The sequence below is a fragment of the Primulina eburnea genome, chromosome 7, assembly GCF_022965805.1.
Source record: "Primulina eburnea isolate SZY01 chromosome 7, ASM2296580v1, whole genome shotgun sequence".
NCBI lineage: Eukaryota > Viridiplantae > Streptophyta > Magnoliopsida > Lamiales > Gesneriaceae > Primulina > Primulina eburnea.
This window is the reverse complement of record NC_133107.1, coordinates 15,487,636-15,559,724: the sequence shown is the minus strand read 5'-3', so window position 1 is coordinate 15,559,724 and position 72,089 is coordinate 15,487,636. Positions and strand designations below refer to the sequence as shown.

General features: G+C 39.2%; 3 protein-coding genes and 1 long non-coding RNA gene across 4 annotated transcripts in view; 1 reads left to right on the top strand and 3 right to left on the bottom strand.

Annotated features, from left to right (window-relative positions):
* Positions 1–20,005: 20,005 nt before the first annotated feature.
* On the bottom strand, positions 20,006–21,996 carry LOC140835725 (uncharacterized). Its single transcript, XM_073201130.1, has 3 exons — positions 20,916–21,996; positions 20,242–20,699; positions 20,006–20,050 (listed from the first exon to the last, which is right to left on the bottom strand). Exons 1-3 carry the CDS (start codon positions 21,994–21,996, stop codon positions 20,006–20,008), a joined length of 1,584 nt encoding a protein of 527 aa, XP_073057231.1.
* A 13,767-nt stretch (positions 21,997–35,763) lies between these two features.
* On the top strand, positions 35,764–41,221 carry LOC140835724 (uncharacterized). The gene is made up of 9 exons (XM_073201129.1): positions 35,764–35,910; positions 36,835–36,960; positions 37,034–37,152; positions 37,225–37,285; positions 37,904–38,047; positions 40,045–40,073; positions 40,144–40,237; positions 40,319–40,523; positions 40,649–41,221. Exons 1-8 carry the CDS (start codon positions 35,764–35,766, stop codon positions 40,421–40,423), a joined length of 825 nt encoding a protein of 274 aa, XP_073057230.1. The 3' UTR covers positions 40,424–40,523; positions 40,649–41,221.
* Positions 41,222–49,040: 7,819 nt separating this feature from the next.
* On the bottom strand, positions 49,041–51,078 carry LOC140836162 (probable transmembrane ascorbate ferrireductase 3). The gene is made up of 4 exons (XM_073201570.1): positions 50,826–51,078; positions 50,684–50,732; positions 49,840–50,039; positions 49,041–49,485 (listed from the first exon to the last, which is right to left on the bottom strand). The coding sequence occupies exons 1-4, from the start codon at positions 50,991–50,993 to the stop codon at positions 49,225–49,227; spliced, it is 678 nt and encodes a 225-aa protein (XP_073057671.1). The 5' UTR covers positions 50,994–51,078; the 3' UTR covers positions 49,041–49,224.
* Positions 51,079–65,184: 14,106 nt separating this feature from the next.
* Positions 65,185–72,089, bottom strand: part of LOC140836231 (uncharacterized) — a 10,788-nt gene continuing 3,883 nt past the window's right edge. The window contains exon 3 of the long non-coding RNA XR_012119041.1: positions 65,185–65,290. This is a non-coding gene — a long non-coding RNA (uncharacterized lncRNA). The remainder of the gene's footprint in view (positions 65,291–72,089) is intronic.

Genomic DNA, 72,089 nt, shown 5'->3' with positions numbered 1-72,089 from the left:
GTTGGGCTCGAACTCAGTAGATCTACTGAATATACAAGAAAGCCTTCTGCTCCTCTCTGAAGCCATCTACTCATAGTCAGAGCAGATACTAAGGGAATCCGAGATCTGGAACCCTTTCCATAGAATTTCCACTCATCTGTCATGTCGGGTCTGAATCTGACAATCTTGGGGAAACAATCTACAGTGGCCCTGTACTTGGTTAACATATCTATGCCAACTATACAGTCAAAATCAGCTAAACCAAGTACTATACAATCTAGATCAAACTCATGCCCCTCAAACTGAAGCATACAATGTCTAACTGTAGTCACAGATATTAAACCACTTCCCAACGAAGATGTAATAGACACTACAGTAGACATCGACTCGACAGTCAAAGAATGCCATAATGCAAAACGTTCAGAGATGAATGTATGTGATGCACCTGTGTCTATCAACACATATGCAGGATAACCGCAAAGGAAACAGTTACCTGCAATGACATCGTCTGGTGCCTCCTGCGCCTGATCCTCTGTCAGCGCAAACACCCTAGCCTGCTGCCTGTGAGGTTGACTCACTGTCTGACTACCTCCTGGTCTCTGCTGGGTCTGTGTATATGGTGGCTGGAAGGAATGTACAGAGGATGCCTGTCTCTCCATCTGTGGCACTGGTGCTGATGACCCTGTACTCTGGAATCGTTGTGCACCTCTCTGGGGACAAACTCTGGCAAAGTGTCCCGGTTGCCTACAGACGTTGCAGCGTCCCATAACTCCTTGACACTGCTCCGTGGCATGTCGCCCTCCGCACAAACTGCAATACGCGCCACTATAATCTGAACCCTGACCCCTCTGTCGGGATCCACTTGAGCTCGATGAACTACTCCCGGATTTCTTAAACTGCTTGGCCTTAGCCTTCAGAAATTCCTTCTTGCCACTACTACTAGATCCACTGTCAAATCGAGGAGGAGGTGGTGAAAACTGAGTCTTAAGCTGTGGCGGTCTCTGCCCCTGAACACCGTAGGAAGCCCCTCGCTGCCTGATCAAGCCAGCCTCTGCTCCCTTCGCTCGGTTCAGTGCCTCCGAAAAAGTATTAGGCCGTTCCGTGTTCACCAAAGTAAAGACATCTGGATTCAACCCGTTGATGAACTAATCGACCACTGCCTCGTCGTTCCCTGCCACATGCGGTGCAAATCGAAGCAACGCAGAAAATTTAGCAACATACTCCTCGATGTTCCACTGTCCCTGCCTCAGATTCGCAAATTCAGCTCCTTTATCTTTTCGGTAGGAGACGGGGAAAAAGCGCTGGTAGAACTCATCCTTGAAGACTTTCCACGTAATTTCAATGCCTCGGTGCTCCAAAGCTCTCTTCGCAGTCAACCACCAGCTCTTTGCAACCTCTTGCAGCTGATGCCCTATCAATTTCACACGTCGCTCATCAGTATATGCCAAAGACTCAAACAACATCTCGATATCATCAAGCCAGCTCTCGCACTCTACTGCACTCTCTGTGCCCTTCAGCGTAGGAGGATGGAAAGACTGAAACCTCTTCAGTAAGGTTTCCATCGGCGAAGCGGTGACATCCATCTGTGTGCCTGATGTGCTACCCTGCTCCGGCTGTGGTATACGTATAGGCGGCATAAATCTGATTATCAAACTGATTAGTACACAATCAATACCATCTGTCTCAGCCCTCCTCTGATCGAGAATCGGTTCTGATTCAGGCTTGACGAGTATATGCTGTAAATCAATTCTAATACAATACAACATATAATAGAAAAAGCAATAAATCATGCTAGCACATCAAAAGCAAGGAAGATGACTCGATCTACCCCGCTCATTCTATTCTATATCAGTCTACAGAACCTACAGCTCTGATACCACCTGTTGTGGGGTCCCGGGCTCTAACTCAATTCTTTTTGGATTTATTGGATCTTTGCTCGAAAATGTGGGTCAAAATTTTGCTTTTAACATTAATTCAAATGTATAATTAAAACATAATATGTCTCTATAATAATTAACAACATAGTGTACATACAAATCTGTTTAGTACAAACATACACTAATATTCAAATACCAACTACACACATAAGTGGCACAAGTCTAGTAGGAAAACACTAGAAATCTTCAACGCCCGAGATCTCCACGCTATCATCAATCTCTCATCTAGCTCGAGACCCAGATCCTTCCCCACCTGTTGCCATGCACACATACAGACACGACAACAGCCGGATAACTCCGATGAGAACAAATCCCAGTATAAAACATGGAGGTAAGCAATGTAATTAAATCAAGTACAAAAGCATAGCATATTTCAATTAACATGAAGTATTATCTAAGACATGTAGAAGAATACAAATTTGTATTCAACATTTAGTTCTTGACTCGATTCATTTCTAATCTAGGGATCCCGGTGTGAATAAGACGGTCTATCACCTACCCAACCACTCGGGGTGACGTTACGTCTTATTCCTAGACTTCGGTCAACTCTGTATCGAGAGTCTTCACATAGATAAAATCTACTACTATGCGTCGATACACCGAAACGTCTAGTTTTGGCCGATCTGCCAATATCTCCTATCTCAAGACTTGAATATAAATCAATAAACAAGACATTGAATAATCAAATGTAATAACAATCTAGTATGTGATTTAGGGAAACTCGTATCGAATCTGAATCGAGTTGTGCAATCCCGTGACCACATGAATTATACCTTTCTTCGCACAATGTCTGTCGAGATCTTGAAGTCGGAATGTCGGGTCTGACAATAATAACTCTTAAAGGCAATGTAGACACACATTCTATCAATATACATCTCAAGCAACTCATATACAAAGCTGAAATCGGTTTTAATACAATTCGACGGCGTAACGGCGAAAGTCTTTGATACCGATAACTCTATAATATCATACTCAATAACAAGCAACTCATACTATCATTAAAACATCAACATATATTCTGAAATCCGCATACTTTCCACATAACATAAGCTGGAAAATCGAACCCATAGCATACGGTTTCCAAATTTCGATCCGGTAACGAATATATCATGCTCAATATCTCAAGAACACAATATCTTCAACAACATCACAACTTCTCCAACACATATATTTCAAATCATGCTAAAAGTGAACAATACTTACATCCTTGAGTAGCAAATGATGAGAGGAGTTCGAAACCGAAGTCGGATCTAAAATTGGATGACTAGTTGTTGCAAAATCTCAATTCTAATATGAATAAGCTTTGAAAGAAACCAAGGCTTGCTCTCGGTTCTCCCTTGCTGCTGAATGAAGACAATGAGGTATCATTTCAAAGTATATTTACACCCTGCCAAGTGTCAAGACAAGAAACAAAGGTGGCATTTTCGCATGCAGCACCGCGGGTGCGCTGCTTAAGCACCGCGGGTGCGCTCATGTCTCGGCCTCATTTTATTTCTGAAAAATCTTCGACCGCGGGTGCGGTCATGTTCTTACCGCGGGTGCGGTGTCTGCTCGCACCAATTTTCCTACCCTACTGGCCATCTACCGCGGATGCGGTGCTTCCTAAACCGCGGGTGCGGTCTTGCATCGTTTCAAAACTCTAATTTCTCATGTATTTTCTCCTCTCATTCCAGGTCATGCATTCCCATATCTTCCGAGTATTTCGTCAATGAAGACTACTAATTCTCGAGCCCTACAGTTTTCAGTCGTCTATAGGTATGGCTCCATATGAAGCACTGTATGGTCGTAAGTGTAGATCGCCTAATCATTGGGATGAAGTAGGGGATATATCAGAATTGGGTCCGGAGATTATTCAGCAGACTACCGATGTAGTAGTCAAGATCCGTGATAGGATGAGGACTGCTCAGAGTCGACAGAAGAGCTATGCGGATCAGAGGAGGAGAGATCTAGAGTTTTCCGTTGGCGAGCATGTTTTTGTGAAGGTAGCACCTATGAAAGGTGTCATGCGATTCGGGAAGAAAGGAAAGCTTAGTCCGATATTCATCGGACCATTTGAGATCCTCGACAGGGTTGGGACGTTAGCTTATCGTGTTGCGCTTCCGCCGAATCTGGACGGAGTACACAACGTGTTCCACGTCTCTATGCTGAGAAAGTATATGGCAAATCCTTCGCATGTCTTGAATTTTGAGCCGTTGCAGCTCACTCCAAACCTGTCTTATGAAGAAAGACCAGTGCTAATCTTAGAAAGACATGAAAAGAAGCTTCAGAACAAACTGGTTAAGCTAGTGAAAGTCAAATGGCTTAATCATTCGGAGGAGGAAGCTATGTGGGAATCTGAGCCAGAAATGAAGAGTCGGTATCCCGAGTTGTTCAGTAAGTTTTAATTTTGAGGACGAAATTTCTTTTAAGGGGGAGGTTGTAGAACCCGATAAATCAGACTACGTATAAGCCATGCATAATTGCTATTATTTAAATTAAAAATTATTTTTATGTATTGTTTCGTTCATTTTAAAATTTGTTAAGTCATGATCATTTATTTTAAATCGCAGAAGTTTAGTTTTATCCTTTCGGTTAAATACGAGAGGCCAAACTGTAGTTGGAGTACTGAGATAAAATTTAATAATAAGAAAATATTACTAAATTTAATTTAAGCCAAGGAATAATTTATTTTGATGATAGAGGATGTTTTAATATTTTATTTAAGTAATTAAACTTAATTTATTAATTAATTCTCTCATGTCCAATATTTAGTTAATAGCCTAAATTAAAATGTGTAGCCAATTAATATAAATTAATCTAGGCCTAATATATTCAAGAAATAACAAACCTAACATTTTAATAATTAATTCTATAGACCAAGCCATGTCATGCAAGATAATTATTACCCTAATTTTATTTATTAAATTAGTAAAATACTTAATGGGTGTATAAAACTTTAAGGATTTAAAATAAATAATTTAAGCAATATCCTTGCCTTGTTTTCGATTAGAAATCGTGGCCATCACCTCCCCCTAAACCTCCCTCAATCAAATAATATCACACATTATTCCATATCTCACAAGCAACTAGGATAGAAAGATTTCTAATTGCCATTCAAACTCCCCATTTAATTAGTAACCTTCTCATTCATTCTTTAGCATTCTCTCCACCCTCCATTTGAAAATTTCAGAGCATAACAGCAGCTAAAATCGAGAATTAACATCAAGGACCAAGAGAGAAAAGATAATACAACTCCGTCTCCGCCGCGCCGCGTTCGTTGTATTAATCTGTTTCTTTCAAAAAAAAATTTCCCGGCATGTTTATATTGTTCATTTCTCTTCAATAAAGTCCTATAAATATTTTAAAAACATTACATGTTCATGAATTCAAAGAGAAAAACCGAAATTTGACAGCAAATTTGTAAAATCTGTACAAGCTCTCGGCCGTTCCTCTATACTTCATGGGTCGAGTTGTTTTTGTGATTTCAGGGGTTGGCTCGGTTCCAGGCGCTCAAGGCTGCATCTAGACATGTACTAGAGTATGTTAGGGTCATGTTGGTTCATTAGTTTCAGCCCATGCACGCAAGGAAGAGACTTGACAACAACTTCTTCCATAGTTGCAAGTTTGAGTCACGATTTCTGTTTTTGATTGTCTAGGGAGAGTGTTCGGATTTTGGTTGGTCTAAGGCCTATAACCATGGTTAGAACCCCCCCTTAGCATGTCTAGGACATGACCAAGATGACCTTTCAAGGCTTTGTTCACGGATCCATCTAAATTTTCAAAGCAACATCACAAGTGCCCATCGGTTTTAATTTTCTGGTGTGGGTGAGTTGGTTTCGGCTTTTGGTTCTTGGGTGGATCTTGGTTGGTTTTTATCCCATATCCATGGTTCACCCAATACCTCATGATGTCTAGATCATGCCATGGTTGATCATATGGCTACTGGAATGAAAATGACAGCAAGATAAAGCAACACCCCCCATGGTACAACACATGTTTTTCTCGGGTGAAGCTTTGGATTGTCGTAGGTGTTTGCATGGATTGTGGTTGGCTTTTAGCCCTTAGCCATGGTTCAGGCCACACCTTAGGATGTTGGAAAGAGGCTCTGGTTGGTGGTTCAAGCCCCAATGGCCATTAGCCTTGTAAACGAAGCGAATCAAGCGCAGCAGCTGCCACTGAAATTTGAAAGCAGCATTGTTGTGGTTCAGAGGCTTGTTCTGGGTTCTTGGTTGGCTTTTAGCCTATTTCCTTGGACTGGACAGTACCTCAATGAGTTTGGAAAGTCATGTTTTTGGCCGTTAGTAATTTGGTTAAGTTTAGAGGTCGTACGATCATTTATGGTGCAATGTGCCAAAGTGATTCTTGAAAGAGCGTTTTGCAATTTTGGCCTCCATTCACTATTTTCATTTGTTACAGTCCTTATGAACAATATTTCATCATGTTAGGTGTAATTTAATCATGGCTAAACGATTGTTCGATGTTGGTTCGGGTTGGTACAGAGTCATGGTTGGAATATTAGTTTGTTGGTTGCGTTTGTCTTGTTTTTGGTTCGGATGTTAAGTTTTTGTCAAGTTAAGATTATTTGCATGTTTCTCATGTTAGAATTAGGTTTCAGCGAGCCTTGGAATGATCCAACTAACTTGATAAAAACATGGTTATAATTGTATTACGTGCATAAAATATAAAATGTTTATTTTTGACATATATGCGATATGTCTTGTGGCCACCTCACGCTTATGGGATCTCTACCTGGTGACTTGCACCGGTTTATGTTCATGTATGGGTACGGACATCCAGTCCAAGGACTGTGGTGATCTATACCATACAATATACTGTGGTTTAGTCTGATCAGACATTCATGTTATGTTACGGGCCACTTGCGTAGAAACATTATCTCTACTAGAAAAATCTCATTATGATATTTTATGACAGGGCTCTATCGAGCAAATCTTTTATATACAATTTCCAGATATGCACGTAATTATATGTAGCAATGACATGATTTTCACCTTACGCTTTACGATACGATATTTTTACGTTACATGAAATCTTATGGTATATTTACTTGTTATTCATGATATATGCATGCTGAGTCTTTAGACTCACTAGACTTGATTGTTATATGTACTGATGAGGTCAAAACTAAGGGCGGGACTAGTGAGCTAGCTTGGGTCAGCAGTAGTAGGAACCCGATGACCTCATGTTTAAGTTTATTCACTATTTTATGTTCAAACTCAGTTTTAATATGTTGAATGATTTTTAAGTTGTTGTTTTGAAACACAATATTTACTTCCGCTGTTATTTTAAAGTTAAATCCATTTATCAGTTTATTTTATGAATGATGCATGTTATTTATTGAAAGAGAAAATTTTTAAATAATTCCGCAAAATTACGAATACGAAATGCTGGCCTTCACAGAGCCAATCAGTTCTGCAATCTTCAAAGGCTTTATGTTTCAAACTCCGAAATTCTAATTTTAACAATTCCAAATTAGTAGTATATCATCAACATGGAGTACAAGAAATGTCACAACACTCCCACTAATTTGTCATTTAGACCACCCTCTGATGTTTTTTTCCTTATTGAGTATGTAGGGCTCAACTGTTAAATTATGATCTCAAATAATTTCAGTTAATCACAATTCCTGGAATTGAAAGTAGAGCACAATTGCAACCCATGTGTAATTAGCCTTAAGTTTGATAAGGACTCAATAATATGACGCTGCATATATTCCAAGCTTGACCCATCAATTTCGAATATTAGTGGATGATCTCCATGATATATGACAATAATATGAATCATGAGTTTTGCACAATTCACTTCAAGTATGTTATGGGAACTCACAACCTTTCGGCGTCTAGGCCTCCCCAGTAATATGAGTTAGTTCATTGTGTAACCACAGATGATGAAAGAAATTTTTTTTAACTTTTTAAATATTTTTTTATGGGCTTTATTTAAATTTTGAATATTATTCAAAATGATGATTTTTAATTTTTAAAAATTTATCTCATCATTAATTACAAAATTCTGACATGTTTTTTTGTATGTTTGTCAAAATAAACCAATCAAGCCCAATAAAACTCCCAAAAAATATTTCGTTTTGATACGTTTTTGAAAATATTGTCTGAACCCTCAAAAGTCCTCTGAATCGATAAAATTTTCTTACCGGTTTAAAATACGGCCCGACGAGTAAAAATACGCAACCAAAGCCCATTTTTGAAATTCTTTCTTTAATACACCATATATTAAATAATTAAAGTTACTTAATCAATAAAAATATTTTTCCTTATTATCACCGTCTCCGTTACTCGTTCAAGCGCGAAATATAACTAAAAATCCTAATGCATGAAAATTTTAATAAAACCATGGAAGAACACATATCCATGTAATACCCATTAAGTAAAATGCATAAAAATCATTAATCTCATATTTTAAATAAAAGCCCTAGATTAAATGAAGTCAGGTTACGTAGTTCGAATTTCCTAGACCTTACACAAACCGAACCCCTTGGACGCTACTAGACCAGCTTTAATGTCTACTCTTTTGAAGTGCGTAAATATTTCTTTTTAAAATATCCTATTTTCGAGATAACATCTAAAAGTTTTGCATGCATGCGCTCTACAGAAAAATATAACGTAAAGAAAAATGATCTTAAATATTTGACAGTAAAAATAGTACAGTTTAAAATAACCAAACTCATCTAAATAATACATAAACGCAAACAAATAAGAATATTAAAATCAGCAACGTATGAAAATATTCATCTCTTTTCAAATATCATAAATCATAATACGGAAAATATGCGGTCCTTGGGTCGTGTCACCGCACCAGGTCTGCCCACTCAGAGTTCGGCACCTCTAGTCCCCTCACCATCAAGCTAACCTGCATCACACACGCATAGTGAGTCTAAAAACTCAACATAATTGTACCAGAAATAACAAGTACATATACATGGCACACAGGAGTGAAAAATACCATACTCAACATATATTTAATGAACTTAAAGAACGAATATAAACGTGTCGTATAAAATCATAACGTGTCAAAACATGTCTTCTCATGTCATCATATACGTATATATTTTCTTTCAATTGAATTCAGTCAATAAGTTGTGACTTTCGTATCAGCTCTATTCAATGACTCCATCTACGTATAACCACGGTACCGGGATGCGGAGACATCAGTGCCAGCATTACCCATCCACTGAGCCTTGGCCTTAGTTCAACATATCTCATGTCATTGTATACATATACATCGTCAGTCACAACAAATTCTCATCCTTCAAAAACAACATCATTTTCACCACTTAATAAAAAAATGCATATACAAAACTTTTTCCTTAAAACCAAGCATGCACCATACTTATCATAATTACATAAAAATCATAAAATTGATGCATTAACATTTATAACATGATAAAAATGTGCTCAGGTCGCTGTCAGGATCAAAACTAACCTCGAGGTGCAAAATTACCATTTTGCCCCTAGAAACTTGAAAATACCGTTTTAAACTGTACCTCTAAAATTTGATCTGAAGCTTACAAATCTCCTTAAATGTCCTAAAGAATAATTATAAATATTTCTTAGACGCAAACTCGAGTCCGTTTCAAAACTTAACCGATTCGTTTTAAAACTTGGATCGGAGCCCCGATTTTAACACGAATCAATCCGAAACTTCACCAAATTTTTTTCTAATTTTTACCATACCTTAAAAACATCTAAAAGGCCCTAAAAACCTCAAAAATACATATCTTAAACTCTCAACCATACACCAACGTGGCTGGAAAAATTCAGCAACACCCCAAACAACCCTTGGTGCGACCCTTCCCATAGTTCTCGATCCTAGCCCACATCTGACGGAACCAGCTACTGACCCACCTTTCCTGGACCACATTAGGACCTCTCTGAACCCATTTAACCCACACACTCGGCCACATGCACGAAGCACATCCCACTCGGTCGAGCATCACCCCAAACGCACAACACGCTCCACCGGCTACAAGGCTTGTTCCACCGATGGTCGGGCCTTCCTAGGCCGTGGCTCAGACCCACCAGGGCCTTGTACATGGTCTAGATCGACCCTTGCACCGGCGGTTCGAGCCAAGCCGTCGATCTCCTCACCAATGAGCCAACACATCAAGAACTTCACGCGTCTCCCTCCCAACTCAACAAGGCCTCGATTACTGCTAAAAAAAAACTTCGTTTCAGTGATAACTGACCCTCACATCACATTACAACAGCCACCTTGCAACAAATTAAAGAATACGTGAATTGGATGAAAATAGATGCAAGAACTTGAATAAAAACCAAATCCTTTCCACGTTATATGCTGGATCGAGAGTTTCTATGCAACTAAATAAAAATATCAGCATGTATCTAGCATATATGATGCATAAATAAAAGTACATGCTGCCTTTATGTATATTGAATGAGAACTTTGAAGAATCGCGTGAAGGGAAGGCACCAGAGTGATTTTTCTTTGAAAGATGAAGCTTGGCCGAAGCTTGGCTGATGAGAGTCTGCATAAATCGAGAGAAAATAACAGGGGGTGGGGTGTTTTGGCTGGTGGGGGGAATAGTTTTAGGTTAAATAATAATTAGGTGCTAGGTTAAGGTTAAATAAAACGATTAATGGGCCATTGTATAACATAAAAGGTAGAAAATGGATTGGGAGCCCATTAAGCTTAAAAGGAGGCTCATTAATTCCAAACACACACCCGAAAAATATTTCGTTTTGGTAAGTTTTTTAAAATAATACCCGAACCATAAAAAAATCCTTCGTTTTATTTGCGTACCGCTGAAAAATATGCTCTGGCGGGTAAAACTACCAAACAAAACCCATTTCTTGAAAAATACATTTATAACATCTTATTTTAATTAAAAAAAATTATGTAATAAAAATAATTTTCTTGATAATTCCCCGGTCTTCGATCATTGTTCGAGCGCAAAATGCATATAAAACCCTAATGCATGAACTTTTAAAATTTCAAGAAATAAATTCTATCATGCAGTAATTATGCATAAAAGGCATAAAAATAATTAAAATCATAATTTAAATAAAATCCTAGATTGCATGCATTCAGGTTACGTGAATTAAATTTCCTGGACCTTACAACTCTCCCCCCCCCTTAAATAAAATTTCGTCCTCGAAATTTACAACGTACCGAATAACTCCGAGTAGCGACTCCTCATCCCGGTCTCCCACGTGGCCGCCTCCTCAGAATGATTCAGCCACTTAACCTTGACCATCTGGATCACCTTATTCCGAGCCTCTTCTCCTGTCTGTTCAAAACTCTGGGTGGGTTTCTCCTTGAATGATAGGTGCGGTGTCACCTGAAGTGGCTCATAGTTAAGCACATGCTAAGGATTCAACATGTACTTTTGCAACATGGAGACATGTAACACATTAAGAACTCCCTCTAGATTCGAAGGTAATGCAACTCCGTACGCAATTGTCCCAACTCTCTCTATGATCTCGAATGATCCGATTCGAAGGTAATGCAACTCCGTACGCAATTGTCCCAACTCTCTCTATGCTTGCCCTTCTTCTCGAACCTCATCACGCCCTTCATTGGTGCAACCTTCACGAAGACATGATCTGCTACTGCGTACCAACATCTCGTCGCCTCTGATCTGCATAACTCTTATGATGGCTCTGTGAAGTCTTCATCATGAGTATGAAAAGTAGTACTGAACAGTAGCTTTGTACCCAACACCTAATAGAGACTCTTCCAGAATGCAGACATGAATCTCGGATCCCTGTCTAACACGATGGACACTGGAATCCCGTGCAATCTGACAATCTCTCTGATGTACAGCTCTGCGTACTGAGTCATGGTCAATGTCTTCTTGATAGGTAAGAAATGAGCAGATTTAGTGAGCCGATCAACAATCAGCCAAATGACATTGAATCCTCCAGTAGTCCTCGGAAACGATGTCACAAAATCCATAGTAATGTTGTCCCATTTCCACTCGGGAATAGGGAGCGGTCTCAGCTTTCCTGCAGGTCTCTGATGCTCTGCCTTGACTTGTTTACAAGTCAAACACTCGGAGACGAATCGCAGAATATCTCGCTTCATGCCAGGCCACCAATACCGAGTCTGTCGATCCTGATACATCTTCGTACTCCCTGGATGGATGGAGTACGAGCGCTGTGGACCTCGCTCAAGATATCAGCTCGAAGAAAATCACTGTCAAGGACCGATAGACGATCCCTATATCTGACTATGCCGTCCAAAACTGTATATATTCTTTGGCCCTTAGCCTCGTCCCTCTGTCTCCACTTCTATAAGTGCTCGTCAGAAGTCTACCTTGCTCTAATTTTGTCTCTCAAGGTCGGATGTACTGTCAAAGTAGCAAGATTTGGGGCCTCTGTCCTGGCATAAACTGAAAGCTCAAATCTCTGAAATTCGGCCTATAGCGGCCTATGCACTGAAAAATGAGCAATCACTGTGTGCTTCCTGCTCAGAGCGGACACAACTACATTATTCTTACCCAGATGGTAGTTAATGTCACAGTTATAGTCCTTCACCAGCTCAAGCCACCTCCTCTGACGCATATTCGGCTCTTTTTGTGTGAAGAAGTACTTCAGGCTCTTATGATTTGTAAAAATCCTGCACTTATCCTCATACAGATAGTGTCTCCAGATATTCAAGGCAAATACCACTGCTGCTAGCTTGAGGTCATGAGTCAGGTAGTTCTTCTCATGGACCTCCAGCTGTCTGGATGTGTAGGCTATCACTATGTCCTGCTGCATCAGAACCACGCCCAAACCAAGTTTTGATCCATCTGTATAAACCACAAACTCTCCCTGACCTGATGGATAGTTAGTACTGATGCAGTGGTCAATGCTAGCTTCAGTCTATTAAAGCTCTCCTGACACTCAGGTCCCCGGATAAACATGGCATTCTTCTTCGTCAAGGCAGTCATAGGCACCCCAATAGAAGAGAAGTCCTAAATGAACTTCCTGAATAGCCTGTCAATCCCAAGAAACTACGGATCTCTGTCACGTTCTTAGGAACTGGCCAATCTCTGACTGCTTTTACTTTTCTAGGGTCGACCTCTATGCCATCCTGAGATACAATGTGGCCTAAGAATGCCACCCTGTCAAGCCAGAACTCACACTTACTGGACTTGGCATACAGTCGTCTGTCCTGTAGAGTCTGCAGTACTGTCGTCAGGTTCTGATTGTGCTCCTCCCTGCTCTTCGAATAGATCAGGATATCGTCAATGATTACTATGACGAACTGATCCAAGTATGGTTGAAACACGTGATTCATGATATCCATGAAAATCGCTGGCGCGTTCGTCAGGCCGAAGGGCATCACCACAAACTCATAGTTCCCAAACCGCGTCCAGAAGGATGTCTTATGCATATTGGTCTCTCTCACCTTCAGCTGATGGTATCTGAATCGAAGTTCTATCTTTGCGAACATTGATGCTCCCTGAAGCTGATCAAACAAATCCTTGATCCTCTGTAACGGATACTTATTCTTAACTGTGACTCTGTTCAGCTCCCTGTAGTCAATGCACAGTGATATGTTGCCATCTTTCTTCTTGACAAACAGTACCGGCACGCCCCATGGAGAAAATCTAGGGCAAATGAATCCCTTATCTAGCAAATCATGTATATGATCTTTCAGTTCTTTCATGCCGGTAGCGTGCCTTAGAGATCGGCATTGTCCCTGGCATGAGCTCAAAAGAGAAGTCCACTTCTCTGTCTGGTGGAATGCTTGAGACATCGTCAGGGAAAACACTGGAGAACTCCCTGACCACATCAAAGTCCTATAGCCTCTGAATGATTGGCTCAGACACTGATACGATACTGGATAAAAACGCCTGGCAGCCTCTCATCAAAAACTTCCTCGCACACAAGCAAGAAATGACGTGCGGCATCTGCTGATACCTAGCTGACTCAAAAAAAAATGGCTTCCCACTGGATGGTCTGACAGATACTGACCTCTGTCGAAAATCTATGAGTGCACCATGAGAAGATAGCCAATCCATACCCAAGATGATGTCGAACTCCAGTAATGGTAGCACTATCAAATCTGCATGCACCGTATACTTTTGTAACCGCAGCTCCAATCTCTTCATTATATGAGAAGTGAACATCTGGTCCCCTGATGGGATCGATACTCTGAACCCTGAATCCATCGCTACTGGTATGATTCTTAGTCACTTGACGAAAGATTCGGATATAAACAAATGTGTGGCCCCTGAATCTAGCAGTGCATGCGTGGCCACACCTGCAACATATATCATCCTTATGACAAAATATACCATCAAATCTAATAATGTTGAACTTAAGGAATTTCTTATCGGCACTTAACCCAAAATCCTGCAAAATCACTGAATTACCCCAAACATTGTTCCCAAAATTCGTAATTAATCCCCAAAAGAATTGAAATTGCAACTTATCCCCTTAAAATTCGAAAAATTCAATATGACACAATAAAAATCATTGGTTGATCAAATTGGGTCCTAATCAAACAATTACATTCTTAGTCCTAACTAGGTATAGCATGCATCCTAATTCCTCTTAAGTTATCAATCCCAATAAATAAATCATCAAGCAAGCATAAAATCCATGCAATTATGCGACAATTAAAATCTTAAACAAAAGGGTTACCAGTAATCAACGTCGATTCTGGCTTCTCTTCAGCCTCCTCGGCATGCATCACATAAGGTCGGCCAGTAGTGGAGCCCTTGCTCCTAGGGAAATCTGCTGCTTTATGGCCCTCTTGTCCGCAAACGAAGCATTTAAAGGTTCCCCACATGCACTCACCAAATGGAACATGCTGCACTGAGGGAATGACTGCCTATCATCTGGTTCAGGCGCCAGCGGTCTCTGTTGCTGCTGTTGTGGCCTCATAAACTGCCCTTGCGGCTTCTGCTGCCCCTGCTGCCTCGCCCACTAAACTGATTTTTCTGCGGCTGAGAACTGGACTAAGTTTGATGTCGCTTCCTCTGCACCACATAGTCAATGTCCCTCATAGCCTGCTCCGTTTGAAAAGCGCAAGCAGTGGCCTCATCATAACCTGCCGGCCTCATCAGCATGATGTCCTGGTGAAGGGTGGGCCTCAGTCCATCGAAGAAATGCCTTAGCTTCTATGCGGAATCTTTCGATATCATAGGCACAAAATGGCAGCCCCTGTCAAACTTGAAGATAAACTCTGCCACAGATAAGTCCCACTGCCGAAGACTCATGAACTCCCTCCTCAGACGGCCCCTGACGTCAGCTAGGAAATACTTCCCAAAGAACATCTCCTTAAACCTGGCCCAAGTGAGAGTATCCACATCCACTGCATGTGCAGCTCCCTCCCACCACAGTGACGCGTCATCCCTCAGCATATAAATGGCACACCTGGTCCAGTCGCCATCCCTCATTTGAAGGTACTGGAACTGTAACTCCAGAAACCTAATCTATATCTCTGCCACAAATGGATCGGTGGTACCCCTGAACTCCTTCGGGTTAAGCCGACAGAACTGATAAAAAACATCTGTCTCCTGACGGGGTACCTACTGGGCCTGCTCCATGAGCCTCACTATCCGCTCAAGTACTCGTGTAGCTGGGTCCCCTAGCGGTGGTGGTGGAGGTCCTCTGCCTCCTCCAGGAATCTCATCCAGCCTATCTGTACTGGGAGCACGTCTGGGAGGAATATCTTAATACAGTCCAATTCATAAACGTAACCCATCATGCAATTTATCTAGTTTTTTAAATAATAAATCTTTAAATCGTAAAAGCAATTAAACATGCACAATAGAATATCATAAACCATAAATCATGTAAACGTGCAGGTGATAATAGTATATCATTTAAAACATTTAAAACATAAAAGCTCACTGTCACGCCCCGAGTCCGAAGCATCGGTGACATGCGGCATTGTTTAACAATTAAATTGAAAACAATAAAGCCTCGTATCAAATCAAACCAGTCTTTTTCATAAATGAAATATTGTCTTACAATGACAAAGGAATAAAATACATCAGAGTTTCTAATAGCGGAAACGAAAGAAAAGTAAAATGTTGAATTCTGATCTTGATCTCTGATTCACCAACCCCAGAAAGCATCTTGCTCTTCCTCATTCAGTTGCTCCTCATTCTTATCTGAAATTTGTAAGGGGTGAGTGTTTTGGGAAACACTCAGCAAGTGGGGGTCGATCGATTCCAAAGATACATATAGAACTTAATTCCTTAAAACATTTCTTTAACATACTTTCAAAACTAATATTCTTAACTTGGCACAACGGAAACGAATCGAATAAGAGACATAACTTATCAAATGATTCAGAACAAAACAGAAGCAATACAGATCATTTCAATTCGGAACAGAACATATCAGAACAGACAGAACACTGTTACTCATCTCATTTCCATGGTCAAATTGTCCCCAATATGTTAGTCCTCTAAGGGGTGAGGCCAGAACATGGTTTTATACCCACCAATGGGGGCCAGACAGAACATGGTTTTATACCCACCAATGGGGGCCAGACAGAACATGGTTTTATACCCACCAATGGGGGCCGAACAAAACATGGTTTTATACCCACCAATGGGGGCCAGACAGAACATGGTTTTATACCCACCAATGGGGGCCGAACAGAACATGGTTTTATACCCACCAATGGGGGCCAGACAGAATCACAATTCTCGTCCCATTTCAAATTCGAATCGTAACAGTGCAACAAAGATTTCAGACTTATCAGACAGAACTTTTCAGATTTTCAGATTTCAGAGTTTTCATACTGACACAGCGAATCAAAGAATTTCGAAGCATAGAAGAGAACACATAATCGATCGAAATTTTAAACAGAATGTCTTAGCAATTTTCGAAAATGAAGACACACATACATGCATGTCATGATATACATATTCAAGTTTAAAAATACAAACGAATACATATCAAAAGCCCACTTACATGAATTGTTATATGAAATTCTTTCTTGGAATTCCGGCAGCACCTCGGCGTATTTTTCAAAAATACTGCTTTCACTTCGACAGTATGACGACGCAAAACTCCAGCACGTCAATCGCCCGAGCTTCTTTTCTTCCTTGAAATTTCGGCCGAGTGGTTTGAGAAGGGGGGAAGAAGCCGAAATTTTGAGGTTTTCTTGGGGTAACCTTTTCTATCATTCTAGAGTCCTATTTATAGAAAATCCCTTGCCCCTTGGCCTCCCCTTAGCCGTCCCCTTGGCCTCCAAGAAATGGAGTAATGGTGGTCAAAGGTTATTAAATCATCAAGCTCCATACCAAGCATCAAAAGCCATTTCTTGCATCATTATTGTGTCTTGATCTCCTAGCTCATCCTTTAGCTCTTCCATGGATTTCCTCAAAGATCATTTCTTACACCATTAGCTTGTCCAATCCTTTAGCTCTCATTTTAGGACAAACATAGTTGAGCTTCCTTGAGCTGAAAGATTGTGTCCTTGAGCTTGGGTTTTACTCCTCCCTTGGCAACACTTAAATGGATACGGTTACTTGTAGCTTGACCTCCTGTTGAGCTAATCCCCGAGCTTAGAATCTACTTTCTCGAGTTAAATTTGATGAGATTTAAGTTATTATTCCAGTTGTTTAGTTAAAATAAAAATTACTGAACTCATTTTAAATAATTTTTATATTACTTACTTGATTTGCTTCGGTCGAAATTTTCGGGTTCTCACATCCCTCCCTCCTTATTGAAAGTTTCGTCCTCGAAACTTGCATTAACTTGATCATTCAAATAGGTGAGGGCATTGCGATCCGCATCTTTTCTTCGAGTTCCCAAGTTGCCTCTCTTTCAGTATGATTTGACCATTGTACCTTGACATAAGGTATTGTTCGGTGCCTCAACACTTGGTCTTTGGTGTCCACTATTCGAATAGGGACTTCTTCATATTTGAGTTCCTCGTTCAGATTACCTTCGATCATTAGAGGTGTAACTTTAAGTACATGATTCGGGTCCGGGACATATTTTCGTAGTTGTGAGATGTGGAAAACATTATGTATTCTGGACATCTCCGGCGGTAAAGCCAGTCGATAAGCTAAATTTCCCACCTTATCCAGTATTTCGAACGGTCCCACATATCTTGGGTTCAACTTGCCGGATTTGCTGAACCGAACTACTCCTTTCATGGGAGAGACTTTGACGTAAGCTTTTTCTCCGATCTCTAGTTCCAAAGGCCTTCTTTTCAAATCAGCCCAACTCTTTTGTCTGTCCTGAGCTGCCTTGAGTCTTTCTTTGATTATGGCTACTTTATCGACAGTTATTTGAATGAGCTCTGGCCCGGTGATAGCTTTTTCTCCGACTTCATCCCAGTATAAGGGCGATCTACATTTTCGACCATACAATGCCTCGTACGGAGCCATTTCGATGCTACTGTGGTAACTATTATTGTAGGCAAACTCTATCAACGGTAACTGCTCACTCCAATTTCCATGAAAATCCAATGCACATGCCCTCAACATGTCTTCAAGGGTCTGAATTGTCCTCTCAGTTTGACCGTCGGTCTGAGGATGATAGGACGTGCTGAGCGTAACTTTGGTTCCCATGGCCTTTTGAAAACTTTTCCAAAATCTTGAAACGAATCTTGGATCTCTATCAGACAATATACTTGCCGGTACTCCATGTAGTTTCACTATATTATCCATATACAGGGTAGCTAACTTATCCAAGTTATAATTCATCCGTACTGGCAAGAAATGGGCAGACTTGGTTAATCTGTCAATGATTACCCAGATTCCGTCATGACCCTGCCTCGATTTTGGTAACCCGACTACAAAGTCCATCGATATATTATCCCACTTCCACTCGGGTATTTCTAATGGCTGCAGAAGCCCTCCAGGTCGCTAATGTTCCGCCTTGACTTGTTGACAGACTAAACACTTTGCAACAAAGACCGCTTCGTCTTTCTTCATTCCATTCCACCAGTAGTTATTTTTCAAATCCCTGTACATCTTGGTGCTTCCTGGATGTACTGAAAATTTGGATTTATTTGCCTCGGCCATCACCTCTTCTCGAATTCCATCGATGTCTGGCACATATAATCGCCCTTTCATCCAAAGGATACCATCTTTATCAATTTGAAATTCTGGAATCTTTCCTTCCTGAACTTGTTCCTTTATCTTGAAGATATTGGTGTCTTGACTTTGTTTTAGTTTGATGGTCTCTTGGAGACCTGGTTGCACTGATAATGACGATAAGCTCACTTTTCCGGGGTTCCTCCGACTCAATGCATCTGCCACTTTATTTGCTTTTCCCGGATGATAGCTGATTACCAAATCGTAATCTTTGAGAAGTTTCATCCACCTTCTTTGCCTCATGTTTAATTCCTTCTGAGTGAAAATGTACTTAAGGCTCTGGTGATCAGTAAAAACTTCGCATTTTACTCCATAGAGATAGTGCCTCCAGATTTTAAGCGCGAATACTACTGCGGCTAGCTCCAAATCATGAGTGGGGTAATTCTGCTCGTATGATTTCAATTGTCGTGAGGCATACGCAATTACCTGACCCTCTTGCATAAGCACACACCCTAACCCTCCCTTTGAAGCATCACTGTAAATGGTAAAATTCTTACCATCCTCGGGAAGAATCAGTACTGGTGTGGATGAGAGTTTTGTCTTCAGGGTTTCAAAACTCTTTTCGCAAGCTTCATTCCAAATGAATTTCGAATTTTTCTGAGTAAGTTTAGTGAGTGGGATAGCTATTGACGAAAATTCTTCTACAAATTTTTTATAATAGCCTGCTAATCCCAGAAAACTTCTTATCTCTGTCACTGTTTTAGGTTGAGGCCAATCTTTAATTGCCTCCACTTTCTTAGGGTCTACTGACACCCCTTGTTCTGAGATTATATGACCTAGGAACGCCACACTTTTCAGCCAGAATTCACACTTCTTGAATTTGGCATAGAGTTCTTTCTCTCGTAATGTTTGCAAAGTAAGACGCAGATGCTCACTATGTTCTTCCTCACTTGGTGAGTACACCAAGATGTCATCTATGAACACTACCACGAACTTATCGAGATACGGTTTGAATACTCGGTTCATAAGATCCATGAATGCTGCAGGAGCATTGGTTAGACCAAACGGCATTACCGTGAATTCGTAGTGCCCATACCTTGTCCTAAAAGCAGTCTTAGGGATATCTTCTGCTTTGACTTTTAACTGATGGTAACCTGATCTGAGATCAAGTTTTGAGAAAACTTTAGCTCCTTTTAACTGATCGAAAAGATCATCTATTCTCGGGAGTGGGTACTTATTCTTTATGGTGATCTTGTTTAGCTCCCGGTAGTCGATACACAGCCTCATGCTTCCATCCTTTTTCTTTACAAAAAGCACTGGGGCTCCCCACGGTGATGCACTGGGGCGAACCTGCTTCTTGTCCAGTAGTTCTTGCAGTTGATCCTTCAGCTCTTTTAATTCAGCTGGAGCCATTCGGTATGGTGCTTTAGAGATTGGTACAGCACCAGGGACCAAGTTGATTTCAAATTCTACTTCTCTATCGGGTATCTCTCCTGGTAATTCTTCGGGAAAAACGTCTGGAAATTCTTTAACAATTGAAATTTCTTCCAACTTTGGAACTTCTTCTCCTTTAACTTCATTAAGTACAGCTAGGTAAATATCTTCTCCTCCCTTTATAGCCTTCCAGGCTTGTGAGGCTGACAGTAGGGATCTTCTTTCTTTGGATTTCCCGTGAAATAAGACTTCCCTCTTTGCTGGAGTTTGAAGTCTAATTTCTTTCTTCTGACAGTCTACTATGGCATGGTTCTTAGCTAACCAGTCCATTCCAAGAATGATGTCAAACTCCACCATATTGAGTTGAATCAATTCTACTTCAAAAGTTTGTTTGCCGATGCAAATTTTACAGTTTCGATATACTTTGTGAGTTTCGATTATTTTACTAGCCGGTGTTGCTACTCTTAACGGTTCACTAAGAATATCATGCTCAAGTTTAAGCTTCTTAGCATATCTTCTAGACACAAACGAATGGGTGGCACCACAATCAAACAAAGCATATGCAGGCATTTTATTGAGTAAGATGGTACCTGCCACAACTTCGTTGCTATTATCGGCTTCCTCTTGGGTTATGGCATAAACCCGAGCATTTGTTTTGTTTTCATGTTGTTTGTTGGGTCCCGACCCTTTGTCCTTGTTGTCTGGACAATCTTTAATTCTATGGCCCACTTTCCCGCACTTGAAACAAGCGCCTGTCTTCCGATAACATTCCCCAATATGTTTTTGTCGACATGTGTCACACCATTTTCCTTCGGTGCTACCATTACTGCCAAAACTTCCTTTGAAGGACCCTCCTGAATAATTTGGTTTCTTGAACTTGAGATTATTCTGCGTGGATTGATTGTTCAATGGTCTCTTGTTCTTGTTTTCTTCTTCTCGTCGCTTGATATCGGTTTCTGCACTCATTGCAGCGCCCATCAAGTCCGCAAAGCTGCTTGGTTTGTACACTGCCAGTGCCGACTGAATTCGGCTGTTTAGTCCTTTCTTGTAGCGGTGCATTTTTAACGTCTCATCTGACATGATTGTCGGAACGTAAGTTCCTAAATCGTTGAATTTTGACGTGTACTCCATTACCGTCATATCTGGTGACTGTCTGAAATTCTCAAACTCATTCAGCTTTTGTAGACGAAACTCAGCCGGATAGTATTGTTTCAAGTATTCTCTTTTGAAAATTTGCCACGTGATATCTTCTACTTCAGCTAAAGGTAGCGACACAGTTTCCCACCATTTCCTAGCCCGATCCTCCAATAACGGGGTCACGACTTCCACTCTCAATTCTTCCGGTACCTCCAGTAGATGTAGTTGTGTTTCAACGTTCTTGAGCCAGTTGTGACTGACTTCCGGATCTGGGTTCCCATCGAAAGTTGGAACTCGATTCCTTCTGAGAGATTCATAGTGATACTTAATCCCACGTGGCTGAGGTTCTTGGGGTGGTTGGATGGCGTTGGCCAGTGGATTCACAATTCCTTGTAATGTTGCAGCGACGATAGTTGCTATTGCCATCATATCCTCTTGACTGAGGTTTACTCTGGGTGGTGGCGGTGGTGGTGGATTATCGTTTTGGTTGGCGTCCCGAGCGTTACGGTTGTTTCGGGGTGGTCTGCCTGCCATCTCCTATAAACACGTATTTTCTTTATTAATTTGTTTGCCACAAAATTTAATCAAAGGAATAATTTCATTAATATTGAAAAGGATTTGCATACAACCAACGATTAAATCAATTAATCCTAGATTCAATCAAAAGCTAATCTAGGGTCCTTTTCTCCCTATTCATCTAACACTTCGCCGTCTCCTACAGCCTCGTTAATTTCTTCTTCTTCCATTGGATTTTCTTCCAATTACTCTATGAGTTCTTCCATGTTGACCATCTCATTTTGTAGATGCTCGATGTAATTCTGCAGTTGCGTGTTGTGGTGATCAAGGTTGTTCACTTGGTCCTGCAGTTCTTGTATTGTCGATTGGCTTACTTTCTCATCGATTTCTTGTTCTCCAATCTTTTCATCAAGACGATGTTGAATACTGAGAAGGCCATCACTTCGGATTTGGAGCGTAAGAATCCTATCTTGCGCTTTCTTCAGCTCTTGTTTGGTGATCTCATGCTGTCGTTCCGACTCTAGATGATACGCAGCGTATCGTCTGACGTCATCGCGCAATTTCTTTTCCTCAACTCTGGCTTCCCGAAGGTCTTCCCCTATACATATATTGTTTCCATCCAATTGGTAGTTATCTCTTTCTAGTTTCTCATTTCTTTCTTTCAGTATTTTAATTTCCATCTCTTGCTTTTGAAGTTGACTTTGGAGTTCATTTATGATGTTTTGGGGATCCATGTAGTGTTCCTAATAAGAAAAGAACATTTTCATAAGATATTTGTCAAATTTTAAATATGCAATAATAGAAAGTTTCGAAATAATATTTTTCTCGGTCACAACTTTATTACAATCCAGATATTCTGTTAAAAATTTGCTAATTTAATCGAACACATCTCCTCCGTCGCTATCACTATCGCTCTCGACTCCATCTACCTCCATGGGTGCTACTTCTGCTTCCTCCATGTTTTCTATCACTGAATGTAGGTAGTTATTCTGGTCTTGGAGCCGATCCATAGTGTCGTGGAGCTTCGAAATATACCGATCCTGCTTGGCGATGTACTCCTACTGGCGCTGACGGGCCTGAGCAGCGCGATCTTTTTCTATCTCAATTCTCTCAAGTAAATCCTTGTTGATTGAAACCAAGCGCGCGAAGCGAATCGAATTCGTCGGTATTTGTAGCATTTGGCTTTCAGCTACATCCAAATGATGAGTGAGTCGCTGTACGTCCGACTCCAGCAGGTGCCTAATCTCATTCAGCTCTTGCCTTTCCAATTTCCCTTTGGCTAGTCGCGCCTTTAAAGTCGCTATTTTCCTAGCGTGGTTATCGATGGTAAGCTGACGCATGCGCAGAGCAGCCTGTGTGCGAGTACGAGGGGCAGCCATTTCCGAAAGGATAGATTTTTTGAGCTGTTCGAATTTTTAGAGAACAGATGAAGGTTGGGTTCAGATTGGGATGCACTAGGCTTTTGCCAAAATTTGACTTTGTCAAATTTTGTCTGTCAAAATCCCAGCGGGATTATGAACCTGGTAGCTCTGATACCACTTAAATATCACGCCCCGAGTCCGAAGCATCGGTGACATCCGGCATTGTTTAACAATTAAATTGAAAACAATAAAGCCTCGTATCAAATCAAACCAGTCTTTTTCATAAATGAAATATTTTCTTACAATGACAAAGGAATAAAATACATCAGAGTTTCTAATAGCGGAAACGAAAGAAAAGTAAAATGTTGAATTCTGATCTTGATCTCTGATTCACCAACCCCAGAAAGCATCTTGCTCTTCCTCATTCAGTTGCTCCTCATTCTTATCTGAAATTTGTAAGGGGTGAGTGTTTTGGGAAACACTCAGCAAGTGGGGGTCGATCGATTCCAAAGATACATATAGAACTTAATTCCTTAAAACATTTCTTTAACATACTTTCAAAACTAATATTCTTAACTTGGCACAATGGAAACGAATCGAATAAGAGACATAACTTATCAAATGATTCAGAACAAAACAGAAGCAATACAGATCATTTCAATTCGGAACAGAACATATCAGAACAGACAGAACACTGTTACTCATCTCATTTCCATGGTCAAATTGTCCCCAATATGTTAGTCCTCTAAGGAGTGAGGCCAGAACATGGTTTTATACCCACCAATGGGGGCCAGACAGAACATGGTTTTATACCCACCAATGGGGGCCGAACAGAACATGGTTTTATACCCACCAATGGGGGCCAGACAGAACATGGTTTTATACCCACCAATGGGGGCCAGACAGAATCACAATTCTCGTCCCATTTCAAATTCGAATCGTAACAGTGCAACAAAGATTTCAGACTTATCAGACAGAACTTTTCAGATTTTCAGATTTCAGAGTTTTCATACTGACACAGCGGAATCAAAGAATTTCGAAGCATAGAAGAGAACACATAATCGATCGAAATTTTAAACAGAATGTCTTAGCAATTTTCGAAAATGAAGACACACATACATGCATGTCATGATATACATATTCAAGTTTAAAAATACAAACGAATACATATCAAAAGCCCACTTACATGAATTGTTATATGAAATTCTTTCTTGGAATTCCGGCAGCACCTCGGCGTATTTTTCAAAAATACTGCTTTCACTTCGACAGTATGACGACGCAAAACTCCAGCACGTCAATCGCCCGAGCTTCTTTTCTTCCTTGAAATTTCGGCCGAGTGGTTTGAGAAGGGGGGAAAAAGCCGAAATTTTGAGGTTTTCTTGGGGTAACCTTTTCTATCATTCTAGAGTCCTATTTATAGAAAATCACTTGCCCCTTTGCCTCCCCTTAGCCGTCCCCTTGGCCTCCAAGAAATGGAGTAATGGTGGTCAAAGGTTATTAAATCATCAAGCTCCATACCAAGCATCAAAAGCCATTTCTTGCATCATTATTGTGTCTTGATCTCCTAGCTCATCCTTTAGCTCTTCCATGGATTTCCTCAAAGATCATTTCTTACACCATTAGCTTGTCCAATCCTTTAGCTCTCATTTTAGGACAAACATAGTTGAGCTTCCTTGAGCTAAAAGATTGTGTCCTTGAGCTGGGGTTTTACTCCTCCCTTGGCAACACTTAAATGGATACGGTTACTTGTAGCTTGACCTCCTGTTGAGCTAATCCCCGAGCTTAGAATCTACTTTATCGAGTTAAATTTGATGAGATTTAAGTTATTATTCCAGTTGTTTAGTTAAAATAAAAATTACTGAACTCATTTTAAATAATTTTTATATTACTTACTTGATTTGCTTCGGTCGAAATTTTCGGGTTCTCACACTCACAGACTTGAGGCTTGAAGACTGAGCGGCAGAAGCTGACGGTAGCACAACCCTATACAGAACCCTTGCTCTGATAACGCCTGTAACGTCTATTCCTTTAAAAAGACGGAAATATATATATACACACATACATATATATATATATATATATATATATATATATTTAAAAAAAGCTCCTATTTTCGAAATAACATCTAAAAGTTTCGCATGCATGCGCTCTACCAAAAAATATAACGTAAGGAAAAATGAACTTAAATATTTGACAGTAAAAATAGTGCAGTTTAAAATAACCAAACTCATCCAAAATCATATGTAAACACAAACGAATAAGAATATTAAAATCATCAACGTATGAAAATGTTCATCTCTTCTCAAATCTCATAAATCATAATGCGGAAAACATGTGGTCCTCAGGTCGTGTCACCGCACCAGGACTGCCTACTCAAAGTTCGGCACCTCCAGTCCCCTAACCATCAAGCTCACCTGCATCACACACATCTATTAAGTCTAAAGACTCAACACACCTGTACCAAAAATAAAAGATACATATACATGGCACACAACAGTGAAAAATATCATACTCGACATATATTTCGTGAACTTAAAAACATTAACATAAACTTGTCGTATAAAATCATAACGTGTCAAAACATGTCATCTCATGTCATAATATATGTATACATTTTCTTTCAATTGAATTCAGTTCATTAGTTGTGACTTTCGTATAAGCTCTATTGTATCAGCTCTATTCGATGGATACATCAACGTATAACCACGGTACCAGACGGCGAGGACATCAGCGACAACAATACCCTTCCACTGAGCCTTGGCCTCAGCTCATAATATCTTATGTCATTGTATACATATACATCGCCAGTCACAACCGATTCCCATCCTTCAGAAACATTATCATTTTACCACTTAATAAAAACATGCATATACGAAACATTTTCTTTCAAACCAAGCATGGACCATACTTATCATAATTGCATAAAAATCATAAACATGATGCATAAACATTTAAAACATGATAAAATGTGCTCAGGGCGCTTCCAGGACCAAACTCACCCGGGGTGAAAAATGACCATTTTGCCCCTACAAACTAAAAATTACCGTTTTACCCATGTACCTCTAAAATTCGACCCGAAGCTTACCAAACTCCTTAAAATATCCCAAAGCATAATTATAAGTATTTATTAGACAAAAACTCGAGCCCGTTTCAAAACTTAACCGATTCGTTTTAAAACTTGGACCGGAGCCTGGTTTTAAGCCGAATCGATCCGAAACTTAACTAAATTTTTCCGAACTTTTTATCAATCCTTAAAAAATCTAAAAGGCCCTAAAAACCTAAAAAACACAGAGCTCTAAACTCTCGACCATACATCAACGTGGCTGGAAAAATTCAGCAACACCCCAAGCAACCCTTGGTGCGACCCTTCCCACAGTTCTCGATCCTAGCCCGCATCCGACGGAACCAGCTACTGACTTACCTTACTTGGACCACCCTATGACATCTCTGAACCCATTGAACCCACGCACTTGGCCCATGCACGAAGCATAGCCCACTCGGTCGAGCATCACCCCGAACGCACAACACGCTCCACCGGCTACAAGGCCTGCTCCAGTGATTGTCGGGCCTTCCTAGGCCTGGTCCATGGTCTGGATCGACTCATGCACCGACGGTTCGAGACAAGCCGCTGATCTCCTCACCAACGAGCCAACGCATCAAGAACTTCACGCGTCTTCCTCCCAACTCAACAAGGCCTCAACTCCTGCTAAAATAAAACTTCCTTTCGGTGATAACAGACCCTCACATCACATTACAGCAGCCCCATTTCAACAAATTAAAGAAAACGTGAGTTGGATGAAAACAAATGCAAGAACTTGAACAAAAACCGAAGCCTTTCCATGTTATATGTTGGATCGACAGTTTCTATGCAACTAAACACACATATTAAAAAGTATCTAGCATGTATGATGCATAAATAAAAGTACATGCGTGCCTTGATGTATATTGAACGAGAACTCTGAAGAATCGCACGAAGGGAAAGCACCAGAGGGATTTTTCTTTGAAAGATGAAACTTGGCCAAAACTTTGCTGATGAGAGGCTGCTAAAATCGAGAGAAGCATATAGGGATAGGGTTTGTCGGCTGGTGGGGGAATTAGGTTTAGGTTAAATAATAATTATGTGATAGGTTAAGGTTAAATAAAAGTGTTAATGGACACTAGTATAAAATTAAAGGGTAGAAAATGGATTGGGAGCGCATCATGCTTAAAAGTAGGCCCATTAAGTCCAAACGCACACTCGAAAAATATTTCGTTTTGGGATATTTTTTTAAAATGATACCTGAATCCTCAAAAAATCATTTGTTTCGATAAAATTTGTGTACCGCTGAAACATACCCCACAAAGCCCATTTTTTGAAAAAATACATTTAAAAAATTTATTTTAATTAATATAAATTTGTAGTATCCCGATGCCTAATTTGAGTTAATTATTGGATTAATTGTATTTCGGTGGGATCGGAAGGACCGAACCGGGTTCGGATCGTCCGAAGTTGGTTCGGATCGTCCGAAGTGGGTTCGGATGGACCGTTCTGTTCGGAGTCAGACGAGTCATGTCATGTCAGAGTTCGGATCGTCCGATCAGGGTTCGGATCGTCCGAAGACAGGTGGCTGGACACGTGGAAGACATGCAATGTTCGGATCGTCCGAAGTGGATCGGATCGTCCGAAGTGTACCGGATCGGAGCGTCCGAAGTGGATCGGATCGTCCGATCGTTGTCTATAAATAGAAGCGCGAGGCTTCACTTTTCACTCGCCAATTCCGAGAGTTCCAGAGCGTTTTAGTCGTTTCTGATGGGTTTCTAGTCTTTTCCCGAGGTTCGGGCACTAGCGGGGAGCTACTGGTTTTGTAGCGGAGCTGTGCTCTAGTTGGGGGCTAGCGGCATCAGTGGGCTGACTACGGACGCAGGTATAGTTCTGGGTTCCCTTTGAGATTTGGGAGTATCTATTAGTCTAGTTAAGGCTTTTAGATGTGGTTTAGTGATATGGTATCACTTGGATTGTAGGCTTGATTCTAGGGCTGATTGCTAGGATCTACTGGTTTGAGATACGAAAGTACTATCCGAGATAGCAGGATTGAGTATGCTTTACTATGTGTTGCATGTTTATGTGTTGCATTATTATCTGTCATATGATGCATGGTTTATTATGCGGCATTTGCATAATCATGTTGAGCCTGATTATCTTTGAGATAGCCTGTTGAGAGGGTGCTCAGCCCTCATTTGTTGTGGATGGTTGGACCCCGTTGGCCGACGGTGGTCAGGTCACCGGTATATCCACAGGTTCATTTGGTATGGGAGCCACCTCCTGGTGCGACGGCGCAGAGTGCTACATACCTTGACGTCATTTGTCTGAGCAGTATTTCGTTATACCCAGATCCTGGTATCCAGTACATTTTGCATACATGCATGTCATAGTCTTGTATACTCATGCTTTCGGTACTGAGCGTTTTATGCTCACGTCCTCGGTTTATCTCTGTTTTGGACACCCTATTCGATGGGGCAGGTCTCAGGTTAGACGGTCCAGGAGGGAGTGGACAGGGAGCTGGCAGAGGTTGACCTGTAGTTGTTGGTATTTGTTCTTGGAATTTAGTTCGATCTGGTTGTTTAAGTATTTTGTACTTACAGATTCGATTGGGTTGTATTATTGTTTTTCCGCTGTTTACCTGATTCAGTTTTAAATGTTAATTTTGCATGCTTAAGTTCTGTTTAGTAGGTGATTCTGGAACGGGTCACTATATTTATGGTATCAGAGCATGCATTAAGATTTTGGGATTTAGAACTGTTCTTTTGGGTTTAATCTCTGGTAACTTTTGTAGCTAAGAGATGTCTGGTTTTGACGACGATGCTAGTAGTCATGGCAGCGTTGGACGCTGGGGAGACCGCGACGATCGGGAACGTCGTCGAGAGCATCGAGAACGTCGTCAACACCGTCGTGATGAGCCTCGAAGTTTTAGTATGCATCGGTTCTTGCAGATGGGGCCGAAACCTCTTTCGGGCGGTGAGACTCCGGATGTTGCGGAGAATTGGCTTGAGAGGATGGAGAGCTGCTTCAAGACTTTTCAGTGCTCGGCGGAGCAGCAGATTGATACCCTTGATTTCTTGCTGGAGGGTGGTGCGCGCAAGTGGTGGAGGTCTACCTCTGCACCGATAGTTCAGCGACAGGGTCGAGTTCTTTGGGCCGATTTCCGAGCCGCTTTCATGTTGCTTTACTTTCCGCCAGCTCTTCTGCAGACCAAGGCGATTGAGTTGATCAATCTGAAGCAGGGAAGTTTGTCTGTTGATGAGTATCAGCAGAAGTTCTTTGAGTTGCTTCCATATGTTCCGCATGTCAGTGACAATGCTATGGCCAAGTATAACCATTTTCTTCAGGGCCTCAATCAGGAGATTTATGATCGGGTTGTTGTCTGCGATGATCCGACATCGTATGAGGGCCTTGTAAATCGTTGTCGCCAGGCTGAGGGCAATTTGTTGAGAGGTCGAGCCATGCAGTCTGCTCGTCCTACTAGTTCTTTGGGTCCCCGCGCCCAAGCATTTAAGAAGGCTGGATCTACTTCTTCTTCCTCTGGATCTGGAGGAGTTCACCATTTTGGGAAGAAGAGGGGCCCGTGTCAGCACTGCGGGAAGGATCACCCGACGGAGCGTTGTCGCAGGGTTGCGGGTGCTTGTTACAAGTGCGGTAAGATGGGCCACATGAAGAGAGATTGTCCACAGACAGGCGGAGGATCAGGATCTGGTTCTCAGGCTTCAGTTCATCAGAGGCCACAGCAGGAACAGTCTACTCAGGGTTCTAACCTCCGACCGCGTACTCAAGGGCAGGTCTTTGCTCTTAACCAGGATCAGGCGGCTGAGGAGAACGAGAGAGTTATCGCAGGTGTGTTTTTATTATGTGGATTACCTGCTTACGTTCTCATTGATACTGGTGCATCGCATTCATTCATATCGGCGAGATTTGCTAAGCGTCATGCGTTACCTTTCACTTCTTTGGCGTTGTGGTATCTGTTTCCACACCGATGGGTCATTCGGTGTTAGCTAAACGTCTAGTTTTGGGTTGTCCTCTAGAGTTTGAGGGTAATGTTTTAACTGCTAATTTGATGATTCTTGCGATGGAGGATTTTGATTGCATTCTGGGAATAGATGTGCTGACTGTGTTTAGAGCTACTGTGGACTGTTATCAGAAGTTTGTGCAGTTTCGTCCAGTTGAGGGCGACAGTTGGTTTTTCTATGGAGCGGGAGCGCGACCCCCGATGCCTGTGGTTTCTGCTCTGAAAGCCTGTCGTGCTTTAGAGTCGGGCGGGGAAGGCTACCTTATCTATGCTATTGATTCGTCCGCAGGTAGTATCGGTGTCGGTGACATTCCAGTGGTTTGCGATTTTCCGGATGTTTTTCCCGAGGAGATTCCTGGTTTTCCTCCTGTTCGGGAAGTAGATTTCGGCATTGATTTAGTGCCAGGCACGGCACCAATCTCTAGAGCTCCTTATCGTTTAGCTCCATCGGAGATGCAAGAATTGAAACAGCAGTTGCAGGATCTTCTTGACAAGGGGTATATTCGACCCAGTGTGTCCCCGTGGGGAGCACCAGTTCTTTTTGTCAAAAAGAAGGATGGTTCTATGCGGCTCTGCATAGATTATCGGCAGTTGAATCGTGCGACGATAAAGAATAAGTATCCGTTGCCACGGATTGATGATTTATTTGATCAACTGCAAGGTACCTCTGTGTATTCCAAGATTGATTTAAGGTCTGGTTATCATCAGCTTCGAGTTCATCAGGGAGATATATCGAAGACTGCATTCAGGACCCGGTATGGGCATTATGAGTTTCTGGTTATGCCTTTTGGGGTGACGAATGCACCAGCAGTTTTTATGGATCTGATGAATCGGGTATTTCGGGATTTCTTGGATAAGTTTGTTGTGGTGTTTATAGATGATATCTTAATCTATTCGCATGATCAGCAAGAACACGCACAACACTTGAGGATTATTTTACAGACACTTCGCGAGAATCAGCTTTATGCGAAGCTAAGTAAATGTGAGTTTTGGATTGACAGGGTTGTATTCCTTGGTCATGTCATTTCTAGCGAGGGAGTTTCAGTTGACCCGAGCAAGGTGGAAGCGGTATTGAACTGGTCGCGTCCGACGACAGTAGCCGAGATCCGCAGTTTTCTGGGGTTGGCTGGGTATTATCGCCGTTTCATTGCCAACTTCTCTCAGATTGCTAAGCCACTCACTCAGCTCACTCGGAAAGATGTTTCATTTGAGTGGACATCAGAGTGCGAAGAGAGTTTCTGGGAACTTCGCAGACGTTTGACATCTGCGCCTGTTTTGGCTTTACCGTCTGGATCTGGTGGTTTCAGTGTTTACACCGATGCCTCTTTACAGGGACTAGGGTGTGTTCTGATGCAGAATGAGCATGTGATTGCTTATGCGTCGAGACAGTTAAAGCCTCATGAGGAAAACTATCCTGTTCATGATCTGGAATTAGCAGCGATCGTTTTTGCTTTGAAAATCTGGCGCCATTATCTGTATGGTGAGCGATTTGAGATCTTCACTGATCATAAGAGTTTGAAGTATCTGTTCACTCAGGCTGAGTTGAACATGCGTCAGCGTCGTTGGATGGATCTACTCAAGGATTACGATTGTGAGATCAAGTATCATCCAGGATCTGCGAATCTCACGGCCGATGCTCTTAGTCGCAAGGTGAGGTTATCTGCTCTTCAGACTTGTGCTGTATCTGGGATTATTCAGGATTTCTGTTCGATGGGATTCAATTGTAAGCATCGGAAGGGAACAGAGAGTATCCGTATAGCTACTATTTTGTCCGAGCCAGTTTTGTATTCTTGGATTAGAGATGCTCAGATGTCTGATTCTAAGGTTCAGAAATTAGCTCGGTTGGCTGATGGAGATAATACTTCTGGATTCCACTATCAGTCCGAGGGTCTTTTGTGCTTATCTGGTCATGTTGTTGTACCGGAAGATGACACTTTGAGGGAGGAGATTTTGTCCCAGGCTCATCGTAGCAAGTTGAGTGTTCATCCAGGGAGCAACAAGATGTATAAAGATTTGAGGACTCGATTTTGGTGGAAGGGTATGAAACGTAATGTTTATCAGTATGTCTCCAAGTGCCTAGTCTGTCAGCAGGTGAAGGCTGAGTATCGACGACCCGGAGGTTTGTTACAGAATCTTCCTATTCCGGAGTGGAAGTGGGAGCATATCACGATGGACTTCGTGACTCACTTGCCTATGTCTGTGGGGAATAGAGATGCTATCTGGGTAGTAGTGGATCGGCTTACTAAGTTTGCCCATTTTCTTCCGTATAACAGAGATTTCACTTTCGATCGGATGGCACGGTTGTACATTCAGGAGATTGTACGGTTTCATGGTGTGCCCGTGAGTATCGTTAGTGACAGAGATCCTCGTTTTACATCTAGATTTTGGGGCAGCTTTCAGCAAGCTTTGGGCACTACCTTGAGTTTGAGTACTGCATATCACCCAGAGACTGACGGTCAGTCAGAGAGGACTATTCGTACTCTTGAGGATATGTTGAGATCTTGTGTGATGGATTTCGGGCCAGCTTGGCAGGATCATCTGCCACTGATAGAGTTTGCATACAACAACAGTTTTCATAGGAGTATTGGTATGTCTCCGTTTGAAGCATTGTATGGTCGACGTTGTCGTACTCCCCTGTTCTGGGAAGAAGTCGGAGAACGACAGGTTGAGGGTCCAGAATTGATTCAGCAGGCCATGGACAAAGTTCTTGTGATCAAACAGCGGATCAAGACTGCTCAGGATCGACAAGCGAGTTATGCGAACACCAAGCGCAGACCTCTTCATTTTGATGCAGGCGAGAAAGTGTTTCTCAAGGTATCACCTTTTCGGAGGATTCTGAGATTTGGACTCAAGGGTAAGCTATCTCCGAGATTCATTGGTCCTTTTGAGATCTTAGAATGTGTGGGAGATTTGGCCTACAGATTAGCTTTGCCACCGTATCTGTCTAGTGTTCACAATGTGTTTCATGTGTCCTTGCTGAGACGATACGTAGCGGATGAGTCTCATGTTTTGCATCCGACAGAAGTTCAGCTGAATCCGGATTTGTCTTTTGTGGAAAGACCGGTTTCGATCTTAGACCGGAAGGATAAGGTACTGCGGAATAAGACTATTCCTCTTGTCTTAGTGCAGTGGCAGCGCCGAGGTACTGAAGAAGCTACTTGGGAACTAGAGAGTCGCATGCGGTCAGAGCATCCAGAGTTGTTCTAGTTGTAGTATTTTCAGTTATGATTGTAATTTCAGTTGTGCTTTCAGTTGTAATTCATTCTTAAGTTGAATGTGTTGTTGTTCAGAATTGTCATTCTTCAGACTCGATTTCGCGGACAAAATCCTTTTTAGAGGGGGAGAATGTAGTATCCCGATGCCTAATTTGAGTTAATTATTGGATTAATTGTATTTCGGTGGGATCGGAAGGACCGAACCGGGTTCGGATCGTCCGAAGTTGGTTCGGATCGTCCGAAGTGGGTTCGGATGGACCGTTCTGTTCGGAGTCAGACGAGTCATGTCATGTCAGAGTTCGGATCGTCCGATCAGGGTTCGGATCATCCGAAGACAGGTGGCTGGACACGTGGAAGACATGCAATGTTCGGATCGTCCGAAGTGGATCGGATCGTCCGAAGTGTACCGGATCGGAGCGTCTGAAGTGGATCGGATCGTCCGATCGTTGTCTATAAATAGAAGCGCGAGGCTTCACTTTTCACTCGCCAATTCCGAGAGTTCCAGAGCGTTTTAGTCGTTTCTGATGGGTTTCTAGTCTTTTCCCGAGGTTCGGGCACTAGCGGGGAGCTACTGGTTTTGTAGCGGAGCTGTGCTCTAGTTGGGGGCTAGCGGCATCAGTGGGCTGACTACGGACGCAGGTATAGTTCTGGGTTCCCTTTGAGATTTGAGAGTATCTATTAGTCTAGTTAAGGCTTTTAGATGTGGTTTAGTGATATGGTATCACTTGGATTGTAGGCTTGATTCTAGGGCTGATTGCTAGGATCTACTGGTTTGAGGTACGAAAGTACTATCCGAGATAGCAGGATTGAGTATGCTTTACTATGTGTTGCATGTTTATGTGTTGCATTATTATCTGTCATATGATGCATGGTTTATTATGCGGCATTTGCATAATCATGTTGAGCCTGATTATCTTTGAGATAGCCTGTTGAGAGGGTGCTCAGCCCTCATTTGTTGTGGATGGTTGGACCCCGTTGGCCGACGGTGGTCAGGTCACCGTTATATCCACAGGTTCATTTGGTATGGGAGCCACCTCCTGGTGCGACGGCGCAGAGTGCTACATACCTTGACGTCATTTGTCTGAGCAGTATTTCGTTATACCCAGATCCTGGTATCCAGTACATTTTGCATACATGCAGTCTTGTATACTCATGCTTTCGGTACTGAGCGTTTTATGCTCACGTCCTCGGTTTATCTCTGTTTTGGACACCCTATTCGATGGGGCAGGTCTCAGGTTAGACGGTCCAGGAGGGAGTGGACAGGGAGCTGGCAGAGGTTGACATGTAGTTGTTGGTATTTGTTCTTGGAATTTAGTTCGATCTGGTTGTTTAAGTATTTTGTACTTACAGATTCGATTGGGTTGTATTATTGTTTTTCCGCTGTTTACCTGATTCAGTTTTAAATGTTAATTTTGCATGCTTAAGTTCTGTTTAGTAGGTGATTCTGGAACGGGTCACTACAAAATTAATCATGTAGTAAAAATAATTTTTCTGATAATTCCCCGGTCTCCGTTCCTCGTTCGAGCGCGAAATGCATCTAGAAACTCTAATGCATGAACTCTTAAAATTTCATGAAATAAATCCTATCATGCCGTAATTATGCATAAAGTGCATAAAAATAATTAAACTCAAAATTTAAATAAAATCCTAGACTGCATGCATTCAGGTTACATGAATTAAATTATTGGACTTTACACCAGCCCTACATCCCACGCACGACCACAGCCCTCAACCCATGCGCTTGAAGCCTTGCGTAACACCCTTCTCTTGTATCAGCCCTAGCCTTCGCACTAACCATCCCTTAACCTATCTAGGGCCATCAGTAGACCACCTTAGGACCACCGAACGTGCCCCAAAATCAGCCAGCAATTGCACCTTTCTAGGAAACCCAAATCGAAAGCCTAGCTTCTCTACAATCCAAAATTATGCAGCCCTTATCCTCACACGTTCCGTCCTTGAACCGTGCTTCTATGGATTCTTAAACATGCTGAAAAATGTCCATTCCCATAGCCCTATCATGGCAGCCCCTTTGTGCAACAATAGCATGAATTGAAAGGCATGAAAATCAAAGTTTTATCATGTATATGCCATAAAAAATAAATTACGTAATTGGAAGGGTATCATATTTTTCATGCAAACATGTATAAAATGCATAACATGATATGAACAATGAGTAAAGGAAGATTAAGACGCGCCTTTTCGTGTTTCACGTACAAAAAACAATCCTTGACGCGAGGGGCATTGGCCGAGACACGGGAGAAGAAGCTTGTTGCATTCTACCTTCAAAATTCACGTAAAATCCTTGGAAAACATGGCGTATGTGCGTGTCATGATGGAGGAGAGTCCTATGTTTTGTGCGTGTGTTTTGAATGTAGAAAACTAGGGTTTAGATTCCTTGTTATAAACTAAAATATTTGGTACAAGTTTAGCACCAACAACCTTAGTATAATAGACCCATTATGCCCATTATAATGTATGTATAATATTTTGCTTAGAAAAGTTTTTCAAAACAATAGTCGAATTCTCAAAAAGTCCTTATTTCATCAAAACTCGATTGTCAGTTAAATACAACTCTGCGCGTAATATATTTTAAGAAGCACCACTTTCAAAAATACTATATAGAATAAACCATATATTAAATAAGTAAACATAAACATTTAACAAAAATATTTTTCCTTTACGGTCCTCGTTCTCTGTTCCTAGATCGCGTCTCTTATTCTAGTAGAAAACCACATTTTAAACATGTAAGCATGTAGTAAGGCCCGAGATTCTGATTACCGTAATCTGAAATTATTTGGTGATAATTGATGTGATTATAGGCAGAATGGATCGGACCAGAAATAGATAGGAAAGACGTACGAAGACGCGAAGCAATGTGCGAGGACAGAACACCTCGCGCATATGCGCGACAGTGGCAGAAGACCTCGCGCATATGCGCGAGATGTGTGCGCGCATATGCGCGAGATGTGCATGAGGTGAGTGATGGGTCCAGAGAGTTGGGCGCATATGCGCGAGACGTACAATTTGAAGGGTGAGCCACGTTGCTTCACCATGCATGCTATATATATATATATATATATATATATATATATATATATATATATATATACTATACTAAAAGCCTGAATAAGTTTAAAAAGGCCTGTTTTTGTCCGGTTACCGGTAAACAACATCACACGTGTAATAAGCTTCTCTCTCCACCGCTACAACAGTAAGGACATCAAAACGGGACTGATGTAGCCTTACCTCCTCTTCCGTTCTTCTTTTCTTCTCGTTCCTGGCACCTTTTCCACCTGCTTGCGATTTCTTCGGCTTCGATCCTTCTTCGCGGTGTCCCCTCTTCTTGGGATTGGAAAGCTTCGACTGGTTATTTTTCTTCTCTTGTTTTTGTTTCGTTTTTTTTATTTACTTTGTTCCATTCTCGGTGTTTTCTCTTCAGTTTGATCGGTCTACTTTTTTCTTCTCATTCCTTGCACCTTTTCCACCTGTTTGTGAATTCTTTGGCTTCGATCCTTCTTCGCGGTGTTCCCTCTTCTTGGGACTGGACAGCTTCGTCTGGTTATTTTTTTTCTCTTGCTTTTGTTTCGTTTTTTTATTTACTTTGTTACATTTTCGGTGTTTTTTCTTCAGTTTGATCGGCCTACCTTTTGCATATGGTGGTGAAGACATAGGATCTGAAGAATCCTTGACTGTATGTTGTTCATTTGTACCGATATTTGGCTTCTCTTGCGAGCGTAATTGCTTATTCTTTTTATGCGAAGGGAAAGGGTACTTGGTATCGACGAGCTAATCTATGTTTGCAATGCTATAGCTGCATCTTGTTTCCTTCTTCAAGTTAGGAGGGGTTGTCACTAGAATGAGTCGTGAAGTTGCACAGTTTGACCTTTTTTTTTTCACTCGCATCTGTTACCACATATCAATGCAATAGGGGTGTTGTACATTTATACTTAATTTGGATTCATTTGATGACCGTGTGAGATTGTATATCAATAATAATCCTGATTTTAGTGTATATCAATAATAAGTACATTTATACTTAATTTGGATTCAATGCTCTGTTTTAAGATTATGAAATATCTCACATAATTGAAGAGGTTCAAGAAACGGCACAGCTCATACTGGTTCTAATAGAGATGTTTGCCAGTGTTTCTGGAAAATAATTTCACAGTGGTTTTGACTTCAACTTAAAGCCAGAAACTTATTTTTATATGGGTTAAATTTATTATTAATATCTTGGTGCTTTCTTGTTGAGTGTCGAAGCTTCGTAGTCACATAATGTCTTTTTTTATGAAACTTTCTCGTTATGCAGATCCTCAATATTGAATGGTCTGCTGGGTTAGTACAACTGAAGTGTGTGGAACGTGCTGACTTTACTCCCCATGGATCATTTGCTGATGTAATTATAACAACAAAGGCCCATGAACCTGACAACTATAGTTCAACTTCATTATTTTGTTGGATCCTGTTTTCTACACGCCCAAACGCAGCGGAAGATTTAAAATTTTTTATTTTATTTTGAAAAACAAAATAATATTGCTTTGGACGTTCGTATGATTTAACAAAACATTCATAGGGTGTTAGAAATTTATACCTTTGTGAATAGATCACTTGGCTCCAACTGATCCGATATAAACAGATCTAGCTCTTGATGAATCCCTACGAACTTTCTTCAATAATCTCCTTGTTTGATCCTCCTATCAAGTCCACGACTAGATTGCTTGATCCTCTTCTAATTTGCACTAGAAAAGTAGAAGAGATTTTACGTAGGAGAGAAATAATGGAGAGACGGCTCAAACCCTAACCCTAAATCAAGGTGGCCGAATTTTTCTTTTTAAAATTGGTGGAGGCTCACGTAAGTTTATTGGTGGGTGTTGTGGTTTAGCTTTTCAATTATTATTTATAATAAAATAATAATAACCTAATTACATAATTAACATTAATGGGCTTGATTTAATTAATTGGGCTAGTCCAACTAGTTTAATTAATTTAATCAAAGTCCATTAAAACTTTAATTATTTAATATGTTGGACTTGTACCCCTACAAGCCCATTAAACATATTATCCACCAATTTTAATTTATTAATTAAACAACTCAACTTTTGAGCTTAATAAATTAAATACATTATAAATTCAACATTTGAATTTATTATTTAAATTATAAATTCAACTACTTGAATTTACATCACCTCCAAAATTTAATATTTAATAAACCCAACATTTGAGTTTAATAAATTAAATTCTCAAATTTTATAAATTCAACTCTTTGAATTTATTCTCTCAAAATTTAATTATCATAAATTCAACTCCTTGAATTTATAATATAAATTCAACTTTTGAATTTATTCTCTCTACGGGAACAAACAATCCAGTACTTGTGTGACCCTCAATGGTTCAGGGATACAGCTAGCCGTGGGTTCACAACTCTTTGTGATTCAGGACAGAATCCTTTATTCGGGCTTACCCTAGTTAGCCCCATTCTTTCTATCAACACCTTGATCAAGAATGTCAGAACTCATTTCTGATAGCACCCATCGGATCATGGTAAGAGCGTCTAGTAGCATCGCCCCATGATCCCCTAGGTATCACTGATAGTGCCTGCAAGAACCAGTCGATTATGATTAACGTACAGTACGGTCCCTTCATCTCATATATCCCGATCGAATCTGCAACCATTGGTTCATCGAGGGTTGCATATTAATTCGATAACTATGTGATAACTATAATAGTGGCATCGCGTGTACTATTTGGAGAACTCCTTCTCCAACGTACATCTCGTACTCTGGCCAGAGATTCCATGCACTATTATTTCATTAGATCACATAGGATATCCACACCCGTAGGTGAGCGGTGAATCCCCGACTACAATGCACTGGCTCCTATATGTGTCGCAACTGTACCCAACCTCGCCACCTGATGACTCTCCTGGAGCCGGTAAACGAGTCAAAGCACAGCCCTAGCATATAGAGCCTCAGTGTTGTCCCGGATCGTAAGGACTAATGTTGTACAATCATAACCACGGACTTATCCTCTCGATGAATGATAACCACTTGGAAAGTCCGAGGGAGGGTTGTTCGGTATAATCATCCTATGACTACCCATCTGCATGTTTGGACATCTCTATGCCCTTACTAAGAAACGTAGTACACAACATCACAGATGCTAGTCTCAAGCTCAAGCGACCTTTATCCATGTTTTAGGCGGCTTGAATCGACTAGGAACGAATTTAGATCATACAGTATTTACAAACGAGTTTCAACATCGAATTACGATTCATTTGTATTAAAGTATAATCAAGGTCTTTATCTATGTTTGATAACATGGGTATACAGATAAAGAATTAACAAACCATGAAATAATGAATTATATTAAAATAAAGATTGTTTATTACACTTGAGTCAATAAAATCCCTAGTCAACAGTTGACTTGTAGGGCATCTACTCTAACATATTTATATTGACCAATCTAGGACAACTGCATTTGTACGATTTTGCTTCTTTGTCTATCTTCAAGCCTGGGACAGGACATAATCATTCAGTCCATGCATTTCAGTATCATTCATCAATGCCCACTTTGGAACCATATGACTATGGGAAAGCTTTATTTGATGGGTAGAGCTAGGAGTTTCTTCTGTGAACTTTCAGAGGTACTGAAATCCATCATATGTTGTACATTCAATTTATTTATTCATTTCGTTTAAATGACCATTTATTGTTCCATTAGACAGTTTGCCCCTGCCAAGCTACAAGAGGGTGACATGTTGACTGGGAGGGATTCGCGGTGGCCTCTTACTGGTGGCGTTTCCTTGTCATCTGTCTACTGCTGCAAATAAGCTTCAGAGGATGTATATAGGAGGATATCAAGATGGATATGTTCGAACATGGGATCCCACTTCTCCAGTTCTTTCACTTGTTTATGTTTTACGATTGAAGGTTAGCGCAATGCTTTCTAAATGGTATTGGCTCAGCATCTATCATCATTATATATTGATAGAAAATTCATTGATCGAGTTTACAGTATTATACTTTTTAACAACAACCACACGATTTACTAGCAGCTAGAAGGAATTCAAGTTTCTGGTGCAAGTTCAGCAGTATCATCATTGGTCTTTTCTTCTATCACCTTGACCTTAGCTGTTGGCAACGAAAGCAGAGCGGTAAGAATTACAGTAACTTTCTATGTTTCTCGGGCCTTACTGAAATAGATAAAAATAGTGATTCATACATTTTCCTTTATTTGTTAGGTTTTCATTTACATACTTCGAGGCAATTCCAACCAAACAATCTTGACCCTGATAACTGAAACCAGTCATGATGGTATTTTTTCCCAGATATTAATTTTCTGCCATATTTTGATTTATGATTATTTGTGTTTCTAGGCTTCTGAGCAGTTGTGTAAGCTAATGGGTCAGCATTTCCTGGTACTTCTTGTTGTCTAATTACCTTATACCCCTAGCTTACATGGATTTTTCCTTGTAAAATATGATCTATCTTGGTTTTTCCAAAATGTTTTTTAATTTACTTTTAAGCAATAATGATGAAACAAAATATGACAATCTGTTATGAGGATACCAATATGATTGCGAAGGTACTTTGCGATTGAATTATACAAGAAAATAGGAATTTAAACATGGCCAAATGAAATAAACATACATTTCACTAAAAATAATCATCACAAGAACTGTTTTTTCTTTAGTGTGTCTTGTTCACAGTAATTTTCATTTAGTGCACAAATCAGTACATGAGGTGGATCTAATTTTTTGAGGTCGGTGTTTCGGCGTGTTTACATTCTTTTATCCCCGGCGACAACAAACAAGAGCTACTTTAGTGAAGCAAACATTCTTTATGAGTGCAAAGACCTTTGCACAAGAGTAAGCCACAGCTTCAGTAATTTTTTAGTGGGCTAATCTTAACTGAACTAATTTTTCTGAATTTGCACACTACTTACTAATTCTCCTTTGCTAACTACAAGTTCAGTTTGTAAATCAAATCCAATGGAGAACAATCTTTATTGTACTTGTATCGACTGCGGACAATGTCGTTACACCTGTCTATTTCAGAAAGAGGTCGAACACATAATACTAACTCAGTATGAGCCGTCATCTTACTAAAAATATTTAAGATGGAATTCAAGCTTTCTCTCCTACTAGACCGTGCAACTGTTATTGAAACAGAATTAGATATCATTGATATCCATTAAAACCAATATATACCTTAAATGAATAATAAACCAGTTATTTTGTAGTATAGAACATGATTAGTTGTAAAACATATATATAAATCTATTAAGAGCTTTAGATTGTACTATATCAAACCTACATATATGAAAATTGCTTTTCATTTAATTCTATGTATTTGCTTCTTTTTTCTTCTGGTACATCAACCATTTCTCTATAAGTTTCTTCTACTTATATTATATTGAACTTTACTTTCTTCTCATCACGAAGTTCGAATAAACTGTGTTCATATACTTTAATTTCTTTTATTAGTCTTTCATCTACGAATTAAATTAAAGTTATTTTTTCATATCTTAAAAAAATAAAGTTTCCAATTTCATAAATCTATCAATTTGATTCTTAAATCTAATAACATTATAGCCGTTACTATCATTTCCATATTAATAGGTTTTCAAATTTATTTTATTAATCTCGAGCTTTGGTGTTCTTATTGATTGTTTAACGGATCAAATTACAGTTAATATATAAATTGATGTTACCAAGTTCATAAATCAATCAACATCAATAATGTTATTAAGTATAAAGATCTTAGAGTCGTTGCCATGCAGTCAATATGGGTACTCTATTTTCAAATGTCTAATAACTTGTTTATAGAGTTGTCTTCTACTTAGGTTTTAAAATTAACATATATTTCATTTTCAATTTAAGGCAAGTAGTTAAACTTCTTCTACTTTAACCCCTACTCAACTTTTCCTTGTTATTTCCGACTCTATATGCTTCTTCCATTTTCACAATTTTTAATTTTTTAAGCACAATTCTAAAATGAAATAATAATTATGTAACTACAAATATAAAAGAAAATATTAACCAATGTAATCAAAACACATATGGATTCAACCAAAAGATAAGGATTCGGATCATTCCATCTGGTTAGCTAAATAGGTTTTTAAATAAGATGATCAATAAGTTTTTTGCAAATTACAATATATCAATAAGCTTTTTGCAAATTACAATATACTATTCTAACAAGATTAAACTTCGAAAGCTTACGAATTCTTAAATTTATAAATTTCTATATTTAACAACATATCATCTTACACCCAATCATGTTAACATGTGCAAACTCATTTACTCCATTTTTGTATAGATTACAATACTGACTTCTTCTTCTATTTCCCCCATATTTAACATTGACAAAAAATATTTCATATTTTTCATTTTCTTAACATTTGTACTCGAACAAATTATTTTTTATTAATATATTAAAAACTCGAAGTATGTATTGTTAACCATACCAATTAATTAGGTAGGACTCAATATTGTTTTATTTTACTTTAGATTTAAATATTTTTATACGGTAATAAATTAAAGTATAATATAAGACATGCAAATATAAACACATGTTTAATTTCTTTAACAAAAATAGAAACAATCATAAGTGGAACCACAAACCGGGTAAACACCTCAAGAATTGAGGTGATATTGCCTAGTATATATATAATGAACAACATTTATTCTTCAGAAAGAAGAAAAAGGAAACAAATCGAGGCTCCAGGGAATTGCAAGCTTTTATGTTAAAAATTTGATTTGGTCAAGATCCATCCGTTATATTTAAAATTTGAGTGCATAACCGATGTGGGGACCCGGACGCTAATTATCTTCTTAATCATCTTTGGGATAATTAAGATAAACAGAGTCTAATTTTTTTTTTAAAAAAATACAAAGCGGAAACGTAATGGAGTTCAATGCAAATTACATATTAAACATAACATACAACTATTGTATTATCTACAATAATTCAACTAGGTTCAACTACATATCAGTACTGAATCCTAAGTTGCTTCTGAAGTCCGGATCTCCACGCTATCTAGTCCAGCCTCGTTCTCTTCTTGACCCCGAACCTGTCCCACCTGTTGTCAAGTACACATACAGACAAGACAACAGCCGGATAATTCCGGTGAGAATATAATCCCAGTATAAATCAATGTAACATACAATCATATGATAAACATAAAAGCATGGACAGATAACAGCACTATATGTAAAAAGCTGAAATATAATCAATATCAAACTGTCGACAAAGCTCGTGACTCCACGACTCAGACTAGACTCAATCCTAGCCTAGGGATCCCGGTTTCCAGACATTGGCATTCTATATCAACCAACAGTAATAGAAAAGACTCCAGTTCAATCCACGTTGATATAGCATCGATCACCAGTAATAGAAGAATGCTCTGATTCTATCCACACCGGTATAGTATCGATCACCAGTAATAGAAGAAACTCTTATTCTATCCACATCGATAAGACATCGATCAACAGTAATAAAAGAAGTTATAATTCTATCCACATCGATACAGTACCGATCACCAGTAATAGAAGGAGCTATAATTCTGTCCACATCGATAGCCAATTATCCGGTGACAGACTATGGCACTACCGCCAATATACTATCTCATGACATCGTGCAATGTGCCCGTGGTGATCCCACCACTAACAGGCACTTGTGTCATCAGATTACTCTTCTAATACCTGCTATCTATAAACCAAGAGAACAAGTACATCAATCAATCAATGCAAATATCAATGCAATAAAGTAAAGTATGTGATTTAGGGAAACTCAAGTCCAAACCGACTCAAGTCAATCTCCCAATACACATTGACTTATACCTTTATCTTCCCGCTCTGACGAAAACGAAGTCCTGAATTCAACTCTGTCCATTCTCAATCTGATAATAACAATACCTAACAGACACAATATCAATATATAAGTAAATTCAGAATCTGTTCTGATCAATACTCAAATCAAAACATAAACTGATCAATATCGGATCATATACAATTTAATCCATATCGATAATATCCCGATGTAATCGAAGTCACTACTGAAACTGATCAATATCAATCAACTGATGTTTTGACGACATAACAATACAGTCTCGATAACCCCGTCAGTCTCAACATCACAGATATAATACCAGAACTCGTAATCAGTATCAGTTCAACTCAAATCTCAATAACAATACAAATCTGATATGAAATCTCAGTCAAATTGATTCCAAAAATCATAACAATTACATAATCAATCTGTTTCTCAATCTGACTTCGATTCTATTATGTCTAACATGACAAGAACATCATATATGAATCATATTCAATTCTGACAATAGCTTAATTCCAGAACATGTCTAAACGTAACAAAACTTACGTCCAGTTGTAGTTGTCGTCGCTAGAAACACGATACCGTATTCGGATTCAAAATCAGACGGACGAATTTCTCGTAAATCGAATTCTAAACTCAAGAAGCAAAACCTCCCCTCAATTCTTCATTTTGATGATTAACGTTGTATGCATATATATATATATATATGTATATACACGTCGCATGCATCAGGGCAAGTGGCATCTTTCCGTTCTGCATGACTCGCGCATATGCGCGCTCAAAATCCGCGCATATGTGCCGGAAGCCTTATCCATCTACTGGACTACTCGCGCATATGCGCGAGACCTACTGTCTCGTGCCTTCTATCACATGCGCATATGCGCGCCTTCTGCCGCGCATGTGCGCCAACCTTTCTGCCCTGCTCGCGCATGTACGCCATTCATATCGCGCATATGCGCCGAGCACTTCCTAGGCTACTGGACATGCCGCGCATATGCGCGCACTCACGCCGCGCATATGCGCGGGGTCTTCTATCCACTCCGCGCATGGCTCGTGCATCACGTCGCGCATGTGCGCGAGCACACCTCCTTGCACATATATTTTGCGTCTTTTCTCATCTTTTCCGGTCAACTTCGTTCCGTTTATAATTACCTTGATTAATCAATAAATCATTTCAGATTAATCTCAATTTACGGTAATTATACCCAAATCATTTCAGATTACAGGTAATCAAATTCTCGGGCCTTACAACCGAGTTCCTAGCGACGAGAGCTTCAACTGGACGTAAGTTTCTTACGTTTTTAATATGATTTGAAATTATGATACTGCCAGAATCAGATACGATGGATTTATGGTATTCTGGATATATTAGACAGTATATAATTGAAGTCAGATTGAAGAACGAACTGTTTATACAATTTTATGATTTTTTAGAGTTGATATGATCGAGATTATACAGATTTGCGATTGTTATCTGTTATTATTGAAGATTATGATTCGTATTGATATCGATTATGAGTTTTGGTATTATATATGTGATGTTGAGATTGATGGGGTTATCAAGATTGTATTGTTATGCCGTCGAAACATCAGTAGATTGATTGTGATCAGATTCAGTATTGATTTAGATTGTATCATGATATCGTTGATATGGATCAGATTAGGCTTGATTTGAGTACTGATCAGAATAGGTCTTGAATTGAGTTATTTATTGATACAGAGTATTCTATATTGTTATTGCCAGAATGATTTGACAGGCAGTGAGTTCAAGACTTCGACAGAGTCAGATCAACAAAATGAAACGAAAGGTATAAATTGATGTAGATGCGGGATTGCACAACTCGAGTTTGATTTGACTTGAGTTTCCCAAAAATCACATACTTTAGCTTATTGCATTGATATTTGAAATTGAATGAGATTGATATCTTTGATCTATTGATTTATGTATTGAGTCATAGGCGGATACGCCTAATCGTAGACGATTGATCTCGTGACAGGGGTGCCTGATACTGATGGAATCGTCACTGGGCCCATTACACATTGTCACAGAGGTTTGGCAGGATATGCCAGGGCTGATATGCCTAGTTATTGGCTGATTCGCCAGGGCGGAGGTGCCCAGTCTGTGGCTGATTCGTCAAGACACTGGACGTTTGGTCATATCGATATGTTGGGGAGTCGAGCAGCTCCTATCGCTGAGATTCGATACGGAAAGGGCAAAGTCCGTGAATAAGAACGTATCACCACCCCGATCGGGAGTGTAGGTGGGTGTATGCTCTTATTCAGATCGAGATCCCTAGATTAGGATGAGTCGAGTCAGAGTCTCAGAATCACAGAGTGTGATTCAGAGTTGTATTGATTCATGTTTCTGATTTTAATACATGTTATGAATATCTGTTTCATGCTGTTATATCTGCTTATATGAAATGCTTCTATACATTATTTATACTGGGACTGTAATTCTCACCGGAGTTATCCGGCTGTTGTCTTGTTTGTATGTGTGCTTGACAACAGGTGGGACAGGATCAGGATCAGGAAAAGGATGAGAGATTATAGTTAGCGTGGAGATCCGGGCCCAGAAGCAGAATAGGACTCAGCACTGGATGTATAGTTGTTGAACCTAGTTGAGATAGAGACATGTAGTACATGACTTGTACTTTGATATTGACATGTATATCAGATAGATCACTATTATGTTTCCGTATTTATAATTTAAAAAGAAAAAAAATTTAGTCTCATTTTTCTTAATTGTTATATTTGACATTAATAATGATTAAGACATGAATTAGCGTCCGGGTCCCCACACATATCTACCATATTTAATTAATTCAATTAAAATAATTTAATTTAGACAATTTCTATTTTTTCTAGATTTGAATGCAGTTGGATTATGCTATCGCATTTGGACCTTACACATCATTAGCTTATCGGATCTCAAACAACCCTAGATGTAACAATTGTTGTAGATTCGAGTGGAATATACACTACAAGAAAAAATTGATTCAACAACACATTAAAGACAACGGTTTTTATTAAAACCATTGTGTTTTTTCATTTAACAACGGTTTTAACAAAAACCGTTGTCGTATCCTATAAAAACGCGCTTAAAGACAACGGTTTTTTAAAAACCGTTGTCTTTGATGTGTCTCCGACAACGGTTTTTAAAAACTGTTGTCTATGAACGTGCCTTTTTTTGCTACGAAAAACCGTTGTCTATGAGCGTGTTTTTATGGGCTACGACAACGGTTATTTAAAACTGTTGTCTATGAGAGTTTTTTTTTTTTGCTACAACAACAGTTTTTAAAAACCGTTGTCTAAAAGCATTTTTTTTGGGCTACGACAACGGATTTTTAAAACTGTTGTCTATGACAGCTTTTTTTTTTCTATAACAACAGTTTTTAAAAACCGTTGTCTTTCATGTGGTTTTTGCAGAACTATGACAACGGTTTTGTAAAACGTTGTTGTTTTTTAAATTTTTTTTTGTCAAAAAACCGTTGTAATTGTACTAAAACTTTTTAAAAAATCGGCATTTAGCGACGGTAATAAATAACCGTCGCTAATTTAAAGTAGCGACGGTTATATCTGTCGCTAAATGTAGCGACGATTATTTGAAACCGTCGCAAATTCAAATTAGCGATGGTATTATTAAACTGTCGCTATTGGTTACACGAAACACCATCGGAAATTCAAATTCGCGACGGTATATACAAAAATGTTGACAATAGCGACTATTTTTGAATAGCTGTCGCTACTAGCTACGGTTTTTGTTCAAACCGTCGCAAAATCGCGCATTGTCTATAAATATCATCGCACTTATTCATTTTCATCCTATACGAAAATTTTCTCTTCCCTCCCTCGAAATTTTTCTCCCTCAACACGAAACTTCACTGTTTTCCCTCCTATCGCACATTAGCGACGGGATGCATATAAACGCTGTCGCCAATTAGCGACAGAATCCATAATAATACCGTCGCAAATTAGCGACAGTAACCATATAAACTTCGTAGCTAAGTAGCTACGGAATTCATCCCATTACCGTCGCTAATTAGCGACTTTTCTTATACCGTCGCTAATCAGCGACGGGTTTCCTTTAAAAACCGTCGCAAAATTTAGTTTACCAACGATTTTTCAATGCTACGACAACGGTTTTTCACCGTCGTCTTTAGAAATGTACGACAACGGTTTTTTACCGTTGTCTTTAACCACATGATCTTTAACAACATTTCTACAAGACCTACGACAACGGTGTTTCACCGTCGTCTTTAGAGTCTACGACAACGGTTAAAAACCGTTGTCTTTGAGCATACCTTTTAACCACAGGGCCTTTAACAACAGTTTTATTTAACCTATGACACGGTTAAAAACCGTTGTCTTTTGTCTTTTTTCTTGTAGTTATATTTTATTAAACATTATAAGCATAATTGATTGGTTTTCAGGTACAATTAGTGATACTTATAAAATTATGAGGCGAATGTGTTAGGTTCTCATGCCATGATTTGTAGGGTCAAATCAAAAGTAATCATTACATTATTATGATTAAGGTATAGAATGGGTTTAATTATGGCAAGACCTCGTGAAGAACATTGTCTCGAATCACAAAGAATTGCGAACTTTTGAGGATCATACAAGTATTAATTTTCTCTATTTATCAATAACCAAAACACAACCAATTTATCAATATATCCAGCGCCACAATCAACCCCCCAGACATTTACTTGCTTCTTGAAACCCACTCTTGGAAAAATAACATTATTCTTATTCCATTAGACACCAAAAAAAATTTATAAAATAAAAAATATTATATGAAATGCGAGAGGGAAATGGAAAGATCAACAGCAATGCCAAAGAGGAGAATCGCTAGTCCAAGGAAATTGATAAGACGAGCTTCATTCTGAAGTTTTTGTTCCAAGAAAGTGGCTTTCTCCATCAAACCTGTCAACGCCGTGCATATGGCCATAAACAGAAGAACTCTACCGCCGGTTATGTGCCATGGTGCAGCCATCGCCCTCCTTTCCGAGGAAACTCTCGGAAACAGGAACATCGTCAACCCGAACAACCACTACAAATAGGTCATGGACAGAGAGAAAAAAAACAAAATGTTGAATTCGAATAAAAAAGACTGGACATTTGCATCAATATATATATATGTACCAGTTAATAACATTTAACATGGATATATAAATTTAGAATGTTTTAAAATCTTAAAAAAATTATATATGTATATATATATGTGTGTGTGTGTGTGTGTGTGTAGCACATTCATGAGGTTCTTTGATAACAAATATTGACATATTTAAAATTTACCAATCAAGGAAATTAATATATATAACATATAATATGACACCAAGTTATTACGAAATCGAAATTAAAAATAGTTGAAATCGAATAACTTATATATGTAGGACGTACGTACCTGCAAGCAAAACAATGAGAATGTCCCAATGCCAATCCAAGAATGGACGCTACCTAAATGGGGTATATGTTTTTTATTATGGAACTTGAAGACCGCATGCAACCCCACAATCCCCAAACAAAGTGCAACCAGATGAAGTAACATATGAACATATTTCCTCACTGGTCTGTCTGCCTTAACGGTCTTGTATGCCATCATGGCTGTTCATGCCACAAAAATTTCCCTAAATTAATCAAATCGTGCGTATGAAAGTAACTACAAAAGTGATATTTGATTGTGTTAATTAATTAGGTCAAAAGATTGAGATTCAGAGACGAGATTTTGATTTCAAATGGCCGAGGTTTTGAGATCGATCCGTTCTACTCAATCAAATAAAGGGTGTGTTATCAAATTTCAATATTAATCTGTTGTCTTTATTTTATTTTTTTTTTTCAATTTCGATCTTTTTTCTGACGTAACTGTGAGGTGGCCGGCGCTTGTGTTACATCAGAAGTTTTTCAATTTCAATGTATTCTTGACATAAATACGAGTTTACAGCTTACATATGCAAGTATCATATATCAGCAGTCATCTGGATGAAAAATGATTAGAAATTGCCAAAAACTAATTAACATGACTAAAACTCAATTTCAACAACAAAGAAGACAAAAATTGAAACAAAGAAACAATATGAGGCGAAAATAATACAATGTCAAGGAGGTGATTTAAATTCAACAAATCTAGAGAGGTTTAAACTCTAAACATATACAAAGAATTTGAACCTTAGGAAAAACTAATTTTATACCACCAGTGAACTAATTTTAAGTTACACACTACATGAATTATAATTCGATCAATTCCATACCTTGACCGGACAGAAAAATAAATCCGAAGAACATGAGAAAGGGATGAACCTTAGCAAAAACAACCAAAAAAAAGAGAGAAAATGTTAACACACAACAATTATCATAATTATATAAATATCATTAACATAATTGTATACATACATTAAAAATTCGGAAAGGGTTGTCCGATTCAATATCAATGCCTTCGCGATAATGCAACAACCAAACGAGCAAAAGCAGGATTGCTAGTATACCGAAAAATTGTGCTATTATCGTCATATGGTAGGCTGGCCTTCCATACCTCAAACGGTGGACCTCGATCAAGTCCATAGATGATCTAAGACTGAAATGTGAAGATGGATACTGGAAGGGAAAAAGGAAAGAAAAAATTGGATTGCTAATTATTTTAAACAAGTTCAGTTTGGGTTATGTTACATGAATATATATATAGGAAAATAATTTGTAATTAACATGAAATTTTAAAAGGTTTCTTGTCAATGTTAGGTTGGTATCATTGTTCAATAAGAGACTTTATACTTTGGACAAGGATATAGGCATATAGAAAAGTGATGGTTACGGTGTTTCTATATGTGTTGTACCAGGAAAGTAGGAATACATTAAGTTGTCTAATACGTTAGCGAGTTCTATTTAAATTTAGTCTCTCTTATTAAATTTTTATGATATATCAAAATTGTCATTTTACCAAAGATATAACTTTTGATAATTGTATAAAATCCAATCTTTTAAACCGTAACACAACCCAATAGACTCATGTAGAAGACTAGTGGTTCCCAATAATTTGACTCATCTCAATCCTCGAGAATCGAATACTTGACACTGACTTTGATGTCAATTAATGTATGGCCAAATGTTTAATTTTTTTTACTAAAATTAGAGCCAGTGATAACGGTTGAACTCCAATAATTTAAAATGTATAACATCTCAAACTTCACGTGTCAATAATTTTACTAGCTAGTGTAATAATTGCACCGAAAAAAATTGTTGAATCTGGTTCTTATATTAAAATCAATGACAAGCAACACATATCAATCATCTTACTAATAGATTAAATTATTACCCTTAACAAAATATTTGAAAATGTTTTTCATATGAGGTTTGTTTTTACACTCCGATTTTTTCTAATACACTCGATTTTAAATTGCATATTAGAAGTTGACATTATTACCCTTTAATAAATTTTAGAAATTCCTCAATAGTCTCATCAATTAGTAAAATAAGTTCTCTAAAATTTTGAAGATAAATTGGAGATAAATCTCTAAACTCAAACTCAACTTTATCCTATCTCCATGCACCTAAAAAATTTGTTTTCACTCCTTAAAACATTAAAAATACAAAACAAATCAAAGATACCCTTATAAAATTTGTTTTCACTCCTTTAGTGCAGTAAAGATCGTGAAGAGTGTAAGAATTAGTAGCACAAGATGATCTACAAAAGATCAGATATAAGCTATGAAGCGTGTGCTACTTTTCTTTGTGTTGAACTTTTAAAGTGCTCAAGGAAAACTGATATTCGTTTGATAAGAGAGTAGCTTTGTTCCTTGAAAATGATATTATGCGAAGTGTCGTGTCGAACAAGGATTTGATCCAAGTATATATAATAGACTGAGTTCAACGTTCACAATCAGAGAAGTCTTCAGATAACTGATACAATCAGCTTTATTACCGAAACAAGTTCCTGCAGAAAAGCTATAAAACAATCAGTCTTGTTTTATACTTAATTGGGTAATATGCATTAAATGACTCCATATAGTATTTAATGCTGCAATTAATACTAGTACTAGGAACTCTTTAACGGTAACAATTAAGATAGCAACGTTAGAAAACGTTCTCTATTGGTTTTGTATTGTAATCCCTTTTCTACTGGTTTAGTTTTACTAGAATCAGCAGCTACTGATAAGTTTGTTCTGGTCTGCTGGTCTACTAGTTTTAGTTATCATCGCCACAATAAAAATTCATGTCTAACAATTTCCCCCTTTGTGGTGATGCCAAAACCTAAACAGTAGAAAGTCGTTAAGTAAAACAGATAATCATTTAAATAAACGGATAATGTTAATAACGCATTAAAGTAAACAAATCAATCGGTTCCAATGTCCATGTAAATGATTTCTTCATTTTGAGTTTCTTGGTCTCTTCTGTTAGAAGGTTCAGCCTCATCTTCTGTTTGCCTAACTCCTGCTTGATCTCCTCTATCTCCTCTATCTTCCCCCTTTTTGGCATCAGCGGCCACCACATGGGTAAAGAGATCATTCACTCTGCCGGAAATATTTTGAATGCCATCGGTTAGCATATCCAGATACGGGGTCTGAGAAGAGATGCGATTATCTAAGGCAGTGATAGATTGATTTTGAGAGTCAATCTTGGCATCCAAAAGTTCCACAGAAGTAGACAGTGATCGAAAGATATCATCATGCTCAGTAATTCGAGTGAGTATATCATTTTGAGCAAGCATGATGGCATTGTGAGTTCTTGATATAGCTGTTCTGAAAACGGAGGCTTCAGCATACATCTTGTCCAAGGTCTCCTTAGTGAGATAGATGTATTTCCCCATTCGCTCTCGGAAAGATTTAGCACCACTGAATTCCGCAAGGTTTTCACAAGGCATACGTTTCACTAACTCAGAGATGTTGTTGAGGTCGGTTTTTAGACACTGAATCTGATGTTCGAGGTTGAATGCATCTGATTCCGGGGAAGGGGTTCGTTCAAGAATGCGTTGTTTGATCTCAGAAAGACGAGAATTCGTCGCAGTCAAAACAGGGAGGGAGACAGTCAACGCAGTAGAAACAGGAGGAGCATCCATTAATGCAGTAGAAGGAGCAGGGTCTGCTGTGCTTTCTGCTGGAATTGCAGAAACAGTAGGCTCAACAGCAACCAGAGGAAGAGTAGTATCTTCAGTAGGAATGGCCAAGTCAGAGGCCAAAGCTTCTTCCATTGGTACAGTAACAGCCTGTGAAACTGAAGATGCTTCAATAGAAGGTGCAGAAGGCTGTTCCAGAAGAACGTTCATTTCTGTTTGATGTGCAGCAGAAAACAACTCTAAGTTCGGCAGTAAAGAAGTAGCATCTGGTTCTGCTAATTGTTGCCCTGGGGTAGGAGAACCAGAAGCCGGCAATTCCAAAGTGGTAGAGACAGTAGGGACAATCGATTCAATGACTTCCTCAACTGAAGCCAGTTCATGCACGGACAATAGTGATGAGGACTGAATGGGCCTAGTCGGAGATACAGGAGTACTAAGAACAACAGCCTTTGGGGAGGCTGTAGTCCTTTCCTCAACTGTCTGATTCTGTTGAAAGATCGGGACAAGGCCAACATGATAAACAGTAGGCTCTCCAAAGCCTTGTTCTTGAGCAAGAAGTTGCTCACTCATCTGCTTTAATCTGTCAGATAGAATCAAAATAACATTTTGATCCTGAACAGCAGTAGGAATGGCAGGATCAAAATTCGATTGAAGAACTTTCAGAACTGATTCTAATTTCTGACATTTCAGCTGATCAAGGATGAAGTTCCTTCTGTGCAAGGCCTCGATGACATTCTCTGTTTTTTCCAGCTGAAAAATTCTCTTTTCCGCATTCATCATTTTGCCATAAGCCCCTTTTGTTTTGAAATAAGCAAAGGAATGAAACAAACGGACAGTATGCCATTCATCAAAGAAACTCATGTCATCGTTTGCAGAGGTCTCAATCTCGGCTATATGAAGATCAACGCCGGTGGTGACAGTGGTCTTGTGACCAAAAACAGGTGGTTCTTCCACCATTTTCCCTTTGCCTTTGTCAGAAGATGGAATAGGCGCAATAGGTCGGAAAGCAGAAGACCCGCTTGCTGGTTCCCGAATAACGATTCCAGATGATGGCTTAAAAGCAGTAGCAGTAGAGGGTGCTGAAACAGACGCAGTAGTGGGTGCAGTCGAAGAAGCAGTTGATAGAGCAGAAGGAACCGCTTCTGGAAAGACCTGACGAATAGGTACTTTCTCAATTTCAGACAGTGCTGCTGGCTTTTTAATCTTAAGAATGGTGCGCGGTTTCTTCTTGGCTGGGGTTGGTACGGCTGGTCGAACAGCAGCAGCAGACTCTTCTGATGCTGTTTTATCGAAATCCGTCGAAATAATCAATCGTTTCTTTGAAATTTTCTTTTGAGGTTTGGGAGCCTCAGAAGCAGTTTCCCCAATTTCCTTCTTCATCGCAACAAACTCCGCCACTGTTGGCTTAGGCCTTAGAGCCAATACATTTTCTGCATCAATCATGGTAATGGAAGTAGCATCGAGATCACTGGTAGATGCGAAACCAGCATCCTTGAGCAAAACACTGATCTGAACCGCGAAACCAGAACTTCGCCTAACAACCATATCCTTCATAATTCTGAAAATAAAATGACTCCAGTCCACCTTAATCCCCTTGGTGATGGCAGTCATTACTTGAACTTTCTCCTTCGTCAACTTGTCGAAGGTGCCAGCCTTGATCAAAATAGCTTTAGCCACAATATCGGCCAGAATCTGATACTCTATTTTGAGCAATTTCTTGTGGCGAGAAGGAGACACTTCTTCTCCAGATGCGGAGAAAGAGCTGAGAGCAACATACATATCTGTCTTGGAAATATCAGAGAGTTCAGACATACCTGAAAGTGGGAGGAGGAAGGTTGCTCCTAGGTGTGCGGCATCAATGGAGATAGAAGCATCTCCTTGGGTATGAAAAATCATTCCTTCATGCACTGTTGCTTTGGCGTAAAATTCCAGGAGAGCATTTTTGTAGATAACTGCTGGTTCTTCCAGGAATTTCCGGAGTCCTGATTTCTCAATATCCTAAAACATTTTCAAGAGATTCTCATCCTTGATGGTGAGAACGGAAGCAAAGTTAACTTGATAAGCGTTAAGAGTGTATACTCCAGCCATTTCTGTATGCAGATGAGATCAGAAAAATTTGCAGTAGTTAGTTATGATATAGAGAAAGCAGTAGCTGAATAACGATAGTTATGAAACAGTAAAGGTGAAAATGTGAAATATGAAATAGATATACAGCCGTCAAATAAACATAAAGACACGTGTCAGTATGTTCTTGGTTGAGTGTTTGAAAAGTTTTGCAGAAACTGTCAAAGAGACGAATGATTTTGAAAATTCTGAAAAAGATCGGGCTGTCCAGACGGTTACTAAAAGAAATCAGAAAAGGATTTGTCATTTTATGATAACGTCTGCTGGAAGTTTCAGAGTGCTGAAATATACGAGCACTTTGTCAAAACCAGCAGACTTGTAGTTTTATCGAAAAGACAAACATCCTATCTGTTTTCTGAAAAAGTGTCAAACTCTTAGTCTGACTAAGATACTGTTCCCCCTCGGTAAATGCAGTTAATAAGTAGTCATAATTGCGACAAGTGACTCTTGGCCATCTCTCAATCTAAGCCGTTGAAACTGAACAGTCGCAATCTTGCGATTCACAAGAGTCTTTGTTCCCTCTATAAATACCTGCAAGGTTTGAACGAGGTTAAACAAAAACAAGGAAAACTCAAGTAAAAAGAGAGTTAGAGTTAGATTCAGGAGATGAAGCAAAATTGTCCAGAGAGAAGTTTGAGGGTATCATAAATATCGTAATGATCCTTGAAATACACTCCTTGAGTTGTAGTTTCCACAGTCAAGCAGATCTTTTGCTTCGATTGAGTTTAAAATATAGCATCGATTTCTTCCAGAAGCATGCTAATGCAATAAGAGAGTGCTGGTGGATTGATGATGCTGAAATCCTTTCTGATGCCCTGTAAGGCATCTAAAAATTACATTAGTGCTGGCAAGACCTAAGCTTGCTAGATTCTTTCTAGGCCTTTCTCTTCGAAGAAGACCATCTTTTTCCTGTTGAAGTACTTTGCAAGCAAATATCAGAGAGCTCCTAGAAGACAAACGCTACATGTAACGCTACTGGTTAAATAGCAAAGAAGATCTACTGTTTTTACTTTTGCATCGTGTAATGTACTGAAATGATTTCTAATAAAATTCCAGTTTTGCTTATCTGACTTTTCTCTTCTGCTTTTCTGCAAATATCTTACTGTTAGTTTAATGCGATAACAAACAAGTAATAATAGAAGTTTAACTAAGATATCAGAAAATAGTCAAGTTAAATCTATTAAACCAGGAGAATTACGAAAGAAAGAAAACTTATTTTCTGGTAAGAGTTTCGTGAAGATATCCGCTGTTTGTTGATCAGTGGAAACATATTCCAGACGAATGTTCTTCTTCTGCACATGATCTCTAATAAAGTGATGTCTGATGTCTATGTGCTTCGTTCTGGAATGAAGTACTGGATTTTGTGTGATTGCAATTGCACTGGTATTGTCACAGAATATAGGTGATTCGGAGGCTTGAATCCCATAGTCTCTTAACTGTTGTTGAATCCACAGTATCTGAGAGCAGCAGCTTCCAGCATCCAGATATTCTGCTTCTGCAGTAGATGTGGCTATGGAAGTCTGTTTCTTGCTAAACCAGGATATCAGCCTATCACCAAGAAATTGACAAAAACCACTTGTGCTTTTTCGGGCTAGTTTGCAACCTGCATAATCAACATCTGAATATCCAATAAGATTTAACGATGAATCATTGGGATACCATAAGCCGACGTTTTGAGTTCCTTTCAAGTACTTCAAAATACGTTTAGCAGCAATATAATGAGATTGTTTGGGGTTAGATTGAAATCGAGCACAAATGCAAACAGCAAACATGATATCTGGTCTACTGGCAGTTAAATATAATAAAGAACCAATAAGACCTCGATACTGAGTTACCTCTACTGGAATACCACTTTCATCTTTATCAAGCTTAATAGATGAGCTCATTGGAGTAGAAGCAGCAGAGCATGCTTCCATTCCAAACTTTTTCAGAAGCTCCTTGGTGTACTTGGCTTGATTTATAAAGATTCCAGTCTCTGATTGCTTAATCTGTAATCCTAGGAAGAATGTTAATTCTCCCATCATACTCATTTCAAATTTATCCTGCATCAATTTTCCAAACTTTGCACATAATTTGGGGTTAGTTGACCCAAAAATAATATCATCAAAATAGATCTGTACTAAAAGAATGTGCTTATTTTTGACTAAAGTAAATAAAGTTTTATCTACTGCTCTGATGGTAAAATCATGATCAATGAGAAATTGTGATAGAGTGTCATACCAAGCTCTAGGTGCCTGTTTTAGACCATATAATGCTTTATGTAATTTAAATTCATGATGCGGAGAGAAATGATCGATAAAACCTGGAGGTTGTTCGACGTATACTTCTTCTTGTAAAAGACCATTTAGAAAAGCACTTTTCACATCCATTTGATATACTTTGAAATTCTTGAAAGCAGCAAAGGATAAGAATATTCTGATTGCTTCGAGCCTTGCTACTGGTGCATAAGTCTTATCAAAGTCTATGCCTTCTTCTTGTCTGAAGCCTTGAGCTACCAATCTAGCTTTATTTCTCACCACTGTGCCTTCTTCATTGAGTTTGTTTCTGAATACCCACCGAGTTCCAATGACAGCTTGATGAGATGGTCTAGGTACTAGAAACCAAAATTCATTACGTTTGAATTGATTCAGCTCTTCTTGCATGGCTTCAATCCAACTAGGATCCAGAAGAGCTTCTTCAATCTTTTTTGGTTCATCCTGAGATATAAAAGCAGCATGCATGTATTCATTAAGCATTTGCCTTCTGGTTCTCAACGGCGCTGCTGGATTACCAATAACCAATGATGGAGGATGAGATTTTCTCCAGATAAACGGATTTGAATGGACATCTTCCTGATTTGTTATGTTAAGATTGTTTTCTACAGAACCAGTAGTAGGTTCTTGAATATCTTCTGCTGGTAATGGTAGATCCAAAGTCTGTACTTCTGGTTCCAATATTGGAATGTCTGGTTCTGAATTTTGAAGATCCTTGGTATTTGCTTCTACATCATCTTCACTTTCAATTTCCAAGTGAATCCTGTCTAACCTGTTACTTAAATCAGATATGTTAGAAATTTCAGCACTGCTGTCTTCATCGAAGACAACTTGAATCGATTCTTCAATATTAAGAGTTCTATTGTTGAAGATTCTAAAAGCTCTGCTTACAGCAGAGTAACCAAGAAATATTCTAGCATCTGATTTTGAGTCAAATGCCGTCAAATTATTTTTGCCATTATTTAGTACAAAACATTTGCAACCAAACACATGAAAATAAGATACATTGGGCTTCTTCCCTTTCCATATTTCATATGGAGTCTGGTTGTGTCTTTTGTTGACCATAGATCTGTTTTGCGTGTAACGAGCAGTGTTGATAGCTTCAGCCCAGAAGCGCTGAGAAATGTCTGCATCTGCTAGCATTGTTCTAGCTGCTTCTTTAAGAGTTCTATTTCTTCTCTCAGCTACTCCGTTTTGTTGAGGAGTTCTGGCAGCTGAATATTCATGATGAATCCCCTGCTCATTCAAATATAACTCAAGATACTTGTTAGTGAATTCAGTGCCCCGATCACTTCTGATTTTAATGATGGTAGTAAATTTTTCATTTTGAATCCTTTTCAGAAGCTTGATCAAGAGACTACTGGTTTGATCTTTTCCTGCGAGAAAGATTACCCAAGTGAATCTAGAAAAATCATCAATAACAACAAGAGTATATTTCATTCCCCCTAAGCTCATGATGGGGATAGGACCAAATAGATCCATATGCAGTAGTTCCAGACATCTTGAAGTTGATTTGCTATCTTTGGTCTTGAAACTGGATCTTATCTGTTTCCCAAGCTGACAAGCAGAACAAACATGATTTTTAACGAAATTAATGTCAGGTAATCCATCAACTATATTCTGCTTCTTGAGATAATTGATTGACTTGAAATTCAGATGATTCAGTTTCTTGTGCCATAGCCAGTGTTTATTGCTAAGAGAAGCAACTAAGCATGTAGGAGTATTGATATGATTTGAGTTCCAAGAGACTCTGTAAGTATTGCCTTCTCTTTTTCCTGTTAACACAGTAGTTTCAGCAGAATCTCTAACTATACATGAATGCTTTTGAAAAGCCACAGAATACCCTTATCACATAGTTGGCTAATGCTGATAAGATTGTAACAAAGATTGTCAACTAATAACACATCATTGATAGTTATATTACCATGGATAATCTTACCCTTACCCATGGTTTTACCTTTTGAGTTGTCTCCAAAAGTTATCTTTGGTCCAGTACAGCTCACTATCTCGGAAAGTAGGTTCCTTTGTCCAGTCATGTGTCTGGAACAACCACTGTCCAGATACCATGTAGAGTTACTGATTTTTGCTTCCTTCTGCTGTTCCTGCAAACACAAATTTTAGTATCTGGTACCCAAATCTATTTGGGTCCAAGCCTTATCAGTCCTTTGGGAACCCACATTTGTACAATTCTTGGTGACTTTGTACTTCGGGTATCCAAAGATGTGTGTGCAACAGAAGGTCTGTTATTTCTAACAGTATGCATACCAAAATGTTGTTCTTCCCTTCTGTTTCTGTTTTCCAGTCTGTATCTCTTCTGAACAGGTTTAGAGTTGTAGTACTGGTAGTTTTTAACCTTCATAGGATGTTGTCTTCCAAAGTTGAATTCTTTTCTGAATCTAGAACTCTGGTCAACTTTTTCCTTAGGTTTAACGTAACCCAGACCATAGTGCATTCTTCTGTTCGTCAGATTTACATTCCTTTCAACTGAAGCAGTAGGTACTTCTGGTTCCTGTACCACACTGGATTTCACAAAGTGAATGTATTTCCCTTTGCACATATCCAGTGTTGGCTTAGTGTTCGTTTCAGAAGTGCCTTCATTATTACAAAAACCGAGACCACTCCTATCTCCTGACTGTTTTTGTAATTCTTGCATCTTTTCCAATGAAACAGAAGACTTGTTCCAAGCATTTACCAGTAGCGACAACTTCTGGTTTTCAGAAAGCACCTTCTGGTAATCTGCTTTGGTTCTTTCATTCTCAGTTATTAATTTACTCATCTTAACTTGTAAATCATTGCAGCTGTCTACTTGCAAGCAAGTTAACTTACTGTTCTGATTCTTTAAGTTCTGATTTTCAATCTTAACTTCTTCAAACGATTGAGAAAGTCTGGAATACTCTTTTACCATTTCATGCAGTGCATCAATCAAGTCATTTCGTGTAAATTCATTAGAGTAAAAATCAAATACCTCTCCAGATGTTGAGGTTGAGTCATTGTCTGCCATTAGACATTTGACTTCTTCTGCATCACTGTCACTGGAATGACTTTCTGAGTCAGATGACTCACAACTAGAGTCCGCCCACTTAGATTTTCTTTCTTCGGCAATCATCGCTTTTTGATCTCTTACGGACTTTTTGTCATTCCTCTTGTGATCCTTTCTCTTTTGGTCATCCTTCTTTGGTTTAGGACAATCAGCAATGAAGTGACCTATCTTTCCATAGTTGAAGCATCCCATATCACCAGATGGTGAATCTTTCTTGAAATTGCGATTGGGACTCTGATAGGTTCGATGGTTCTTATTCATGAACCTGGAGAATTTCTTTACAAATAAGGACATAGCATCGCTACTGATTTGTTCAGCAGTCTTCTCCATTGTATTGTCAATGATCACGGCAGGTAATGCTTGAGGTACAACTGCAGCAGCAGTAGAAGAGGTAGAGGCAGTAGCTGTAAAAACAGTAGTAATAGCAGCAAGAGCCTTGGTGGGTAGGCTTGAAGGCTCTTCTCCACTTCTTACTTCCAATTCGAACTCGTAGGCCTTCAGATCTGCAAATAAGTCATGCAGTTCCAACTTGTTCAAGTCTTTGGATACTCTCATAGCCATTGTTTTAACATCACATTCTCTGGGTAAGGCTCTCATCACCTTGAGGGCTATTTCTTTGTTGCTATGCTCTTTACCCAGAGCAGCTAGCTCATTGACCAAGCTACTGAATCTTTCATCAAACTCATTTAGAGTTTCACCTGCTCTCATTTTCAGATTTTCAAACTTCTGCGTTGCTATAGACAGTTTATTTTCTTTCGTTTGCTCATTTCCTTCACATATCTGGATGAGCTTTTCCCAAATATCCTTTGCAGTAGAACACATTTTAATCTTGCTGAAGGTGTTCTTGTCGAGAGTTTTATACAATATATCCTTCGCCACATTATCAAGATTGGCCTTTTTCTTATCTTCACTGGTCCATTCACTTCTTGATTTTTCGACCATCTGTGGTGCACCGTCAGTAACAGCAACAGCTGTGTTAGGCTTTAAGATTTTCAGTGGACCATCTGTGATGACATACCACATGTCATCATCTTGTGCTGCAAGATGAGCTTGCATTCTTATCTTCCAGTCGTCAAAATATTCCTTAGAGAACATAGGGATTTTGCTGAAGTGTGCCATTTGTTGTAGTTTTTCACAAACAAGAATAACCTGCTCTGATACAAATTGTTGAGGATCGAAGTTGAGTTTAGAGGGGGGGTGAATAAACTCTACTCGTTTTTCGTTCTGATGAGGTACTAAAATCCTGTTAAGGATAGTAGTTGATCTTGTGCGAATACTTTCACCTGATTACAGTAAAACGTGCGAAAACAATCTGATGAAGTAGTTGGAAAAACAATAAAGCAGTAGACAGCAGTTGTTTATGGAAGTTCGAAGATAAACTCTTCTACGTCTCCCCTTCTTCTGTTTCCAGAAGGTATAACTAAAAGACTTTGGATATTACAGTACAACACTTGTACACACCCACTTCAGAAGGACTTACACCTCAGCCTACTGAAACTCTTAGTTTCTCAACTCACAAAAATGCGAAACAAAAAGTTCTGAAAAGACTCTTTTCAGATTACAGACTCTTCTGATAAAATATTAGTGCAGTAAAGATCGTGAAGAGTGTAAGAATTAGTAGCACAAGATGATCTACAAAAGATCAGATATAAGCTATGAAGCGTGTGCTACTTTTCTTTGTGTTGAACTTTTAAAGTGCTCAAGGAAAACTGATATTCGTTTGATAAGAGAGTAGCTTTGTTCCTTGAAAATGATATTATGCGAAGTGTCGTGTCGAACAAGGATTTGATCCAAGTATATATAATCGACTGAGTTCAACGTTCACAATCAGAGAAGTCTTCAGATAACTGATACAATCAGCTTTATTACCGAAACAGGTTCCTGCAGAAAAGCTATAAAACAATCAGTCTTGTTTTATACTTAATTGGGTAATATGCATTAAATGACTCCGTATAGTATTTAATGCTGCAATTAATAATAGTACTAGGAACTCTTTAACGGTAACAATTAAGATAGCAACGTTAGAAAACGTTCTCTACTGGTTTTGTATTGTAATCCCTTTTCTACTGGTTTAGTTTTACTAGAATCAGCAGCTACTGATAAGTTTGTTCTGGTCTGCTGGTCTACTGGTTTTAGTTATCATCGCCACAATAAAAATTCATGTCTAACAAGGTTTTACTAAATTATGTGTTTAATTATTTTAAAGCATTAAATGCATGATTATGTGTTTTATTTCATGGTTTATTAAAGTTTCATTGCATAAGGGCTTTTTAGTAGTTTTTCGTGCGCGAACGAGGAACGAAGACTAGGGATAATTAAGGAAAAACACTTATTAAATAAGTAATTTTAATTATTTAATATATGGTGTAATTAAGTGTGGTTTTCAAAAATGGGCTTTGATGAGTATTTTTATTCGCTGGGTCATATTTTAAACTAGAACACATATTTTAACAAGTCGGAGGACTTTTTGAGGGTTCACGTTATATTTTCAAAAACGTACATAAACGTTATATAATAAAATCTTCGCTATTGGTCCATAACACCGAATTTCACATCAATTACTTCACAAAAATACAAAACTTGTGAAGTTATACAATACATTTACTTCATCTTTCAATTTAAACGATGCAGTTATATATAAGCTATTACTTCTGCACTTTATGAAATTGATGTAGTAGAAGACGACGTTTTACTTCGGCATCGGCCTAATTTCGGACCGTGTTCTCTCATTGAATCGGCCAACGACTTCACTACTTTTTTGGATATGACTTTGGTGATAATACAAAATAAAATAGTACTCTATTATTTCACATGCGTCTACTTTGGCAATTATCTACCTATGACTTCATTGAATATGTGAAGTAAATCAAGGAAATTCTACTAGTGATTAGGTCTCATTATGCATCTATTTGATGTATTAACCCTACCCTCCCAAACCCTAAACCAACCTCCATCATTTCGGCCACCCCTCCTCTCCAATTCAAAAGGTTTTCATGTATTGCAGCAGCTTTCTCCCTTGGATCTCTCAAGCTTTTTGCATAGAACCTCTTCTCCGTCTCTCCGGTGCATGTTTATGCGAGTATCTCTAAGTTTTCGAGCGTAAAAACGCAAAGACACAACCGATTCCTTTCTTTTCTCATTGATCACACTATATTATGCATGTTTAATGGAATTTGCATGTTATAATATGAATATGGATGCACACATGGTTTATGTATGATTTTTCATTGATATGTTGGACTTTAACTTTTCTCAACTCACGTTTTTTATTTTTTATGTAAGGGGGCTGCCGGGATTGACGGTTATAGGACTCAAATCGTGGCTAGGAAGATATCTTCGAATCTTAAGAGAAGATCGGTGTTGTTTGGTCGAAGGCACGATCAGATCACCTAGGTTTAGGGCCTTCGATGGCTCGGTTGGTTTTCAAGTGGGGTACAGCCATTCAAGGGCTACTCAAGGCCGTCAATCTGACCCTGGTGGGTGCGAGACATGGTCTAGTGTGGCTTACACACGGTTGTCACGGGTTGGAGTAGATCGAAGGGAATTGAGTAAATGTGGTACTCGGTTTATGGGTTGTTTCAAGAAATGCCATGTTCCGGCGTGCATGGATGATGACAGATGGTCCAGGTTGGGTCACATAGGTGTGCTCTCTGTCCTAAAATGTCTGGCTAGAGGCTGGATGCCTGAAGTTTTAGGCTATGGTCGTGAATTGGGTTCTCGCATTTAGTAGGGTTCGAATGGTCTTTGGGCAGAAAATTTCAGAAGATGTTCGATCATTTTCGAAGGTCTTACTTGGTCTGAATAAGTTTTATAAGGGCTATTCATGGAGGTTCAAGTCATGGTTCAAGTTGGGAAAATATTGGTTGAGTTTCGGGTTAATTCAGATTAAAACCGGAAACTCAGTCCAAGTTTTAATACAAATTATATAAGTTCCTGCATGGGATCAAGTTTACCTCTAGGAAATGAATATAAATATGTTCTGAAGCCTTTTAAGAAATTTGGTTGGCTTTGGGTCGAAATTTTGAGGTCTAGGGGTAAAATGGTCGATTAGGGTTTCTAGGGGCGAAATGGTAATTTCGCACCGGATCGAGTTAGCGGTCCTAGCAGCGCCCTGATCACCAAAATTGTATGTTTAAAATGTATATGTTTTTTAACATGAATTTTCATGCAAATAAGTTGCATACTTGGTTTTAAGAAAATGTATGCATATGCATGATTTTTTTATAAGTGATGAACACGATGACATGTTTTTGAAGAAGGGAAGTTTTTTGTGACTAATACAAACACGAACATAAAAGAGTGATGTGCGTAAAATATGGTCATCGAGTCATGTGCGCACACCCAGCTCTGCCTACTCAGACTTCGGCACCTCCAACGTCTTCATTGACATGCTCACCTGCACATACACGTCTAGTGAGTATAAAGACTCAACACACCTGTACCGTTAATAGCAAATACATATACATAACAAGCAACAGTGAAAAGTATTATAATAAAAATACGTTTCTTTATCTTAAAATGTAAACATAAACATATCGTAAAAGCATGTGTGTCAAAATATCTCATCATATACAAATACATTTACTTTAATTGAATTTAGTCCATTAGTTGTGAATTATGTATCAGCTCTAATCGTATCAGCTATATTCGATAGATTCACCTATGTATAACCGTGGTACCTGGCGGCTGTCGGATATCAGCGACAGTATTACCCATCCACTAAGCATAGTTCTCATCATCATCGTATACATATATAGTCAATTAAAACCAATTCCCATCATTCAAAAACCTCATCATTTTCATCATTTATCAAATTCGTGCATATACAAAATTTTTCCCTAAAATCAAGCATGCAACATATTTCATAATATCATAAAAATCAAGCTCGTGATACAAAAAATTTAAATACCACATGCCAAATTATTCTCAGGACGCTGGCAGGAGTAAAATCTCGACTCAAGTGCAAAATGACCATTTTGCCCCTAGAAACCGAAAATGACCATTTTACCCCTGGACCTCAAAAGTTCGACCCGAACCTTAAAACATCTCAAAACGTTATTATAAGCATTTCTTAGACGTAAACTCGAGCCCCTATCAAAACTTATACGATTTGTTTTAAAACTTGGACGGGGTCCCGGTTTTAGCCCCAATCAATATGAAACTTAACAAAATTTTCGCAAACTTAAATCGTGACTAAAACCTACAAGACCAGCCTAAAGACCACTTATTTCAGACCTCTTATGACCCTCAACTAGTAACCACAAGTTGCTGGAAATTCTGCACATGCATACTCGAATCTTAGTGCACCAGCCTTCCATATTTTCGACCCTAGCTCAAGACCAAGCGGACTAGTAGCTAACCATCTTTTCTAGGGCCAAGTTCAAAGCGAAGAGGATCTCCTTGACCATCCCCTACTGCCCAAAATATCATCTCTGTGCGCTACACTCGAAACCATGCCACACAAGCTAACGAACCCTCCCTCGACCTAACCCCTTCGGCCGACTCATAGACCACGACCAGCCGTTCATGGCCCCCTACAAGCTCTGTCACAGACCCAATAGGGTCATTTTTTTTGGCTGGATCCAAGCCATGCACAACGACGCAACCCAAAGCCTTCGATCTTGCCAAAACCGAGCCAACAATCGTTAAGCATCGATCGGCCCTCCATGAGTTCGACACTAAGCCAACTCCAGCCACTTGCTACCTTAGTTCATGACGTTAACAGCCTCTAGCAAGAAGTTCAACATTTCCCTTACACAAAAAAATCAAGAAAGACGTGAGCATAAGTCATGTAAATGCAATTTTTATGTCAAACTTATAAAAAAAACGTGAACCCAAGGTAGATCAAAAGATTTCTATGCATTTACATAAAATTTAGCATAATAATGGCGTGAATGAAGCAAAAAAGATGATACATGCGTGCCTTAGAGTTTAAATGATCAAAGCTTGAATATCTACGCGCGGGACGTGAACCAGAGAGGCGAGCGAGACGTTTTCTTGAAAATATTTATGGGCCAAGGCTTGCTTCTGCAAAGGGGAGGAAGGCTACTGAAAAACGTTGGGGAGTGGCTGCTGAAATGTTAGGTGGGCGGCCAAGGCTGTTATGTAGGGTTAGGGTTTGATTAAGTGTAGTTTAGGTTAATAAAATATGCATTAATGGGCCATAATTAAAAATTAAAAGGGTTTCGAGCCCATTACGCTTTAAACAAAACCATCAAGCACAATAACACTCCCGAAAAAATTTATCTTTTAGGTACAATTTTGAAAATATTGCCCGAGTCTTCAAAAAGTCTCCCGATTCGATAAAATTTGTGAGCCGACTAAAAATATGACCTAGCGAGTAAAAATACCCACCAAGGAAAATTTTTTGAACGAAAACCTTTCAAACACTTCAAATTAATCAATTAAAATAAATCATTCAATAAAAATATTTCCCCGTTATTCCTCGGTTTTTGTTACTCGTTTGAGCGTGAAATGCAACTTAAAACCTTAATGCATGAAACATAAAAATAAATCATGAAATAAAACCTAACCATGCAATAATCACGAATTAAAAATGCATAAAAATCTTTAAACACATCTTTTAAATAAAACCCTAGATTGTATGCATTCAGGTTACGTAGATCGAATTTACTGGACCATAAAACTCTCCCCCTCTTAAAACAAAATTTCGTTCTCAAAATTTAAAACATACCGAATAACTCTGGGTAGCGACTCGTCATCTCGGTCTCTGTCTCCCAAGTAGCCTCCTCCTCGGAATAATTCAGCCACTTGACTTTGACCATCTGAATCACCTTGTTCCGGAGCGTTCTCACCTGTCTATCCAAAATCTGACTGGGTCCTCGAAAGACAGGTTCTGTGTCAGCTGAAGTGGCTCATAGTTCAGCACATGCGAAGGATTCGACATGTACTTCTGCATCATAGAGATATGGAACACATTATGAACTCCCACAAAATTCGGCTGTAATGCAACTCTGTATGCTAGTGTCCCAACTCTCTCCAGGATCTAAAACAGCCCTATGTATCCCAGATGGAGCTTGCCCTTCTTCCCAAATCTAATCACACTCTTCATCAGTACGACCATCAAGAACACATGATCTCCTACGGCAAACTCTAGATCTCTTTCCCGCTGATCTGCGTAACTCTTCTGCCGGCTCTGAGAGGTATTCTTTCTTTCTTGGATCTTGACCACTGACTGTGCAGTCTGTCTGAAAATATCCGGCCATATCTCTACCCTCTCTCATACCTCGTCCCAATACACTGGAGACCTGCATTTCCCTGCACAATGCCTAATATGGAGCCATACCGATCGACGCCTGATAACTGTTGTTGTATGTGAACTCCACAAGAGGTAACTTCGGCTCTCAGCTGCCTTGGAAGTTGTTCATTCAAGCTCGGAGTTGGTCATCCAAAATCTGAATAACTCTCTCTGATTGTCCGTCGGTCTGAGGATGTAATGCAGTACTGAATAGCAGCTTAATACCCAATGCCTAATTTAGACTCATACAGAACGTTGACGTGAATCTCGGGTCACTGTCTGACACAATGGACACTCAAATTCCATGCAATCTGACTATATATTTGATGTACAGCTCTGCGTACTGAGTTATGGTGAAAGTTTTCCTGATCAATAAAAAGAGTGCTGATTTAGTGAACCGATCAACGATCACCCAAATGACATTATATCCTCTAGTCGTCCTCGGAAGCCCTGTCACAAAATCCATGGTGATGTTCTCCCATTTTCACTCGAGAATAAGGAGTGGTCTCAGCTTCCCTGCAGATCTCTGATGCTCTGCCTTGACCTGTTGACATGTCAAACACTCGGAGATGAATCGGAGAATCTCGCGCTTCATGCCTGGCCACCAATATAGAGACTGAAGATCCTTATACATCTTCGTACTCCCTGGATAGATGGAGTACGGAATGCTGTGGGCCTCGCTCAAGATATCTGCTCTCAGGGAATCACTGTCAGGAACCCACAATCAGTACTTATATCTGACAATGTCGTCCACAAATGTTTGAAGTCTCCGGCCCTTAGCCTCATCCCTCTGTCTCCATTTCTGCAAATGCTCTTCAGAAGTCTGCCCTACCCGGATTCTGTCTCTCAAATTCAGCTGCGCTGTTAGAGTAGCAAGAATTTGGGCATCACCACTTGAATAAACTGCAAGCTCAAATATCTGAATCTCCACCTGCAGTGGTTTCTGTACCAACAAATGAGCAATCACTGAATGATTCCTGCTCACTGCATCAGCAATCACATTAACCTTACCCGGATGGTAGCTAATGTCTCAGTCATAATCCTTCACTAACTCTAGCCACCTCTCATGTCTCATGTTCATCTCTTTATATGTTAAGAAGTACTTCAGGCTCTTGTGGTCAGTGAAAATAATGAACTTCTCCTCATACAGATGATGTCTCCAGATCTTCAGGGCCAATACCACTGCTGCTAGCTCGAAGTCATTAGTCGGATAATTCTTTTCATGATTTTTCAACTGTGGGATGCATAGGCTATAACTCTGTCGTGCTGCATCAGAACTGAGCCCAGACCGAGCTTCTAAGCATCTGTGTAGACCACGAACTCTCCTTGCCCTGATGGCATAGCTAGAACTGGGGCAGTGGTCAATTCATGCATCAACCTGTCAAAGCTCTCCTGCCACTCAGATCCCCAGATAAACTTGGTGTTCTTCTTCGTCAAGGTGGTCATAGCCACCGCAATAGAAGAGAAGCCCTGAATAAACTTCCTGTTATAAGCAGCAAATCTCAAGAAGCTACGGATCTCTATCACGATCTTAGGCACTCGCCAATCTATTACTGCCTCAACTTTATTGGGATCGACCTCTATAAAATCCCAAGAAACAATGTGGCCCAATATTGCCACTTTGTCAATCCAGAACTCGCACTTACTGAACGTGGTATACAACCGTCTATCCTGTAAAGTCTGCAGTACGGTCCTCAGATTTTGACCGTGCTACTCTCTGCTACTCGAATAAATCAGTATGTAATTTATAAAAACTATGAAAAACTAATCCAAATATGGATGAAACACTTGATTAATGAGATCCATGAAGATCGATGGCGTGTTTTTTAGTCCGAAGGGCATCAACAAAAACTCATAGTGCACATATCGCGTCCTGAACGCCGTCTTATGCACGTCAGACTCTCTAACATGCAGCTGATGGTATCCTGATCGGAGGTCTATCTTTGAGAATACGGATGCTCCCTCAAGCTGATCAAATAAATCCTCGATTCTGGACAATGGGTACTTGTTCTTGACTGTGACATGGTTCAGCTCCATGTAGTCAATACATGGCCGGATGCTGCCATCTTTCTTCTTCACAAAAAGTACTAGTGTGCCCCATGTAGAAAAGCTAGGGCGAATGAAACCCTTATATAGCAAATCTTGTATCTGATCTTTCAACTCCTAATCTCTGCAGGTGCTAGTCGATAGGGCGACTTAGAAATAGGCACGGCACCTGGCATAGTCGCGATAGAAAAATCCACCTCTCCGTCTGGTGGAATGCCTGAAACATCGTCAGGGAAAACACTTGGGAAATCTTTGACCACATCAATGTTCTCTAGCCTCTTACTGACCGGCTCTGACATTGATACAATACTGGCAAAAAAAACCTTGCAGCCTCTCTTCATGAGCTTCCTCATACACATGCAGGAAATGATGTGCGGCATCTGTTGGTGTCTGGCTGCCTCAAAAATAAACGGCTTACCACTGAACGCTCGAACAAATATTGATCTTTGTCGAAAATCTATGACTGTAGAGCCCAAAATCAATACATGTAAACCCATGCATTTATTTAAAGTGTTACTTATTTAATTTAGTTCAAAATAATTTTTAGCGACGTATGATTTATGAAATTGCATTATTTTGAATTATTACAAGTTTATGTGATGCACGTTAAAATATTTTCTTGAGTTTTATGTTTTAGGCGAATATTCGATACCGGATCGGGAAAAGACACTGGCGAATATTTTCTTGAGTTTTATGAAAAATAATGGTCAATTAAAATATGTTCAAAAAATTTCGTGTCACATCTGTGATACAAGTGATCATTCTACAAAAGATTGTCTCACTCCCACTTTTAAAGAATTTGTCCATGAACAAACCAATATTTTGAACAATTTAAAAAGGCCAAATTTTGAACCATTTTCTCAAAGTTACAATACAAGTTGACGAAATCATCCAAATTTTAGTTGGAGGAATGATAATGCTGCACAAATTTCACAACCACGTTTTCAAGATCAAATTTTTTTTTCAAAATTATGCACCTTATGTTCCTCTACCTAAAAGGAATTTGGAAGATATATTGAATTCTTTCATTTCAAAATTCTATCAATGCTCAAAATGTTCAAATCATGATAGATTTGAAAATACTCATGCTAAATTTGCATCTGCACATAATGTTCATGAAAAAGGTAAATTTCCTTCACAACCACAGCATAATCCCAAGGATAGTCATTCACAAACTAGAACTTCTGGAACACAACCGATGGATCAGGTAAAATCTGTTATTACCCTTCGCAGTGGTAAGGTTGTGGAAAAATCCATTCTTGAACCTAGTGAAGATGATGATAAATCAACTTCAAAGGGTAAGGAAGTGGAACCCCTAACTTGCGAAGAGGAGGATCAACAAACAGTGTCACCATCATTCCTACATGCCTTAAAAAATACAAAAAAAATCAATTTGAATTCTGATATATATGATATTTTTAAACAAGAAAAACTTAATATTCCTTTACTAGATGCAATAAAGCAGGTACCATCATATGCCAGATTTAGAAAGACTTGAGCACTGTAAAAAGAAAATTAAATTTGAAAAAGAAAGCATTTTTAGCCGAACAAGTAAGTGCAATAATTCAAAATAATAATACTTTGAAATACAAAGACCCTGATTTTCCTACTATTTCATGTATTATTGGAGAACGAAAGATTAATAAAGCATTTCTTGATCTTGGAACAAGTGTGAATTTACTTCCATATTCAGTTTATCAGGAACTCAGTCTAGGCGATTTAAAACATACTTCGGTAACGCTTTTACTTGCTGAAAGATCTGTTAAAGAGCCAAGAGGTATGGTAGAAGACGTGTTGGTCTAAGTTGATAACTTTGTATATCATTTCGATTTCATAGTTTTAGATACACAACCTATCGAAGCTTGTAATGCAATTCTTGTAATTTTATGTC

Coding starts and splice junctions, on each gene's coding strand:
- LOC140835725 (XM_073201130.1), bottom strand. CDS start 21,996: ATGGCAGGCAGACCACCCCGAAACAACCGTAACGCTCGGGACGCCAAC. Junction 20,700..20,915: donor TAGCAACGAAGTTGTGGCAG/GTACCATCTTAC, acceptor CTTTTGAAGTAG/AATTGATTCAACTCAATATG. Junction 20,051..20,241: donor AACTACTGGACAAGAAGCAG/GTTCGCCCCAGT, acceptor ACTTGATCTCAG/ATCAGGTTACCATCAGTTAA.
- LOC140835724 (XM_073201129.1), top strand. CDS start 35,764: ATGAGTAAAGGAAGATTAAGACGCGCCTTTTCGTGTTTCACGTACAAA. Junction 35,911..36,834: donor AAATCCTTGGAAAACATGGC/GTATGTGCGTGT, acceptor GGACTGATGTAG/CCTTACCTCCTCTTCCGTTC. Junction 36,961..37,033: donor GGATTGGAAAGCTTCGACTG/GTTATTTTTCTT, acceptor TTTTCTCTTCAG/TTTGATCGGTCTACTTTTTT.
- LOC140836162 (XM_073201570.1), bottom strand. CDS start 50,993: ATGGACTTGATCGAGGTCCACCGTTTGAGGTATGGAAGGCCAGCCTAC. Junction 50,040..50,683: donor TATTTTTCTGTCCGGTCAAG/GTATGGAATTGA, acceptor TGGCATGAACAG/CCATGATGGCATACAAGACC. Junction 49,486..49,839: donor TCTCATTGTTTTGCTTGCAG/GTACGTACGTCC, acceptor ACCTATTTGTAG/TGGTTGTTCGGGTTGACGAT.